Source organism: Eumetopias jubatus, unplaced genomic scaffold (genome assembly GCF_037043125.1).
Source record: "Eumetopias jubatus isolate StellerSeaLion01/CBP00866 unplaced genomic scaffold, mEumJub1_p1.0 scaffold_5, whole genome shotgun sequence".
Classification (NCBI taxonomy): Eukaryota; Metazoa; Chordata; class Mammalia; order Carnivora; family Otariidae; genus Eumetopias; species Eumetopias jubatus.
In genome coordinates, this window is record NW_028274811.1 from 106,243,826 (window position 1) to 106,315,345 (window position 71,520).

A 71,520-nucleotide genomic window follows, 5' to 3' on the forward strand; every position below is an offset into this window, starting at 1 on the left:
CAAGTGAATGGATTTCTTCAACAAATACATTGATACGGGGGGAAAATTGAGATGGAGAAGGCTATTAAAAAGAAAACCACAAAGGGGTGCCTGGGTGGCTCAGTCGGTTAAGCATCTGACTCTTGGTTTTGGCTCAAGTTATGATCTCAGGGTTGTGGGATGGAGCCCTGTGGGCTCCATGCTCTGCCAGGAGTCTGCTTCTCTCCCTCTCCCTCTGCCCCTCTTCCTGGTGCTCTCTTTCTCTAAAATGAGTAGATAAATCTTAAAAAAAGGAAAAGAAAACCATCCAGGTCCAAGGTGGAGTCACTTGTCCCCAGGACAGCAAACTAAGACTTCACTGCAGTTTCAACCTTCCCAAGGAGCCGAATTTTGTTATTATTTTTTTTAATTTTTTAAAAGATTTTTTTGAGTTTTTGATCTGAATTTTTTAAAAAGATTTTTATTTATTTATTTGAGAGACAGAGAGAGAGTGAGAGAGCACAAGCAGGGGGGAGTGTCAGAGGAGAGGGAGAGGCAGGCTCCTGGCTGAACAGGGAGCCCGATGTGGGGCTCCATCCCAGGACCCCTGAGATCATGACCTGAGCCAAAGGCAGACGTTTAACTGACTGAGCCACCCAGGTGTCGCAAGGAGTGGAATTTTATTTATTTATTTATTATTTAATTAACTTATTTATTATGTTCAGTTAGCTAACATATGGTACATCATTAGTTTTTGACGTCGTGTTCAGCGATTCATTAGTTGCTTATAACACCCAGTGCTCATCACAACACATGCCCTCCTTAATGCCCATCACCCAGTTACCCAGTCCCCCCAAGCTCCTCCCTTCCGTAATCCTCAGTTTGTTTCCCTGAGTCCAGAGTCTCTCCTGGTTTGATTTTAAACCAATCAATCTGGAATTTTCTGGTCAGCACCAAATGAGGTAATCTGTGGCATGGGACATTGCCCCTCACTCTCAAAGGAAGAAGAGGTAATCTTCACAATAAGGCCCCTGCTCTGCCCCTTAAGGCAATGTGACCTTGTGTGAAACAAAACTTTTCTTTTGCTAATAACTTCTTTGCTCCACCCTCTTTTCTGTAAAAACCTTCCATTTTATACAAATCCTTAGAGTTCCCCTTTACTTACTGGGTGGGATTCTGCCCAATTCATGACTAGATTAATATAGCCCATTAGATCTTTTAAATTTACTGGGTTAAATTTTTATTACTTAACAGAGCCTTTAGATTAAAAGGTCATTGAAAGACACATCAGCCAGTCTCAACAGCTTATTGGGTCCTGAAACAATTGGTATCCAAATAATGACTTGATTTTGATGTTTTTTCTTCCCCTTAGGGATAGAGAAGTGGGGAGGGAGGGGCAGAAGAAGAGAGACAATTTCAAGCGACTCCAGGCTGAGCACAGAACCTGACACAGGGCTCGATCTCATGACCCTGAGCCAAAATCAAGAGTCAGACGCTTTTACTGACTGAGCCACCCAGGCGCCCCTGATTTTGAGGATTTTAAGTAATTACTAATTTGTTTTTAAATGAAATAATGGGTCTGTGTTTATAGGGGAAAATGAGTCCTATTTTAGAGACGCATGTTGAAATAATGTCTAGCTTTAATGGGTAGCTACTCATTGAAGGTGGGTAAGTACACTTCTCTCTACTTTTGTATATACTTGAACCCCATAATTTTGTAAAAAATTAAATTCAAATAATCTTATTTTAAAGAGGTAAAGTTGAAAACTTTTTATCAGAATAACCTTATTTTTTATGTCCACTATGCTCTTGTAAGATCCCCACGAATTTATAAGTCTGTACGAAAATTACCTCCGAAAGAAATCTTTGATACATTTTTTGTTAATCTGTTACCTGGAAATATAATTACACATGCTTCAATTTCTAAATGAGAATAAATATGAATGTATAGTGAAGAAATGGAAACTGAGAATGTTATTGATTCCCAATCATGTTCACAAATATTTCGATTAAAAAAATAAATGTTATTTTTGACAGTGGGATTAGATATATAATTTTTAAAAATTAAAAAATCTGCTTATCTGTATTTTCTAACTTCATGTAAGGCATATGGATGCGTTGTTTAAAAAGGAGCGAAGCTACCAGTTGCTACTTCTACTGATAGAAAGTACTAACACATACGCCCCCACCTCCAAAGCCGCAGGCGACTAAACCTCCAAAGTGGGGGAGATATGCGCAGGCGCAATAGCAAGCTATTGGTTGGAGGCGGGACTAGAGCCTCACCTAAAAGACAGCTCTTCCAGCCAATCAAAGGACACCGTCAGGGGCTTCTTCCTGTGGGAGGCGGCCGGAAGTCGGATTTCGGTTGCGGAGGCGAAGGCGGCTCCGGTGTTAAACCCTCAGCTGAGGTGAGTGGGCGGCGATGGCTTGGGGCTTCGTTCCGCGTGCATTTCTCCTTCCGGACCTCGCGGCTTCCTCAAGGCGGGCTGGGAATGGGGGAGGCTTGGCGCGGGGTATACTCTCTCATTTTCTTCTCCCTCGTCCGTCGGAGGTTGCCGCCTCTCTGGTGCTCGTGGGGAGCCGGGTAGAAGGTGCCCTCGGCGGGCTTCCTCTGTGTGGGGAGGCCGAGCCGGACCTCAGGTTGGGAGACCTGAGTTCAAGTCCTGCGCGCTGCTGGTTTGCTAAGCTGTGTGGACTTGGCGAGTACTTTAGCCTCCGGCTTTTGTCAGCTGAGAGTGACCATCCCTGCCCTCCCTCTTCGGGGAGAGATGCTTAAACCGGCTGAGTTAGTGGGGAGGTGGGGGTGGAGGAGGCCGGCCCATTCCAAGCCTAATGGTCACATTCATCTGGTCTGTTTTTTTAAGAAGCTGCTTTCCATCTGCCCCATTCACTGTAGACGAAACGAATCACATGTCTGGGGGCGGGACCCTGGAATACCTTCCTTTTTTGGTTAAGCCCCTAGCTTGGAACTAACACTATAGAAGGTGAATCTTGAGTCAGATAATAGACTGTAACCCTTGGCGGTGGTTTTACTAAAGATAATGCCTGCCTTTGGAAAAGTTCATTCTAGGGAAGTGATAGAGAAATAAACATAACTGCTGTAATATGTCAAGTTCCTTTTAAAGATTCATGGTTTATTGACTCAAGAGAGCTTGTACTGTGTAACGAAAAGGACCCAGAATAAGAATTCTGGCTGTGCTTTTTACTAGCCTTTTGATCTGGTGCAAACACTTCCTCTCTAAAATGAAATCTACAGTAGTACTTAACTCAAGAATTTGTAGGAAGACGGAGAGGATTTAAAACGCACCTGTCACGGAGTTGGCTTTTGGAAAATGGCAGCTTGAAAAGAGGAATGCACGTGGTGTTAGGAAACACAAAACAGGACGCCCAACTAAAAATGTCTGAGTGGGGTGGAACTTGTTCTGTCTAAAATTGCTTTTGAAGTACCAGATCAATGCTAATTCTCGGATTTTGGTAGTAGTATGGTTATAAGGGAACATGAGTATTTGGGGGAGACCAGTAAGGCAAGTGAGAGAAAATGTTAACGTTTGGAAATTCTGGGTGAAGAATATGGAATGTTCTTTGTACTTTTCATTCAGCTTTCTATAAATCAGGATTTACGTTAAAAAATTGTCACTATTTGCAGCTATCCTGTGTTGTAAATTAGTGAAACGGGACAGTGTATAACCCCACCCTCATGAAGTTTTACCCCTTTTTCCTTAAGGGCTGCATAATACTATATAGAAATATTTTATCCACTCATTGATGAAGTCACGTATTATTTCTGGCTTTCCGTACTCTTCAAACATTGCAGCATTAAACACCCTTAATACACATTTTTATGTCCTTGTGATGCAGGAAAGACCTTAGGATTTGAAGCCACTGCTGGTGCCTGCTACCGCGGGATTATGTGGAGCAAGTGATTTTATACCTTGGGGTTGGGAGAAGTAAAGATAAGGGAAGTTCCAAAAGGACTTTTATATGTTAAAGACTTGTGGGATCCTGGAGGAATGTTATAATCTGCCTATTTCAAGTATTTGTCAATGGGCTACAGGTTGTAAGGAGATTTAATTTTAACTACATTCCTTACGCCTTTGTTTCCCACCTTACTTTCTGTAATTCTCTTCATTCAGAAGGTCATCGCAGTTTTAGAATAAGGCTTATAGCTGTTCTGGCCCTGTAGGGAAACTGGTTGGGGTGGGAAGGACCCACTCACCTCAGTTCTCACAGAAGCCATCATCACAACCACCCCACAACATTCTTGGGTGGTAGGCCAGTACTACCCAAGAGAATATACGAGAATTCTCACACACACTGACAGGAAACAAATATATATTTGGAATGTAATTTGGCAGTATCAAAATCTTAAATGCTGATATTCTTTGAACCAACAATTCTACTTCTAGAATTTTATCTTGTGAAAATATTGGTACAAGGGATGTGGGAAACAAGAATTACTAAATTTCCTTACTACCTATAGCTCACTGACAAGTCCTTAAAACAGGCAGAGTGACATTCCTCTAGGGATTCAGCTGCCTTGATGTTAATATTTTGCTAAGGGCAACAGGTAATCTTAGCCCAACCCCCAGGATCCTGTGAGTCTACTTTAACATATAAAAATTCTGTTGGAAACTTCCTTTGTCTCTACCCCCAGATACATGTTAGCAATCATCCCCGAAGTATATGGCCCACTGATAGACATCTGAAGGGTCTCATGACTTAGTTTTTACTAACCAGTAATAAATGACCTTTCCTAACAATAGCTAGCCCCCTCAGGATCCTGGAAACCTTGTTTCCTGGGAGGCTTACACTATCCCTAACTCCCTCCCAACTTTAAAGTATTTAATGGGCCACTCCTCAGGACCCCAGTGCAGTTCTTACTGCCCACAGGTCTTGTCCCCTTGCTTTAGTAAAACCACGTTTTGCACCAAAGACGTCACAAGAATTCTTTCTTGGCTGTCAGCTCCAGACGCCATCAAACTTCACCAAAAACATTCCAAAAGAACTACATCAAAAGGATAGTGTGACCTCTGCTGGAATCCAGCGCCTGTTACATGGAAGGTGTTCTATATTATATAAGTATATAATATATGATATTATATTCCATAGTGATGGAATATTTGAAATCTTGATTGTCTGTTAGATGAAAAGCATCCTTTTTAGAAATTTGCTTTTAGAAATGTATTAGTCTGAATATTTTCCTGCCTTTATTCAGCATATGCATTTTCATTTTCCTCTTTTGTCTCTTTCTAGGTTTTAAAAAATAGAGGTTAAAAAAAACCATCCTGGGGGCCTTTATTGAGAGTCTTCTAGGTGTTGAGATGGTGGAAGTGGAGTTGTGTACAAGATAAGCAGTTCCTGAAGTCCTGGTGCTTTCCTTCTGGTGGGGGTGGAGTCAAAAATGTTTTTAAAAAGTCAAAATAAAATTTCTAGTATTTGCTCTTGGTTAGCTTGCAAGCATTTTTCTTCCAGAAGAATGGGATTGTCTTTTAATTTTGCTTATGATGCATTTTCCTATTTTTAGATTTATTTTTGGTAGTTAGGATCTATTGGTCTTTTGTAGTAGCCTTAGAACTTCGTAGTTTTTTTGTCTGTTTTCCTGGGTATTTTAAGCAACACTAGGATGGAGGGAGTGTTTTGTTTATCCTTTAAAGATGTATAGTGTAGTGTTTGAGATCTTTAGACTCTGGATCCTTTACTGATGAGGTTTTGGGGTACAGGTGAGGTTCAGTGGAGTGGAGTCCGGAGCCGATGACGTTTTATTAAAGCACGGGGACAGGACCCGTGGACAGAAAGAGCTGCTGCACCGGGCTTTTGAGGGGTGACTGATTTGGTACTATGGGGTCGGGGGAGGTAAGGGAAAAGGGAGGTTTCCAAAAGAACTTTCATTCATATGCTAAAGACTCACAGGATACCGGAGGCCTTGCCATTGTCAAGTTAAGGTGTTTACCCCTCTAGTAAGTTATTAACATTAATTAAGGTAGTTGGGAACTTCCTGAAGGAATATACACTGCCCACTTCAAGTATCTGTCAATGGGCTGCAAGTTATAAGGGCATTTAATTGTACCTACATTTCCTTCTGAAAGCTAGGTTATTGATGATAGGAAAGCTTTGTTCTTGTAGGTTGCTAAGACCTTTATAAACTGAGGGAGACACATGTCTTGTAGGATTGTGATCAAAGTTAACTATTTGTTTTTCCTTTAGGGCAGCCAGGCGTGCCTGAGGAATATCACATGTATCCTGGGGGGGGGGGTTGTGGGGTGTCAGCTTCTGCTTTGTCATCAGCTTGCCTTCTGTTCCCTGATCATTTACTACTTAAATCTGTGACTTTATGCTAGTGGTTCAACCTTTCTGAGCCACAACTGTCTCATCTCCAGAAAGGAAAAAGAGCACCTTTTCTCACAGCCCTGAGAAAAGTAAACTGGCACATAGTATGTACTCAGATATTATCTGTTGTTAAAATCATCATCTCTGGATACTCATTGTCCTATATTAGACAAACAGTAAAGAATCAAAAGAGTGAATACACGTTAAGGGTGTTTGTACATATTTCCAAATTCCATTGATTTGGAGCCCTCTTGAAATGGATGAAGCTGCTCAACAAATACTTATGAAGCTTATGTGTGTGCAAGGTTGTCGACATAGAACTATGATAAGAGTCCTTCCCGTCATGGAGCCTATAGTCTGGCCAGGGAGAGAAGTCAAATACTGGTTCAGAGAATAAAAGAAAGAAGGTAGGATCTGGATTTGATGACTAATCAACTAAGTTATTTCTTCAGAGGTGACATTTTAAGCCACTGCCTGAAGCAGGAAAAGAAGCACATGAAAAGACCCAAAGGCAGAAGAAGTTGGTATAGTTAAAGAATAGTGTTGAAATACTAGATTAAAGACGGTACTCCTAGGATATAATGAAGGAGAAGGAATGTTGGATGAAAACAGTTATGCTGGCTGTTATGTGGAAGAGCAGTAGTGAAAGCAAAAAAAGCCCTGGGGAAACCATTATGTTCCTGGCAAGAAGAAATGGTGGCTTGGTCAGAATTGCTGAACTTGAGATGGTGAAGGTGTGGAATCAACAGGATTTGATAAATTTGTGATGATAGGGAGGGGAGGGGGGTCTGAATATTTTATGAACCACCCAGAAGGAGTTCAGGCAGTCTGGATTGGAGGTAGAAAGTACAGAGTCATAAACACAGAACAGGGTTTCTCCACTTTGGCACAATATTTTGTTGACATTTGGGGCTGGATAATTCTTTGTTGGGGGCTGTCATATGCATTGTGTTTAGTAGCATCCCTAGCCTCTACCCATTAGATGCTGATGAAGTTTTAGAATATAGGTGAGGTTCAGTGGGGTGGAGTCCGGAGCTGACGACTAAGAAAGAATTCCTGAGACGTCTTCGTTGCAAAATGGTGGTTTATTAAAGCACAGGACAGGACCCATGGGCAGAAAGAGCTGCTGCCCCGGGGCTGTGAGGGGTGGCTGATTATATACTATGGGGTCGGGGAAGGTAAGGAAAAGGGAGGTTTCAAAAGGATTTTTGTATGTTAAAGAATATTCACAGGATACCGGAGGCTTTGCCATTGTCAAGTTAAGGTTGTTTACCCTTCTAGTAAGGCATTAACATTAAGATAGTTGGGAACTTCTGGAAGAATGTCACATGTGTCTCACCCAAGAGTGGGGGGTGGGGGTTGGTTGCAGAGTGTCGGGCTTATACTTTGTTTTCAGCCAGGCTTCTGTTCCTTCATCAATGCCAGTAGCACCCCATCCCCCAGTTGTGACAAGTAAAAATATCTCCAGACCTTGCCATATGTCTCCTGGTGGTCAAAATTGCCGTTGGTTGAGAACCACTGGTAGAAATGGTGTTTAATAAAAGCCATGGAATTGACTGATAATAACCCAGGGAAAATAAAAAGCAGAGGTCTAAAACTATTGGCCCAAAGACCACAAAGATTGTTGTAGACAAGTTATTTTTGACCCCACAGTACTTGATGATCTCTGGAATTAATTACCAGTACTTACAAATTGAGAGATTTCTGCATAAAATCTTTGATTTTTGCCCTTTTTTAAGAAATAAAGAAACTGAGGAGCAATGAGTCTTCTTTATCACATGAATGCTAATGGCTGGAGGTTTTGAGATTTGGCATTCATATGCTTAATTCATATGAATCCCTGCCCCAGAGTACTTAACTGTTTTAAGTTGCTTGCCTATTCCCTTTGGCACTTGAGTTTTTGATTCCTTAATTTACAGTGAGAAGAGGGCCCCAGAGCAACCCTCTTGAGACAGGTCAACATTAAAATTTGGGTAGAGGAGTGGTGCTAGAGGAGATTGAGAGGGAGTGGCCAGTGAGGTAGGAGGAAAACCTAAATGGAAGCTCACAGAAGCTGAGGGAGAAGGGACGTGTGTTGAAAAAGAAGAAAATGCTGCTGAAAGATTGAGTAAAATCACCTTAGAAAAATATCTATTGGATTTGCTCGTGTGATGATTGTTGATGACCTTGTTGAGCAGTTTTTGTGGAGTTAAGAGGTTGAGGCCAAATTGGATAATGACTAAAATGAATATGCAGAAGCAGTGAATTATGAGTTGGTAAAATTATAGTAGATCATGATGCCTTTGACCACTGCCTCATTGGTTCTCAGCAGCATCCTGTTCACCGCTGTGGCTTGGTGGTACCTCAGGGCTGCTCCACAGTTGCCCTTAGTACTTCACAAATTCCCAGAGTAAAACTGCCTCCAGTGTATTTGCCATCTTTGCTGTTGGATGGTGGTGTTATACCTTGAAAATCTGATAAGATCAGTGTAAATGAGCAGTCAGGGTTTTCTCGTTTTATCATATACCTAAGCTTAAAATGGAACCTCTATTTAGAGCATATGTATAGAGGATACATTTGGGTTTGGAATTCTGCCGTTGATATAAAAAAGTTAATGTGTCCATAAAAAATGTAGTGTACATTGCAGGGGAAAAGGTATAGAATTGGATCATCATTTCATCAAAGAAGCTCAGGTGATGATACCAGCTGTCTGAAATATAGCAATGTTGATGTTATAAGTGTTTGCTTTTGGAAATCAATCTATAATATACAACAAAAGTGATTGTGATATGAGATGGGGAGACAGCATGTGTGATTTAGCTATAGAGGGGGTAGAGAAATGATATAACTGGTGAGGGGTGTGGGATCCAGATTTTATTTATAGATGAAAATACACTACATACATTTTTTTGTGCCAATGAAAGTCTTAAGCAGAGAAGGAGAAATAGTTGGATGATTGAAGATATAATGCTAATTAGAAAAAGATGGCAGCCTTTCCATGTTGTTTTAGAAACTAAGGAGATCATTTTGTCCTGGGCCCCAAACTGCCAAGGAAAAAAAAGGAAAATACTGTCTGTAGTCACCCAGTGTGACAGGTTTATTTTGTAGCTCTACTCTAATCTTTGGTTTCTTTCCGTAGGTTCTTGATCTTCCGCAATGGGTGAGCCACAACAAGTGAGTGCTCTTCCACCACCTCCAATGCAGTACATCAAGGAATATACAGATGAAAATATTCAGGAAGGCCTAGCTCCCAAGCCTCCACCTCCAATAAAAGACAGTTACATGATGTTTGGCAATCAGTTCCAATGTGATGATCTTATCATCCGCCCTTTAGAAAGTCAGGGCATCGAACGGCTTCATCCTATGCAGTTTGATCACAAGAAGGAACTGAGAAAACTCAATATGTCTATTCTTATTAATTTCTTAGATCTCTTAGATATCTTGATAAGGAGTCCTGGGAGTATAAAACGAGAAGAGAAACTAGAAGATCTTAAGCTGCTTTTTGTACATGTGCATCATCTCATAAATGAATACCGACCCCACCAAGCAAGAGAGACATTGAGAGTCATGATGGAGGTGCAGAAACGTCAACGCCTTGAAACAGCTGAGAGGTTTCAGAAGCATCTGGAACGAGTCATTGAGATGATTCAGAATTGCTTGGCTTCTTTGCCTGATGATTTGCCTCATTCAGAAGCAGGGATGAGAGTAAAAACTGAACCAATGGATGCTGATGATAGCAACAATTGTACTGGACAGAATGAACAACAAAGAGAAAATTCAGGTCATAGGAGAGACCAGATTATAGAGAAAGATGCTGCCTTGTGTGTCCTAATTGATGAAATGAATGAAAGACCATGAAGGATGTTTCTTTTTGCTTTTCTCTTTTCCTTTTCAGTAAATGGTATATACTCGTTAATTTGCTCTTGGAGAGTCTTAAAAGCGCTATAACTAGAAGTCATGTGAACGGCTTGACTCCAGCTTTATCAATTATGAGATGTCACAGGCGTTGCACTGTATGGCAAACATAGGGAAATGAGTATATATGTATACATTAAGAGTAATCACCTTAAAAAGGAAAGTGCTGCGATTGTGTGGAACATTCCTGGATTTGGAGTTGCAGAAAACATCGAAGATATCCTCAGTAATAGCAAGCTTTCATCTTTGAAAAGTAGATTTGTCATTGCTTTAAGAGTGGTAGATAAATAAAGGATATCAAGTTGTATAAATGTGAAATTATAAAATCTTTAGATTTATTTACTTAAAAATTTACTTGATCTCTAAAAATGTAGTATAACATGTTAAAAGAGGAACCCCGTAGAGTTATAAAACAGCAATTTTATTTTTCCTCTTGACTGCTTCTGTAAACACACTATCTCAGCTTCTTGTTCCTGCCCTGGATAGGTCTATTTACTTTTTTCCAGTCACTCAGATAATAAATCCTTTGATCCCTTTTTGTTACATTCATTTTAGTAAAATGTCTATGTAATTAGCTATACATTTCCTTTAAAGCTATACTCAGACTTGCTAAGGCTGGAATCCTGCAATGGGAAGGGGATTGGTAACAGAGACCGTTGGATTGTGTACTGGAGATGCTTGTTCCCCTGAGATACGGCTGCCATGCCAGGGTCTACATTTTTTCACTCTTGGGTCTACATTCAGCCATGGAACTAAGTTCTTAGCAGTGGAATATGGGTGCAAAAATTCAGGCCTCCTCCATAACAGTTTCTTGGCGTTTTCCTCCATTTTCTTAGCTGCTGGTTGGAATGCCACACCTGGGATAACTTTGGAAGCCATTTGAAGATGATGAAGGTTCAGTCAGTTGGGTCTTTAAATGACTGGACTAGACCCTTCGTTTATTAACTACCCACCCACCCTAGCTGACTATGTGGGCAAGAAGGCAGCTTGTTTTTGAGCACTGACATTTTATTTCTGCACTTTCTTTACTGCCCTCCATCCTCTCTTCCACCAGGGTCTTAGTGGAGAGTGTACTTGGTATTTGAAGTTCTTTGCTGGTCTTTCTCTCTATGTGGGCCAGTGGTTCTCAAAGTGTTGTCCAACAGCATTAGCATCACTTGGGGACTTGTTAGAAATGCAGATTCTCAGACATCACCCTAGACCAACTAAGTCAAACTCTGTGGTAGGGCCCAACAAGCTGTGGTTTAAAAAAGCCCCCAGGTTCTGATGCACACTCAAGATTAAGAATCACTGATAAGGGGCGCCTGGGTGGCTCAGTCAGTTAAGCGGCTGCCTTCAGCTCAGGTGGTGGTCCCAGGTCCTGGGACCAAGCCCTGCATCGGGCTCCCTGCTCGATGGGCAGCCTGCTTCTCCCTCTCCACCGCTTGTGTTCTCTATCTCAAATAAGTAAAATCTTAAAAAATAAAAAAATCACGGATAAGGGGGCCATGGTTGCTCAGTTGGTTAAGTATTTGCCTTGGGCTCAGCTCATGGCCTTAGGGTCCTGGGATCGAGCCCTGCATCAGGTTCCCTGCTCACTGGGGAGTCTGCATCTCCCTCTCCCTCTGCTGTTCTCCCTGCTTGTGCTTTCTGCCTCCTCTCTCTCAAAAAAAAAAAAAAAAAAAAATCACTGATAAAGGTAGTATCTTTTCCAGAGGTCTACTTTTAATTCTTCCCCAGTTCTTGGTTCCAAGTATACCACCCTTCAGGGATTTGCTGTATTGAGGTTTATATTCCTAGAGCTGGCGAAGTCCAGTTTAATGTGGCCGGAGGCCTATTTTGTATATGAAACATTCATGCATCCTTTTCTTGGGAGTGTAGACTTGCCAAGTAGATAGCTCTCTACTAGACAGGCAGCTAGTTGGGCAATTTTTTTTTCTATATGTGTTTGATAAAGATTTTGGGGCACTGGGAACACAGTCCAGGCTCTCAAGATTAAATTGAAGGGGGAGAGGAACCCCCCGTCTTTGGGGGAGCAGCTGGATGTTGCATAACACTTGAGCAACTCTTCAAAGAAATCTCTCCTTTGGCCTCAACCATTTTATAACTTTGAGGATGTTGGGCTAGGAGGTACTAAACCAATTTTTGGCTGCTTCACAATTATGGAAAGAACTAAATGAGTCACGTAAGAGTCACATCATTTGTGTAAGAGTGTGTGTGTGTATGTAGGTAGGGAGGATTAGGGGTTAAAATTCCATGAGGAATCTAATTTGATTTTGGGAGGATCTGATCTTGGAGGCCTGGGTGGCACCTGACTAAAACTAGAGTGCTAATGTGAACTGCAATTACAATGAGATGTGGGAACACTAGTGGTCTCATAGTTGTTGCGAGTTTAAAAGTTACAGCCTTTCAATCTTGTGAGGGTCAAAATACATCTCTGCCTACCTAGTTATAGTGAATATTCCTGATAGACTGATTCCTCAAAGCTAAATCTCTGGAATAGCCTGTCACCTCTTGAAATTACTGATTCCCAGACCGCAGAGATTCTGATTTCATTGTTCTGGGGTGGGGCTTTGGCACTGGTTTTAAGAAATCTCTAGATGGCTTGACTGTGCAGTGGGTTAAAGGAATATTGTATTAGTACACTGCTCAACCTATTTGAAGCAAAAACAACTTTTTGAAAAGATAACTGCTGTTTCATGATTGAAGGATAAATTGAACATCCAAACTATGATCAGGACTAGGAGGATTTCCAGGGCAACTGGGACTCAAACTTCATTCAGATCCTTTCATTGTTTCTCCTATTTTCTTTCTGTTAGCTCCATTCTCTTTACAAACCAGCCTTTTTGTGAATGGATGGAGAACACAGCTGCTAGCAGTTCCCAAGTGTTAAGTCTTCGGGCACCACTGTTAGAAAAAAGGAAGACTGACTAACCAGCCCAGAGGGGGAATCAGGGGTGGTATTTCTGATTCCAACTGGGCCAATCAGTTGGGGCCTAAATCCTGTAAGAATTTGGCAGTCCCCAAAATGTCCATGTTTGGGAGACGGTAGTCCACCTCTCAGGAAGTAGGTGCTGAGTTGGTCAAATTGTAGATATCCACTATAAATTGAGCACATGTAAACTTTTGATAAAAATAAGCAGGTTGTACTTGTTTATATTCCCAAACTCCCTACCGTCACTGTTCATTTATTAATTGTATCCATTTAGTGAAAATTGTGGTCCTCTGCCTGACACCGGTCTAGTTACCATGGAAATGGAGAGTGGGGAGGAAAGTGGAAGAAAGATAAACAAGAACACAAATGAATTAGTTTTTGAAGTTCTAAGTTTGTGTTTTAACTATCCAGCCATTGCAACACTCAGAAGAATCTTGCTTCTAATTTTATTCCTATTGCCTGCTCTAAATTCCTTGTCTACATTATCTTTTCAAGTTAGGTTTACATGTTCACATTTGTTAAGGGCTTTGGAAGGGAGCTTCATCTGTGCTGTGCTGTATTTCAAAGAAAAGGCCTGTGCTAGGTTCTGAGGTCACTGAAAACAGCAAGTACAAGTGTCTCGTGAGGAAATAAGCATGATTTGGGTGAGAAAGGCTATTAATGGATGCAACAGAGGTAAGAGGTTGGAGCTAGAGAAGCAGATGGAGGGCAGAGTACAGGCAGATGGTCAAGGGAAGAAGTTTGCTTTATCCTAATTAGATGGGAAATCAATGGCAAATATATAGAGAGCTTTGCTAGCGCTGTTGTAATCACTTAACATACATAAATTAGTTTTATCCTCACAGCATCCTAATGCAATCAGTATGACTTTTTACATCTATATTACAGGTGAGGAAGCAGAGGTTCAGAGAGGTTATGTAATTTACCCAAGGTCACCAAGCTAGTGAGAGGCAGAGCCGGGATTGAAATCTAGTTTCAAAGCCTAAGCACTCAACCTCCATGCTTGAGCGCCTTTCTACTGCATCATATAATTAATAAGTCATAGTGGAGCCTAGAGTGGAATCCCATATGTTGACCCTAAAGTCCATACTCAAGGCACTACAAGATACTGGTCTAAGGGAGGAACAGATTTGTAGATGGAAATGATGAGCTTCCTTTGAACAAGTAAAGGCGTTTATGTCTTAGACTTCCTCAGGTATCCTAAGGAGATACTGTGTTTATAGTGCTAATCTTCCTCAAAAACCGCTCTTTGTAGGTGTTCTTCCACTTTGTGAGACTGAGGATCAGTTTTGTGGCTTGCCCAGGTGGTGTATCCAAATTAGAATCTAGGTCAGGAGTTGGCAAACTTTTTCTGTAAAAAGCAGGTTAGTAAATATTTTAGGGATTGAGGACACTAAGGTCTCTGTCTCAACTACTGAACTATACTATGGTAAAAAGCAGCCAGAGACAGTAACTAAGCAAAGGAGTGTGGCTATGTTCCAATACAACTTTATAGACACTGAAACTTGATTTAAATAATTTTCATGTTATGAAATACTCTTGATTTTTCCCAACCACTTAAATAACCCTTAGCCTGTGGACTGTACAAAAACAGGCAGCTGACGATTTGGCCCACAGGCTGTGATCTAGGTGGTTGCATTCAAAACCCTGGAGTGTGCTCACAAAACCAGTAATAGCCACAGAAATAAAAACTACAGGATTGTTGTAAGGCCTAAATGAGATTATGGCTACAAAGCATTTAGCACAATTTGTCGTATTTAGTAAGCTATCAAAGGTCAATTAGTATCTTTCCTGATAAGTCCTTTGTCTTCATTTGGCATTTAGACTCCAGAGATTTAAGAAGTTTTCAAATTGCAATGTGATTAGTCTAACAGTAAGTGGCACTCGTCTTAAGTTTAGAAGCTGCCGCCAGGGAGTAGGAGGGAGAAAGTCAGGTGCTGCTTATGATACTGAGCTTGTTTTCATTCAACCAGTGAGACTTGTTGCCTGTTCCTCTGGCCTACAAAGTCTTTTCTCATGGAGAGAGCAGGGTGTGAATTTTTCAAAATACTTAGTATTATGTTGTGAATACAAGTCTTTTGATCAGAGCCTTTCTCTCCTGGACAAGACCTGGGGAAGGCCTCAGCACTACTGGTTAGTACTGAGTGAATAATGACGATACTTCTCGCATTTGCTTAACACACATGACCAAGATCTATGAAGCTGCTGGTTCCCTGCCCCCCACTCTGATTTGGAGTAAGGGATGATATTCAAAGGATGGGAGTCAGATAGGGATGTATGGCTGGGTTGACCAGGAATGTATTGTATCAACTACAGGGAAAGATGTCATTTGGGTCTTCACTGATTTTGTCATTCATTCATTCAACAAACATGAAGATCCTGCTTCAAATACCAACCAACTGTTAAGAGCCATTCAAAATGAAAATACTGACCTGGAAAGATATTCTAGATATGATCAAAGCAAGTTTGTAGTCTGTGTGTAGTCTGAGTTCCTATTTGTGTCTATCTATGTATATTCAAATTGGAAAATTAAAAATGATTTTGTGGATGAAGACATTGAGACTCAAGAATGTGACTTGCTATACACCAAGGACACTTCAGCTAGCAAATGGCAGAATTAAAACTCAGGTTTAAAAGAAAAGAGAAGACATGGTAGAATTGGGGCTCCACTATTTATTGGCTGTGTAGCCAACTGAAACTCAATTTCCTTAACTATGGTAATTCTTATACCCATCTCATTGGGTAGGTACTGTTAATGTTGAGAATGAAAGAGAAGACCCATCCTAATTCTTTTTGAAACTCATTTGTCCCCGAGCAACATACACAGTTAGGTCTCAGGCTTGCTAATCATCTGTGCAGAAGTATCTGATCTGGAAGGGCTAAGGAGTTATCTGGCAGGCTTATGTGATGCATGAGCCTGGGCTACTTACACGAGAAAGTGATAAAAAAAAAAAAAAAAGGAAGGCACAAATAATAGAAATGAAAAAGGGACATTCCTATAGATTTTATAGACCATATGAAATAATACGAAAGTATTATGGAAAACTTTATACCAATAAATGAAAAATTAGACTAAATGGACTTCTTATAAAATTATCAGTATTGGTTTAAGAGTAGAAACTTGAATAGCTTTCTAATGATTTTTTTAAAAAACATACCAGTAGTCAAAATCTTCTCACAAAGAAAACTTCAAGTTCAAATAGCTTTGCTGGCAAGTTCTACCAAACCTTGCCAGAAAAAACAAAAACAAAAACAAGTTTATTTTATATAGACTCCTTCAGAGAATAAAGAGGGCACATTCTCTTTTTACGAGGCTAGCATAAATAAAATACTAGCACATTCAACCCAGGAATATGTAAAAATAAAAGGTAATGTTTTATGGCCAATCTTTATTTTAGGAATGCAGAATAGAAAATTAGTGTAGTCTGTCACAATAGTAGATTAAAAGAGAAAAATCACTTGATCATCTCAACAGATGCACAAAAGGCATTTATAAAATTTAGTATCCATTCATGAAAAAAGAAAAAAAAAGTCTCTTAGATATTTAGGAACAGAAGAGAACTTTCTTAATGTAATAAACTTGTTTTTGTTTTTGTTTTTTCTGGCAAGGTTTGGTAGAACTTGCCAGCAAAGCTACTGGGTAGCTCCATAAAACCTACAGCATAAGCATAATACATACCCCAGGTGGAAGCTGAAGCCTTTTCTTAAAGAGCTGGAATGAAACAGAATGCCTGCTATCAAAACTTCTGTAAAATAGGAACTAGATTTTCTCTCCAGCATGGTAAGGGAAAAAAAAAAAAGTAGGATTGAAAATGAAGAAACTAAACTGACTGTCTACATAGAAAACTCAATATAATCTACAGATAATTTATTAATAAGAGTTTACTGGTTGGAGGGGGAAAAAATCACCACTCAAAAATAAAGTGCATTTCAGAATACCAAAAACAAACAATATAAAAAGTTAAAAATAAGATACACGTAAAATAGCATCAATAATATGAAGTACCCAGGAAAAAGTCAAGGTATAAACTGAAGATCTCTATGGGGAAAATTTAAACATTTTATTAAGGGATATTAAGAAAATCTGGTTATAAGAGATTAAAACATGTTTATGGATTGGAACACTCAATATTGTAAAGAGGTCAAATTTACTCCACAAAGTGGGAGAAAAATAGTGTATTTACAGCAGGTTAAATCAGCAGAGGACTAGTATCCAAAATATGTAAATTACTCATAATTTATATGAATAATTATCGATTTATGATAAGAAAAAATTGAGAATCCCAACAGAAAAACGGGCAAAATAAGCATTTGTCCCCCTAGCACTCCCCAAATCCAAATAGTTCATAAACAAAAGAAAAAGTGCTTGTTAACCTTGGTAGTAAAGAGGAAAATGCAAATTAAAGACACAGTAAGATGCTATCATATCCTTTACCAGTTTTGGGGGAAAAAAATCTGGTAATACTAAGTGTTGATGAGGATGTGGAATAGGAGAAATTCTTATACACTGCTGGGTAGATGTCTTGGGAAACAGGCATTATCTCCTAAGTTTCAAAATGTATATCCCCTCTGACCCAGTAATTTCACTCTCAGAAGTATACTCCAGAGAAGGTTCTGTATGTGTGCACCAGGATTTGTGTACGAGAATGGTCAGGGTGGCATTGTTCATGATAACTGAAACAGAAGGTGAAGTGTTTATCTAAAATACAATGAACAAATAATTTGAGGCATATCCATTCTTGGAAAAATATTCAGTAATGAAAACGAACAACCTACAGGAATACACAACAGCATGAATGAACCTTACAAATACACTGTCGAGTGAAAGAAACAACACAAAAAGCTTACAGATGATATGATATTCATATGATGTTCAAAAACAAGCAAGACTATACATATAATTTTGGAATGCATACACAGGTGGTAGAACCATAAAAAGGACGAATGATTATTGCAAAATTTAGAATAATGATTATCTGTAGGAGAGGAGGAACGTTTTGTGATCAGGAAGGGACACATGGGCTTGGAGTGGGTGTCAGCGGAACTTGAAGAGGCTCTCTATGTTTTACTTTTTGTTTTGGGTCCTGGTTACCTGGTGCCTTGCTTTATAAATATTCGTACACTATAAATTTAGATGTGCAATGTCTTGTACATCTCTTATGTTTCCCGCCAGACAAGAGAAGCTATATTGTGGCATCATTATGCACCCATCATCTTGGAAAAAATTCAAAAGTTCGACGGGACTGTAACTGACAAAGTCGTGGAGCATCCTAAGTGTTATTATTCTCACCGGCAGTGAGAATGTCAGGTGGCATAAGTGCTTTGGAAAACTGCTCAACCACATTCTTGTAAAGTGGATGCCTATGAAAAGAGAAAAATGGGAATGTATGTCAGGGATGAAGGGGGGAAATAGTAAAAGAAATTCAAAGAAGATAGAGAGCTCACCAGATTGATGAGGACTATGTGCCTTGAACTGAGGAGTATGATTAGCTTCCCTCTCTGACCTGAGAGTAAAAGACTAATAAGCCAAGAAAAGAAAGAAGAGGAGCCCCACTGGAGAACATGCTCAGGAGGGGTGACCACTCACACAGCTCCCCAGGCCGGTGTGGTCTCTTGTCGGAAGTAGTGGGCCCTGCAGTTTCAAGATGGAACTGTGTGTAGGAATTCCCGCAGTGACTCATACAAAGCTCAACAGAATTTTCTTGATGGCAGATCCCTTTTCATTTTTCAGTTTCATCACTGGGAGTCTCACTGAGTTATTGAGGGTAAATAATTTTACAGCCTTACCCACTTCCTCTCCTCTGAAGAGGACTGGTTATGTGGGCAGGGGCAGCATTAACTTCCCATAGGAGTTCCTTGCTGGGCAAATACTGTGATTTCTCAGAATGCTGACTTGTCCTTGCCAGGCTACTGTTTTCTATGCTGTGCAAAGAGCACTGGAGAGGGCTCTAACTGGCTCTTGCCCTGGTTTGAGAGTGACCTTAATCTTGCTGGCATTCATCTGTAGTTACTAAAGATAAAAACTGTCTATAAACATGAAAGCTCTTTATCATCTCCCCAGTGTTGTGAAGAGCATGTCCTTGTAAGTTAAAAAAGCAGTTTGTTGGTAAAATGCCATTTTTTTTGTAAGAAAAAGAACCATGCATATTTGGAAGGGCAGGTTTTCTTTCCCCATCTTTCCAACCCATCCGTTTCTGGGAGGGCTTCTATAGTGGACAATTGCTTCTGCTATCCAGAATCCATTTTTCCTCTTGAAATTTTGAGGGAACCACCTTCTTTCACTTTAGAACACAAGGTTTGGGAGTATGACTCAGGCTCAACCCAATTAGTCCTTTTTGAGCCTGTGGACACACATAGTTTAGGAATGAGTCTATGACCCAGTATGTACTTTTGAGGGAACGTGAATCACTGGACCTGTGTGAGAGCAGCCAAAAGGTGTTTATGGTAGGTGGCTGTGTGCTCTGCAGGGACAGCAGAAGGACACCATGGAGAATCTGAGGAAGGAGCCCAAACTGGAGCCAGCCAGAAACCAGGTCACCAGTGACCTCACTGGGGCCATTGAGTCAAGTCTGCTTTTCAATAATGTCAGTCAATAAATTCACTTTCTAGTTTATGCTAGTTTGAAGTTGGGCTTTCTCTTAACTGCACCCTAAAGACTCTGATGAGGCATAGGTTTATTGGCACAAGAACAATACCTAAGACCTAGCTATGAGAGGCGGTCCCTAGCAAGGAAGAAATTTAGTTGTCTTGTAAATGTATCATCATTCTGAAGACCTTGAAGTTCCCATCAGGTATATGCAGGATCTCTGGCCTGAAGTCGCCCTCTCAGTGCGGGGCCTGGTGGGGAGGGCAATGCCGAATGCAACCTGACACAAATGAGCTCACTGAGACCACAAAAATGAACGTAAAATAAAAATAACAGGACTTTCATCTGAGGTGGAGTCTTTGAAATGACAGGTGGTTTAATGGGGAGTATATAGATATGTTTTGTACCTTCTCCCAGATCCCCTTGTGTTCATGATGTTCCTAATTGTCCACAGGTGAGACTTTCCGGTGATATACCCACAAGACGTACTGACGTGAACCTGTTTGTATATTTAGAGATGAACACGGAAAAATACCAAAAAAAGATCCATTATGTTGACAGTAGGTATTTTGTGCTACTGAGATTATGGTATTTATTTATTTATATTCCTATTTTTTTTCAGAATTTTCTACTGTATGTCTTATATAATAAAGAAAAGCTTTCAAGTACTGTACAAACACAAGTTGACAAGCACTTTTATTTATTTATTTTAAAAGTTTTTATTTAAATTTCAGTTCGTTAATATACAGTGTAAAATTAGTTTCAAGTGTACAATATAGTGATTCAGCACCTCCATAAGTCACTCGGTGCTCATCGTGACAAGTGCCCTCCTTCATCCCCATCACCCATTTCCCCCATCTCCCTGCCCACCTCCCTTCTGTAACCATGAGTTTGTTTTCTATAGTTAAGAGTTTGTTTCTTGGTTTGCCTCTCTCTCGCTTTTTTCCCCTATGCTCCTTTGTTTTGTTTCTTAACTTCTACGTGAGTGAAATCATATGGTATTTGTCTTTCTCTGACTGACTTATTCCGTACAAGCACTTTTAAAGGGAAGTCACATGGCTAGATGCAATCTGGAAGTCAGAAGATCTAGCTCAAAATTGCTTAACTTCTTACCCTTAATATCCAAACTTAGTGCCTCCCTTTGCAAAATTTTGGGACTAATACCACATGGAAACTAAAATGTGGTTTAAATAAGAGAGGGCTTTTGATTCAAATCAAGTATACATAGGATTCCTTATGTAGTCATCCCTCTGATACCCATTCTTCAGCAGCGCCTCCATTGTACAAAGTAGATTCTTATCAGACTGAGGTTTTCCAGATAATCCCATCTCTGTCACCCATGTTCTCCTGTCTCCTGACCTGGGTCAAATTCTCTAACTTCCATTTTATGAATTTTGTCTAGTGGCCCTTTAGTTATCTATAACTGTGAATTCTAATTACACATAACCTAATGTTTTCATTTGGTGCTTGGGGGCTATCTTTAAGGAGTCTGAGATTTTTCTGCTGCCGAAGAAGAGCAAAAACACAAACTTAATCTGTACAGTGGTATTGTATGTAGCACCCCTCTACGTGATTGTAGCCAACACTCAATAAGCACACCTTATGAGAATTCACAATACAACTTTCCAAACGCAGTTTATTTTTTTTATTTTTTAAAGATTTTATTTATTTATTTGACAGAGAGACACAGTGAGAGCAGGAACACAGCAGGGGAAGTGGGAGTGGGAGGAGCAGGCTTCCTGCTGAGCAGGAGTCCGATGCGGGGCTCTATCCCAGGACCCTGAGATCATGACCTGACCCGAAGGCAGACGCTTAACGACTGAGCCACCCAGGCGCCCCGTCTAAGCGCAATTTAGAAATGAATTAATTCCCATACAAAAGACTTCTTTACCAGAAACACACTCAAGGGCTCCTTTTAAAAAGCAAACTTCCATTGCACGTAGTTAAAGAATCATAGGCCTCTGTGGATCATTTAGGATCAACTTGACGAACTGAGACGTGAAGTGTCCATTTCAAGGGCATGATAACATTGTTGCTTTCACGTAATGTTTTCATCCAGTGGCATCCACACGGGGTGTAATAAAGAATGAGGAAGTTCTATAGGAGCTGGAATGGAGAGATTTTTGGAATAGGGAGTGAAGCGTAGAAAGAAAGATGCAAGCTGATAAATGTTAGTCCCCTACACATAGAGGGAGCAGACAATTGTGGCAGGATCTGAGACACACAGCACCCTCTGTGACGCACTCTTGCCAAAAAGTCAAACTGAATCTAACCAAACTTCTAGAGCTAAGTTTTGTTTATAGGAAACACACAGAAAAGAGGAATAATTTATTTATTTATTTATTTTAAAAGATTTTATCCATTTATTTGACAAAGAGAGAGAGAGGGAGAGTACAAGTAGGCAGAGAGGCAAGCAGAGGGTGAGGGAGAAGCAGACTCCCCGCCGAGCAGGGAGCCCGATGCGGGGCTCGATCCCAGGACCCTGGGATCATGACCTGAGCCAAAGGCAGACCCTTAATCGATTGAGCCACCCAGGTGCCCCCAGAACGTCCACTTTCAAAAACCAAAATGTACACCGAAGTCTGTAAGTGTGAAAAAACATGATCTGGGATTCATTTTTAAAATAGAAGTTGATAATTTTGAATCTGTGTTTTGGGAATTCATACTTTTCTCTCTGCTTTTGTGTATGTCAAAGAAGTTTATTTTTTATAAAACAGTAAATAGAAAATGTAAGGTGCAACAGGAATATACAATTTGTCTCAGAAAAGAGGGAATGAGAATATATATTTTATTTTCTTGTGTTTACGTTGGGGGTATACACAAGAGACTTAGGAAAACAGAAACCTACAGGGTGGGTGGGGGAAATTGGTAGACTTGGGGGGCGGTGGGTAAAGGCTTGTTCATAAAGCTTTGATATTGCTTTGAATTTTAACCATTTGGATGAATTATCTAAACAGTTGGGTTTTTTTTTAAGAAACAAATAAAAGTTAAATAAACATGAAAATGCTCTGAAACATCTCCCTATACAAAGAAAAAAAAAGAGAAGGGGTTTAGAGTCGATTTCTAGGCTCCTTTTGTCTAGACTTCAATAAATTAATAAATTGTTAATATTTTCTAAAGCTGGTTCCAGTAGTAACTCTAGAGATGGACAGAAAACAGAGTAATAACAATAAAAAGCAAAACAGAAAAAAATAAAAGAAAAGAAAAAACAGAACACAGAATTTGAGGGCTGAAACTTTTAAGAGTGTTGCCTGGGGCCATGCAAGTAAACATGACCTCTGACCCCATGTTCAATCCATTCTGCCTTCCCCTTGAACATGGACATTTGCTGGTTGTTATTAGTTAAGTAGGCAGATGTATTAAGGGCAAATATGAAATTCATAAAACAGTTTATAGTGGAAAAGAATCTGGAGCTTGGGGGACTCAGTTCTCATTTGAAATTACCAACCATATGCCTTTGGGGCAGATCAACCTTATCAGGTCTCAGTTTCTCTATCCATAGGATGAAGAAATTGATTGCGATCTCTCGAGTAATGGCTCTGTCTCTGATGTTAGGGAAGTACACACATAGGACGAGAGCTGGATATTTATATTAAATGCCTTTAGTGCCATAAAGATAAGAGACAAGTTCAGCAAGAAAGATGGAGGAGGGCCACAGGGCTTTCAGAAACTATTTAGTCTCTGACCTCACTTTTGTAAAGAACCATTGGCTTTTGAGTTTCCCAGACAAATGTCACTCTCCCAGGGCTGAGACTGCTGGGGTCTGAGATGTTACCTCCGTGATGGAAAGTGTGGCTGGAACTCCACACTTTCTGACAATTCATGCCCGAAGCCTCGGGGGTGGGAGGCAAGGGGACATCTTGGGTACATGAGATGAAATAGAATATTGAGGTCTTTCAATATCCCCCCACGGTGGAGGAAAAGAAACATTGCAGAAAGGAATGTGTCTTTCTTAAGTGGAAGGGTTTGAAAGTTCAGGTCCAAGTCAGAATATCAGAGCAGGGAGCTGCGCCTATGTCACCGAACACAATTTCCTCATTTTATAAATGAAGGAACCGAAATCCAGCAAGGTTATATGACACAGCCCAATTTGTGTCAGTACAAGGCAAAGAATGAAGCTCAGGAAAGGAGTGGAAAGGGCCCATAAATGTGAGGATAAGGAAGATGCCATTCATCCTGGTATTCTCCAGCTCCCTGTCCAGTTCCTGACACACAGTAGCTACGAGCTTCATTAACATTGGTCACGTGACCAACCAACAGCCTGATCTGACTGAATGAACCCATGGATGCTATGTTCCTACCTTGTGTTCCCTGGTAACCAGCTGGACCCACACACCATCCATTTCACACAGAGGATTATTTCATTGGAGGTGCTAAGAGGCCTCTCTCTACTTGCTGAGAGTTTTCTTTCTTTCTTTCTTTTTTTTTTTAGAGAGAGAGAGAGTGAGAGAGAGTGCACAAGACGGGGTAGGGTCAGAGGGAGAAGCAGACTCCCCACTGAGCAAGGAGTCTGGTGCAGGACTCAATCCCAGGACTCCAGGGTCATAACTTGAGCTGAAGGCAGTCACCCAACCAACTGAGCCACCCAGGCGCCTGAGAGTTTTCTTGACTGAGAGACACTTTTCTTCTTCTGAGTGTCGCTTCCTCATCGTTGATACTAAGGGTTAAATACCAGAGACTGACAGGATGTCTGTGGTGTAGCATGACAGAGAATGGGGTTTCCTTTGATGTAACTGTGTACTTGGAAGCAATAACAGAGGGAAGATTGGTAGTCAGATGTCCTGGTGTACTGGGCCAGCAGTTGGGGATGGTGGCCACAGCTCCTGTGATTGCAGAGGAGATTGGATTGCAAAAGCCACCCAGTTCCACTGGAGAATTAAAACTAAACAGAGCCATTATTTGACTTGGCCTCTTCCGAATCCATGGTTTCACCTCTTTGCTTTGACTGTGTCCTGGTGTGGCTGCTAGTACTCACAGGTAAGTCTGGGCACGGACCTTCACAATTGGATACTACAGGATAAAGATACAAGGATGGTCATTGCAATGTTTGCAGTAGCAAGTTTGGAAACAACCTAAATGCCCACCAGTGGGGGAGTAGGTGAGTAAGCTGTGATAGATGCTGCAAACAGGGAGGCCGACTACACATAGAGATATGGAATGTCTCTGAGTCCAAATGTCAATTGAAAAAAGGTGCGGAAGGATGCGTATATTAGATTTTATTTGTGTATGTATGTTGCAGGAGTGGGAATACATGAGTGCTTCTTACTGTATGGACTCTGGGAAGGGGGACTGGAACACGGGAAGGAGGAGAGAGAGGGAGTTTCCTTCTCATATACCTTTTATGTGGTTTAAAGATTTTACTATATACATATATTTATTAATATGTATATGTAAAGGCAATTAATTTTAAACCTCAAAATAGCCTGAGTGGTTTCAAATACACAAGCTTCATATTCAGCCAATGGTTTTTATTCATTATGTGCCAAGTGCTTAAAAAAAATGAGAGAGGGGCACCTGGGTGGCTCAGTTGGTTGAGCGTCTGACTTTGGCTCAGGTCACAATTTCAGGGTCCTGGGATCGAGCCCCGCATCAGGCTTTCTGCTCAGCTGGGAGTCTGCTTCTCCCTCTCCCTCTGCCTGCCACTCCCCCTGCTTATGTTCTCTCTCTGTCAAATAAATAAATAAAATCTTTAAAAAAATTTAAAAATTAAAAAAGAGAGAGAGATTTATGTCAGTTTAACTGCCTTTCTTCAATGAGCGGCCAACTAGCCCAGACCGCTGAGCTGTTTTACTGGCTGACAATGACTCATTTTCTGATTATCTATTTCCATTGGCCTTGCCCTCCAGTGTTCACAGGGTTGGACCACAAGTCTCTCTTAGGGCATTGGTTTTCAAAGTGAGTTTCCAAGACTGGCCATCTCAACAGCTCCTGGGAACTTGCTAGAAATTCAAATTCTTTTACCCCACCCCAGACCTATTGAATCAGGATCTCTAGCAGTTGAGCCCAGCCATCTGTGTTTTAATACATCTTCCCAGTGATTCTGATGCTCCTCAAGTCTGAGAATCATTGTCATAATGAATCATCTTCCAAACAGGATGGCAGCACTGGTTTGCTTTTTATTCTATAAGGCATTACTTACAGTTTTCTTGAAACCAACCAACCTCACTCATTGCCTGATCTTGCTCTCTTTCCCTGTCTATTTAGGGTCTTTGGAAGGGGTATACGTAGCTGAAGTGGGTCAGAATGCTGATATACCCTGCACCTACTCTCCAACCACTTCTGATGATCTTGTGCCTGTCTGCTGGGGCAGGGGACCCTGTCCTTTGTTTGAATGTCATAGTATGGTGCTCAGCACAGATGGAAGGAACTTGAAATATCAGACATCCAACAGATACCAGCTAAAGAGGAATATCCACAAAGGAGATGTGTCCTTGACTATAGAGAACGTGACTAAAACAGACAGTGGGACCTATTGCTGCCGGATCCAATTCCCCGGCCCAATGAATGATAAAAAATTAAACGTGGAGTTGTTCATCAAACCAGGTGAGTGGACCTTTGCATGCCTTCTTGAATAAAATCACCAGCAGGTTAATAGTAAATATACTGCTTGGTCTCTCTTCTGGATCTCCCCAGTTACAGCCGTGGGGGTGGGTCACTAAGACCTGAAGTTTAACATGTTCCACCAGCGATGGCCAGCCACTTTTAATTACCTTCATCTATTTTAAAACTCATGGACAGGATCTACAGAATGGGAGGAAAGTCAAGATTGGTGGTTCGAGAACCTGACTGCTCATTAGAATCACCTGTACAGTTTTTTAACACCTATAGCTCCTTGGTCCCTACCCACGAACCAGAGAAATGGCATCTCTGGAGGTAAAGCCCCAGCACTAGGATTTTCCAAAGTCTACCTTAAACGATTCTCCCCCCTGTGCAGCCAGGATTGAGAACCACTGGACAGTGTACAGGTGGGGTGCATGTGCTCACACGTTTTAAGATTTATAGAGCATAGGGGTGCCTGGGTGGCTCAGCTGTTGAGCATCTGCGTTCAGCTCAGGTCATGATCCCAGGGTCCTGGAATGGAGCCCCACGTCGGGCTCCCTGCTCCTTGGTAAGCCTGTTCTCCCTCTCCCACTCCCCCTGCTTGTGTTCCCACTCTCGCTGTGTCTCTCTCTGTTAAATAAATAAATAAATAAAATCTTAAAAAAAAAAGATTTATAGAGCATATAGTGTGTGGCTGATGGAGCTGAGTTCAAATCCAACTTTGCCTTTTAACTATCTGTGTGATCTTGGGCAAGTTATCCAAACTCCGTGAACTCCTCCTCTGTGAAATATGGTAATTCCTACCATGCAGGCCCCTGGAGGGATTTTACGAGGTGTTTTATGGAAAGCATTTAGCATGGCCATTTGGGTGGCTGTTAGTTCTATTATTAACAATTAGACTGTGGCAATGATGACTGTAACACGCCTCTGCCCAACAATTTAAGAGTGTCGTACACTCTCAAGGAAGGTGTTCAGGTAGGTTTGGCAGTTGGGCATCTGCTTCTCTTCATTTGTCGCGTTTCCTATTTTTTCTGCTGCCCCTTTTATTCCCTGCCACAAGCTCTCTGCTCTCAGAGGAGCCACATCCTTATGTGATTATTATTCTGATTATTAGCCAAGGTCACCTCTGCTCGGACTCCATGGAAGGACTTCACTGCAGCCTTTCCACAGATGCTCACCACCAAGGGACATGGCGCAGGTAATGATATGGGAAGTGTAGCAGGAAGCCCTCAGGTGTTTTCAGAGTTCAGAGGATTTGGAGTACGGGAAAGAGAGGAGAAAAGGGTTTGAGTGGAGGTGTGAATATCCCTGGGCACATGAGATGTTGTGCGTGGGGAGGGGAGTGGTGGGGACAAACCTTTGCTGGGAAAAAGGGGTCCTGAGCTAGGATTCGGAATTAGTCACAAGCAGTCCTGTGACCTGGCCGAAACCTTTCACTTCTCTGAATCTCTGCTTCTTGTTCTCTCCAAGGAGAGGGTTTAGAGACTTTGGATTTTGTAACCTAGTAAAATTCCCACTCCCCCCAAAACCAAAATTCTGGTGATCTACATATTTTGCCACATAAGAAAAAAAAAATTCTACTAATGCCATTATTGCATTAAAAAAGACATGTTTATAAATTAAATAAATTTAATCTAATAAAAAACTCATTACATTGTCATTATTTTCCAATTGACTCCCAAATTGGGATGTTTTGTCATGGATTGGCTCCAGTCCATGTTTGGGGTTGGATTCAGTGATTTCAAGGATCTTTTCTAACGAGAATGAAGCCCACCATCTTCTTTCAATTCCAGCCTCAGGAAGAGCAGCTAAATTCTTTGAGTAATTTGGCAAGGACTTTTTCATGCTGCTCTGGTAGAGAAGATGGGGCCAAAAGAGCAGACCTCAGGTCATACTGAGCAGACCTCAGGTCACACTGAGCAGACCTCAGGTCACACTGAGCAGGGAGATTAATCTTAAATGTCTCCTGTCAGATTCCTGGTCCTTCTTATACTCTCTGGAGCTCAGTCTTCCATTCAGTAAGATGAGGGTAATGACCGGCACATCCCGTATCTTAATCTCATAAATCTCTTAAGTCCCACCTCATGAGATATTAAGTAAGAAAGGGTGTCTCAAGTGCTTAGCCCAGTATTTGGTCATAGTATGTACTCAGTACATGTTGCTTATTGTCTTTAATGTGACCAGTAAGATCTGGAGGCAGAATGAGATTGTGGTTAAGTATGTCAGTGACAGGGTTCCAATATCAGCTCTTCATACTATCTTTGTGAGCTCAAAGGAAAATTGCTCAAACTCTATGAGGCTCAATTTCCCTACCTCTTCATTGGGGGTAATCCCAGTGTTTATTGCATAAGATTGTTGTAAAAATTGAGTGTGACAATGTATGCAAAGTGCTCAGTGTAGTACTTGGCTCACAGAAAGCACTGGAATATTAGTTATTATTATAATTATTAACTCCAGCTCTCTACTGGCTTAATCTTTGGTGGTTCTTTAGTGATTGGTAGCCAATATCTCTTATGCAATTAGTGAGAAAACTAAATATGGTGGGGCCAGATGACAACCCTCATCCCGAAAGGAATTTAAAGTTTAAGAACCACATTGGTGGAACTGCTAAGTAAACATGAATCTTAACCACACGCAAGATTTTCTAATGTAAATACAGTTTCTGCTTCCCTGTAATTAACCCTAATCAAGTCATACCCCATATTTATTGTATGCCCATGTTCCCATCCTGGGCTCCAATGTTCTTTACAATGTCACCACCAAGTGGGCATTCACTGTATGCCCACACACCTTCCTCACGAGGCAGTGCATTTCCTCGGGGTTGTCGAGATCATAAACAAGTCCTTTTCTCTTGAGTTTTTACTTGTTAGTTCCTTCCCTCTAGGGCAACAAAGATGGGGTCTCCTCTTGCAAGTCAACTTGGTGTAGGTATATATACCTTTTCTTTTAGTGTGGAACGTGGGTACATTGAATATGTTTGCTATTAAGTGGAGTGGAGCATTAACAAGTAAAAGTTCCAAGAGTCTTGGAAGCTCCTAAACATACCTTGAACACAAAACAATGTCCTGTCTCTTCCACCTGAAGGAGGCAGAACCAGGTTATGGTGAGTCCTCAGCTCTGAAGGTAGACTTGGTTTGAATCTCAGGTTTGCCAATTACTGGTTGTGTGATCTTAGGGAAAGTACTTCTCTGAGACTCAGGTTCTTCATCTGAAAAATGGAAAAATAATAGTACCTATATATTGAGGTGAAGATTAAAAGCTATTATGCAAATAAAGTGCTAAGCACCATGTCTGGCAGGTAATATGTGCTAGATGGTAACTATAGTTTTATGTACTTTTAAGAACATTGCATCCCACCCCTACTACCCTCTCCACTCCAGCTGAGTCTTGGGTTCTCTAGGGAAACCAATGCAGATTTTTCTAACTGTGCCAGTCACCTTGGTTGATGGCTATCTATGCAAAATTAAGCTGTGATAATCAATAAAATAGAGTGCTGTTGGAGTATTTTCACTGTAAATTGAAAAAAAAAAATAGAAGTCAGTCTTACCTTTTAGACCACGAAAAATAATTATAGGGAAGCAGAAACTGGAATTACATTAGAAAATCTTATGTGTGGTTAAGATTCATGTTTACTTAGCAGTTCCACCAATGTGCTTTTTACACTTTAAATTCCTTTTGGGTAGTAATAAGAGCAAAGGTAAGTGGAAGAGAATCTCTTTTATTTCCTTTTTTAAAAAATATTTTTAGGCTGAGAATATTAAAATTTTAGTATTAAAATCATGGTTTGTTAAACCAGGGGCTCTACATGAAAGGACTTAGACCTTTAGGCTTTCAGAAAGTGGCCATGACATTTAAGAAGTTTCAGAGCCTGGAGTGGTGGGGGGGTGGGAGGGGTGGGGCCGCTGGTGATAGACATTGGGGAGGGTATGCGCTATGGTGAGTGCTGTGAATTGTGTAAGCCTGATGAATCACAGACCTGTACCTCTGAAACAAATGATACATTATATGTTAAAAAAAAAAAGTAGGAAGAGAAAAATGAAGGGGGGGAAATCGGAGGGGGAGACGAACCATGAGAGACTATGGACTCTGAGAAATAAACTGAGGGTTCTAGAGGGGAGGGGGGCTGGGGGATGGGTTAGCCTGGTGATGGGTATTAGAGAGGGCACGTTCTGCTTGGAGCACTGGGTGTTATACATAAACAATGAATCATGGATCACTACATCAAAAACTAATGATGTAGTGTATGGTGACTAACATAACATAATAAAATAAAATTTAAAAAAAAAAAAAGAAGTTTCAGAGCCTCCGACTCAGCCAGAGACAGGCGCAGGCATCCTTAATTTTCCCAAGGCTGACAATCTATTGATTTTTAGAAGGCTGTGTCTGTGAAGTTGTGGCCTGTGCCCATGCTGTTGGCTGCTCTGCTCCCTGTGCCTGGCACAGAGTAGGGGTATAGACATGTTTATCAAATACATAGACAAATAAATAAATGGTAAAAAGGAAAGAAGCTGAGCTGGCAACTGGGCGATGTGACCACTTAGTAATGACCGTGCCAAGGTGAAGGTTGTTGAAGGCAGCATAGTTAAGAGTATATGTTTGAAGCCATGCAGACCTAAACCGGAAGGCCATTTCTGTTATTCATTAAGCTGTGTAACCCTGGGTAAGTCCCTTCCCTTCTGAATTCTCAGCTTCTTCATCTGTGTAATGGGGCTAATAGTCCCTACTTTAGGATAATTGTTTTGTACGCTAAATGAGATCCCTTGCTCAAAGAATTTAGCACGATGTCTGCTCATGATAAATTAGAGCCATGGTTATTATTATTTTCCTTTTTAGACAACTAAATATCCTGTCTCCCTCTTAATGAGTAAAGGTTAAATTTTTTCAGGAAAATTAACTTGCTATCTTTCAAAGTCTAATTACAATATAATGCCTGCTTGAGTGTTATCAATGTTGTTGGAATTCTGCAGCCCTCTTTGGGGCCCTGTGGACACAACAAACCACATACTCAACAGAGGTCTTCCTGGCAGAGGTCTCCTTTTCATGGAACCTAAGTAGTTGGGTTCATTATCTGGTTAAAAAAGATACGGTCATCCTAAAATTGATTTGCAAGTGTTTAGAAAATTTTGTTCTCACAATAAATTATTGTGAAGAGTATAGAGTAAAATTAATTTCCAATAGGATTAGAGGCATAGGCATCTTTAGGATTTTTTAAAAAGCCAGATAAAAGAAAACATTCTAAACTGTTCTTTTGGCTATTTTTTTTCTCTTTATGGCAGAGACACAGACACTGGAGGCCCTCCATGATAACCAACAAACAGTAAGTGACTTTGTGTGTATGTGTGTGTGTGTGTGTGTATGTGTGTGTGCGCTAACCTCATGCTCAACTCAGAGAAAAGAAAGTTCAGCTTTAGTCTTCCTTCTTGTTTGCTCTGTGCTTGGGGAAGAAAAAATGCCTTAATCTCCCTTAGCCTCAGAGCCCTTGGCTGTGACATGTTGATGATACCAGTTCTAACTGCACAGGCCTATTGTAAGGGTGAAATGAGGGGATGGAGGTAAAGTGCCCAGCACATGGTAAGTGCTGGGAAACCCAAATGAAGAAACACTACCCCCTTGTCCCTCTTCTCCTATTTCAGAACTGTATGCCACTGTGGATGGTTCAAGGACCCTCCAGCTCCCTAGAGTATATTTCTTCTCATTTCCATGGCAACCCTAATGAGAAAGATTATTTAAATTTTTTTATATGTGACAAGACACCAGTCAGGAATATTTTAAGCCAAGAATTTCTATATCCAACTATAAATAAATCAATATTTTAATTAACCACAAATTTAGTGTCTCCCACCTTTTCAGAATAAAAGGGAATCCCCTAGATAGCAAGCTTACAGTAGCGACTTAGAGATTCTTTGGGGACATATCCAGGAGTCTGCCTTCATTTGACTAAGTCCCCTACTTGTGTGTTCACTACCGAGGCTCAGCACTGTGTTTGTCCCTCCCCCTCTCTGCGACCAAGGACTGACTCTAAGTACCTCTGGACATCCATAGTGTTTAACGCGTAGTATCTGGCATATAGCACTCCTGCAGTAAATGTTTATTGAGTAAATGGAAGATTTAATTCCTTTGACATCTTTTTTTTTAAAGATTTTATCTATTTATTTGGGAGAGAGAGAATGAGATAGAGAGAGAAAGCATGAGGAGGGGAGGGTCAGAGGGAGAAGCAGACTCCCTGCTGAGCAGGGAGCTCGATGCGGGACTTGATCCCAGGACTCCAGGATCATGACCTGAGCCGAAGGCAGTTGCTTAACCAACTGAGCCACCCAGGTGCCCCTGCATCTTTGTTTTAAAAGTGTTTACTATTATTGTTTTTAAAGGGGGAACATTGGCTGAAGTTTTGAAAGCAGAAGAATTTTCTGACTCTCAGTTAAAAAATCCAATTGATTAGAGCAATAGCCATAATAGTTATCACTGCTTAAGCATTTATTGTATACAAGGCCCTGTGCCAAGCATTTTATATATCTCATCACTTAATTTTCCCAAGAACTCTACACAATGGTGGCAGAGCTGGGGCTTGAACTCAGAACTGTCTGACTGCAAAGGCCTGGCTCTTAAATCGCTGCCTTTCTGTGAGTGTGGGTGTTTCTCTGCAAGACACCAAATTTTGACCACTCTGAAACTCCCTGGAATGCCAGGGACGTTGAATGAATGGGGTTCCACTCTAAAGCCCATTCTTATTTGAGGGGGAGGGGATTCCATTTACTAAGGGCTCCTTGTGCCCCTAACAGCATAGAAGTGACACATTTTATTCCCTTACTAACTCTGAAGAGTATGCTCATCCCTTTCTTTGGTGGTTTGAGGCCTGTCTGGAAGGAGACACGTCACGAGTAGTCTCAAGGTCCCTGCACCGCTGTGGTGCTGTAAAAGGGACTGTCTGGTGCACAAGTCACGAGAGTGGCTGAGCACACAACTGATTTCTGGCCATCTGCTGCAGTCCAGTTTGTGTTTCCCTAGCAAATACCTACATGGGCTAATGAGTTACAAGACGCTGGTACGACCACCAGAATGGCTGTCTACATCGGAGCAGGGATCTCTGCTGGACTGGCTCTCCTTCTTATCATTGGCGCTTTAATTCTCACATGTAAGTTGGTTCATGTTGCTTCTCTCTCTCTCTGATGAGGAACTGTTAACAAAGGAAACAACACAAACCTAGATATAAATATAAGCTTATATTTATACCTGAAGGTGATAAAACTGAATACTCTGTAGTCCTCCTGAAACTACCAATAGTAATAGCTATTTTTTACTCAATGTTTACCATGTAATATGCAGGCATTGTGCCAAATGTTTTTACCTCCATTTTATCATCACCGTCTTATGCAGTAGGTAGTATTTATAACTATTTTGTAAGGTAGGAAGTAGAGCTACGAGAGAGTAAGCTGCTTTGCCAAGTTTTCAGAATCCCTAAGAGGCAAAGCTGGAATTCAAACCCAGGCAGGCTGATTGTAGCACCTAGTCTCTTACCTTTGGCTAGGAACACAAATCTCTTTAAGTAATGCATTAGGTTTATTAGGAAGCACAACAACAAACGTAGTTTCTTTCTGTGAATTTTCCTATCTTATTTGTTCCTTAGGCACAGGTCTTTAGAGAGAGATGACAAGTCCTTTTACCAATGGGCCATTGGCTGGGATTACAGCATTTGTGTTTTGCTTCATGGCACTCACGCACACATTGTTTTCTAAGTTATTTTTATTTAAAAAAACCTTAAGGTATGGTTTATATACTCTTTTTTTTCTATATAATTTATTGTGAGGTGATCAATGTTAAATATTAATATTCATCTGTTTCAATTCATGTCTTCTTGACCAATTCTTCTTTTTTTCCTTCCAATTGCATGGCTTTGAGGCAATGAATTTTAACCACGATAGTTTTGCACTTGAATATTCATCTGTACTACCTATATGGTCATTACATGCAGTTGTGGTCCTAGTGGTTTTATCAGAGCCATCCTGTGAACAGTTTCTGGAAAACATCAGGACAACCTTCATTCATCTTCACCTCATAGGGCTCTATTGCACCTCGAAGAGCCCAGCAACTGGCCTGCAGACCCTACAGCCCGGCCCATGTGGCCGACAGTGCCCCACACCTGGTTTATATACTCTAACTGCATATTTAAAGTATGTTCAACTTGATGAATTTCAGTAGAGAATCACACTTTGGGACCTATCACTACAATCAAGACCCAACTATTGCCATTGCCCCAGAAGCCTCACACACTGTTGTAATTGCAATATATTGTCTTCTCTTCAAGGGCAGAGGCCAAGGCCTTATACCACAGGGCTTAGTACATTCTAGCAGCCTTTCCTACTAATACTTAAACATGGATGGCATATCAGGTGACCAAACATCCCAGATTTCCCCAGGTATGACGGGGTTCCTAGGCTGTGGGATTCCAGTGCTAAAACTGGGACAGTGCAGGGAAAACCAGGACGAATTGGTTACCCTAGTTGTGCGGCTTAAAGCTGCTGAGTGCTTTATGTGCATTAAATCCTCATAACTACCCTCCTGAGAAAGATACTAATATTACATTCTAATTTACCAAATGGAGAACTAGCAGCTGTCCAAAGTCATATGGTTAATTGACAGATATGGAATCTGAAGACAAGATTCTCCTGTTCCTCCCCATTATGCTGTTCTGCCATTATCGGTAAATGGATTGTTCAAAGAAAGAAGCTACCCCATCCACACTTACCTGGGTTTACTGAGAGGTAGCAGGGGAGTTTGTGAATCGATCACATGAATGTAACGCCTACAGATTGATCAAGGGCAATAACAGCCCTCACTACCTTTCTGAGTTCTGCCATGGCGTGGATCTTAGGGGCCATTCTAGTTCATTTAAAGAGGCTTGAAGTGAGGTTTAAAACCAAGGTGACAGGTGTTTAAGTCAGGACATCAAAGCCATTAATTGGCAGCAATACAATCGGCAATCCTGTATCTTTCTAGTGCGCTCTCTGCAATGAGCATCCACACCTCAGTACTACTCAAACCTCCCTCATTTCTCACTCAACCGATGAAGTATCAAAGACCTGTTCCTTCACCTTTGCCCTAGCCAAGACTTCATTCCTCCTTTTACCCCTTTCTCTGGAATCATCTACCTCTTCCTTTCTATTTATTCTACTGTCATTAGCATAAAAATACGTTCTAACTCACACATTCCTCCTTAGCTACTCCTTCTCCGTTCTCCTTCACAGGCAAATCTCTCAGATGAGTTTTTCCTACTTCTTATCCCCTGAACTCTCCAACCCATCCTTTAGCTTCTGCACCCGAAGCACCGAGGAAATAGTTTTAGTCAAGCTCACCGACGACCTCCATTTTCTAAATCCAGTAGACACCTCTGTCTTCATTGTCGTCAATCTTTTAGCAATATTTAACCAAATCAATCCTCACTCATTCTATAAAGTCTTCCTTCTCTGGGCTTCTAGAACACCACTCTCCTACTTCATTGGCCATTTCTTTTCAGTCATTTTTGTTATTTCTTTTTCTGCTTGACCTTTAGATGTTGATATTCTTCAGGGCTGGCCCTTTCCCTTTCTTCTACACCCTTTAGGTGATGATCTATATTTCCACAGGCTTACAGGTCATCCTTAATTTCCCTCTCCAACTCAGAGTGTTTGTATTGTTGATATCTCCACTTAGATGTCTCCCACGTTTAACATGTCCAAAATGGAGGTCTAGAGTCCATATTCCACCTTCCCAGAACACAACTTCTGTCTCTCTGGTCTTCCCCATTATAGTGTTTTTCTACCATCCATCTGGTTGCTTAAGCCAGAAAGCCAGAGGACGTCCTTGAATCCTGTTTCCTCCTAAGACAAAATCCAGTTTTAATTCCTGCAGACTTTCTCCAAAATACATGTAAAATCCATTTATTATTCTGCACCTCTTGGTCACCACCTTACTCTTATCTGAGGCATCATGATCTCTACTTCTTCATTTTTTTTTTATACCTCCTTTTAATCTTTTCCTCACATAGCAGCTAGGGTGATCTTAAAACCCAATCAGCTCTCATATTTCTGCTCTCCAATTATATCTTAAAGGTCTTGGAATAAAATCCAAAATCTTGATTATGACTTAAAGGGTCCTTTGAAGCTAGCCCCAGCCTAGCTCTCAGACCTTATCTTGGGCCACTCTCTTATTTCAGTTTCAGGAACCCACCATCATCTTTATTAGGGGTTCCCTCTACCTGAATTCTCCCCCTGGCTCTTCACTTGGCTGACATATTCTCTTTGTTCAGAACTGAGCTTAAAATTCACCTCTTCAGAGAGATTTTTCCTGACTGCCTTCTCTGTCATCTGTTCTAGTACATTGTTAGTTCCACCATTAGAGATTATTATTTTAAATGCCTCCCTAACTAGAACACAAGTTTTAAGAAGTCAGGGCTCACAATTCACTTTTGCATCCCCAGTGCCTAGCATACTACCAGGCACATAGTAGATTTTCCATATATTTGCTGAATGTAAGAAATGCATCTTTATTACTTACTGGCATAATCCATGTAATAAATCAAGACACACACTGGTAGTTTGATTTATTTCAATCCAAGGGGAGACCAGATTTCCCTAAACAATCCTTGCCTCCAGTGTGTTCATTTTATTTCTTATCTCATTTGTTTTATGAGAGCATTTTTAATCGACTTTTCTTCCACCTTTTACCTAGGGTATTCTTATAGAAAAGAGAAGTTACAGAATTCAAGGTAAGAATAATGGGTGGGGTAGGGGAAGGTGGGAATCTTGGAGGCCCCTACTCTATGGCTTTGCTCTTAGAAGTCCTGCCCTAGGATTTAAACTTATACTTCGTTCTTACCTTAGGCATGGATTAATGCAATACCAGTTAAACACTGCTCTGTTTTCCTTTCTTATTTCTCTAGCTTCCTTGCCTAAAGTTACAGAATTCATCTCCCTATTGATAGGAAGTGCTTTTATTGTATATTAATATATATATATTTTCCCAATGAATTGACCCTTCCAGTGATTGAGCTACATTCAGGCTCTCGTTGGGCACTGGGTTACAAAAGTGAGCAAGAAACACAGAATCTACTCTTAGGGCTTTTATAGCTAAGCCCAGGCATTCTTAACTTACATGTCTATTAGAATCACCTAGGGCACTTGAACATATTGCTGCCAACCCCAGAGCAAATAAATTAGAATCTTTGGGGATGAGACCTAAGCATAGGTGTTTTTCTAAAAGTTTTCCAGGTCATACTAGTGTGGGAACAGGGTTAAGATCTACGGGTCTATTATACTGCAGTTTTGGTATCCATTTTTGACTATATACACATGTATACATATACACACATGCACACACACGTCCATTCCAAATACACAAAGCTTAAATAACTTCTAGTAGAATTTAGTGATATTTGGTACATGGGTAGAATGCAGTAAAAAAAAATGACTCTGCCTATTGAATACTATCTAAACCACGAGTAATTATAGACAAAGTATAGATAGTGTATTTATGAAGACAAAATACTCTACAGTAAAAAAGTCCAATAAGGCCAAATAAAATATTTAATTATCATTGGCTTTCAATCATCTGTACCAGGATTTGTTATTAGAGCTGAAACTTGAAATGTGATACTACCCATAGGTAATATTTACATGCATTAATTCATTATTTGGTTGAAATTATTTGGTTAATGTTCATCTCTATCTATATATGTAACCTCATAGAAAATTAGGGCATTATTGCCACATTAGCATCTATATCCCTTGATACAGCACATGATGCTTAGTAGGCACTTAAATATCTGATGATTGAGTGAATAAATATTCCTTATGGCAGCCCTGTGAAATAGAATGCTTATTATTCCCATTTTATAGACTAGGACACTGAGACGCAGTTTACTAACATACAGCCTTCATGGGATTTTCGTGTATTGTTCACTGAAGCATTTCTTGCTTCTTAGAACAATATGTAACACATTAAATATTTCTGGATTGAGTGAATGAAAAAAGAAACAATCAGCCACCCAATTTACCCAAGGTCATATGGCTGGTTAAGAGACAGAATTCAAACTCAAGTCTGATTGGGTCCATTACATATTCATATTTTTTTTCTTTTTGAAATTGTTCAAGCCCACAGAAGAACTGAAGTTACCGTACAAGGAACAAGAGAAACTTTCAAGGAAACTCGTGATTTAACATTTTGATGTACTTGCTTGGTCTGTTTCTCTGTTTATATAAACAGTTTTTTTCCTGAACCATTTGTAAGGGCATTTCAGGCATCTTGACACTTCACCTCAACACCTCATTCTGTCCCTCCTTATAATACAATGCCATTTTTGTGCTTAAGAAAATGAAGATGAATTCAAATTTCCTCAATTGTTCCACACATTATTTTATTGATGTTTTATGGCCTTTTCCTCCTAGTTAGGACCTGATCAAGGATCATGGGCTACATTTGGTTGTTGTTTCTTCAGCCAAGCTTGTTGTCTTAACTCTATTCTGTGCTGCCTAGGAGATGCTGAACTCAACTGCAACATTTCTTTCCACAGCCTCGTCACTTTGGCCAACCCCCCTCCCTCGGGGTTAACAAATACAGGAGCAGGAGGAATGCACTTGCAGGAAAACATCTATATCATTGAAGAGAACATATATGAAATGGAAGATCCATATGAATACTACTGCTATGTCAACAATGGGCAGCAATCCTGACAACCTAGAGGTTTAACTCTTTAAATGCCACCAGATCCCACTATGTCATTTTTGAGTGTGGTTTCATCTTTGGAAACTATGAAATGTGTCAGCTCATTGGTTTTAGAGACTCTGTCCACAGCCACCGAGCAGAGTTTTTACATTTTCTGAAGATAATTAGCTCCCACAGGGAGGGAACTGTGACCTGCACTGTAGTTAGGCACAACATTACCTCTGTGTTTCAGCCACCAGGGCTACCCAACTCAGAGACTGCTTAATAGGAGCATTAGAGCTCAAATGGGCTTTTATATAGAGTAGGAATTCTTAATATGCAGTCCCTGAAATGCTGGGAAATTCAGTCACATGATGGATCCACAAAACTCCTGAAAATATAGGAAAAATTACATGCTGAGATACATGCACGTCTTTTTGGACAGAAAGTCAAAAGGGGCCGCTGATTTTCAAAGAGATCTGTGACCTATAAAAAGTTAAGCTACTGGAGGGGAGGAGATGGTCTCGAATGTTCTCTCTGAGTCTCAAGACTTAAGCTTCTCTGAATCTTGATTCTTTGACAGTAAGTGTCACTGCAGAGCTCTCCTTTGCCAGTTAGGTAGACTGCCCACCAGTTCCTGTGGTGTGGCAGGAGCTCCCAGAGAAAAAGGAAGTGTGCTCTGAGTGTGTTGTGCCAAGTTTTTTCTGGGGCGCACTCAACGGGAAATATCTCCCAGCAACTTCTCCATTCATGGAGAGAACTGGAACTCTGTTTTTCATAGAAGAAGAAGAAGCAGTGACTGGGACACAAATTCTGGTGGAAAGAAGGCAAAGGCCTCCATCCAGCAATCTATATTTATCAGCATCAAGTCTTTGGTGGAAAGACTGTAGTCCCCAAGCTTCAATTTCAAGGTGGTGGCGACTCTGTTTATCTTGCTTATTTGTTGCCTGCCCAGTGCCTGACACAGCTCTTACACATCACAGAAATTTACTAAATAATCTTTGGAGTGAAAAAACATAAGAAATGTAGCCTTCTGTAGTCTTTTCCATTGCAGGGCTTAGATAGAGCTCTTCTCGGAGAACTCACAGATACTCCTAAGATCCCATATCTGCTCTTACCCAGTTCAAAGTGGTGTTTGTTTCTTAGCATCATCTCCAGCTCAGGCCTTTGGAGGTCTGTTACTCTCTTGTCTGTGTCCTCCTTTCTCTTCTCTTCTCTCCTCTCTTCTCCTCCTTTCCCCTCCCCTCCCCTCTCCCCTCTTCTCTTCTTCTTTTCTCTTCCCTTCCCTTCTCTTCTTCTCTTTTCTTCTTCTTCTTCTTCTTCTTCTTCTTCTTCTTCTTCTTCTTCTTCTTCTTCTTCTTCTTCTTCTCTTTTTTTGGAGAGGGGCAGAGGGAGAGGGAGAGAGAGAATATTAAGCAGGCTCCATGCCTGGCATGGAGCCCCATGTGGGGCTCAATCTCACAACCCTGAGATCATGACCTGAGCTGAAATCAAGAGTCAGACACATAACTGACTGAGCCATCCAGGCACCCCAATATTCCTCTTTCTGCTGAACCTCCTTAGCACATAAAGAATCAACAATAAAGACCTGCTGCTGCCTTAAAACCGCCCCTCCCCAGGTAATAACTAAACAGCTACCATGCTCTAAGCAGAAAATGTTGGTCACCAAGGATGTAGGCAGGTTGTTTTCTTCTAAGAGTCTTTCTGGCAGTCTTGTGTGAGTCATAATGTTCAGGCTGCTTTTAGACGGTTTTAGGAAGTACTGGCTTTCTACAGAGAGATATAGAAGGGAGATCATTTTGCAAAATTATAGGCAGTAGCTCTCATACAAGACTAAAAGTTAATCATAAGTATTTTAAAGTTATGAAATTCTAGAGGGAAGGGACCTCAGAACATATTGAGACCAGCTCAATGGTTTCCCCAGGAGAAAGAGATTCTTACCCAACAAAAATCTTTAAACAAGGGTAATATATACGGGATGATCATTGCAATGGTGCTTGTAAGAGACTTTTTTCATCAACTGGGGAATAGTCGGTTATTGTGATGTCAGCATGCTGGTGCAGTTAAAAAGAATTAAGTGGTTTCCTCATTGAGGTGTTTTGCTAATTGAATGAATATTTAAGTGTCTACTGTATGCCAGGTACTCTGGTGCTGAGACCCTAGAGAGATACCAAATAGACAGACATATCCCTGACCCCATAGAACTTGTATTTGATCGGATGTAAGGAGGTTTCATTCCATTCATTTAGTCAGTGAGCATTTATTGGCATCTACTTTGTGCCAGACACTGTTCTAGTCCCTAGAAATACAGCCATGAGGGAAATAGACAAAATCCCTACTCTCAGAGAGCTTATGTCACTTGTTTGAGGAGAATGCTATCTTGCTAACAAAAAAAAAAAAAAAAAAGAAGGTTTTTTCTTTCACCTTAAAGAGATCTGGAAGAATATACCAAAATTAATATGGCAACCCCATAGGGGTAAATGGCCATGAGACAGACTTTTTCCTTTTATGTGCTTTTATAATTGTTTGAATTATTTTCTTTTGTAATAGAAAATGAGATTTCAGCATTAGAGTAATGTTTTCCTGTCTGCCTTCCTGAACATAGAAAGAAATGAAGACTCGGATAGTTAGATTCAAGATCAAGGCTGGCACTAAAGCCAGAACTGGAATCCCGGTTTTCAGAGTAGGATCTACTCTATGTCAATGATGTGGAAAGGGGAAGTTGGCAGAAAGGAGAAAGAACCCCTACAAGACTACTACAAAGAGCCCAGGAGAGAAGTGGTCACTTAATTAAAAACAGTCAAATAAGATTGAAAGTGTGGCTTGCTCTTAGAAGTTTAGGATATTTCTTCCATAGGAGATCCACAGGATGAGAGGGGGCTCCTGGATCTTTTGAGACTGAGAAACATGGTGAAACCATGTTTTATCTGCATATCACTTCCTTCTAGATTTGGGATTCCTGAGGCAGAAGTTCCAAGCAGTTCAATCCCTCCTTAGTTGATTTTTGGGTACCCCCTCATGCCTATGCTCATTTAAACTTAATTTTCATTTAAATATAAATTTGAAAAATGAAGCTGAACACACTTTTGGCTCCAGTTTCTATTCAGAAAATCTGTATCCTTCTGGAGATCAGTATAGATAGATGCCCTAGAGCAGCAATTTTTGAGATTTTTCCACCATCCTTTTCTGGGACCTAGTTGGGAGGAGAGGAAAAGGGAAGGGGCAGCTGGATCATTTGGCTGAAAGGTTCTCAAGCTTGGCTCAGATTTTAGTCCATTTTCACTGGAAAATCTATGCCAAGAAGCAATATGAATCAGAAATGTTTCAGGCTTGTAGATCCTCTGTGCCATTTCTTCAGTAATGGTGACCACAATTATAGAGATCATTCCAAGTCACTCATTTACTCATAGCAGTGATAATCTTTTGTGAATTCTTGTTCAAATTCCTTCTGCTTATGGTGTGACTCTCCTTTTCCAGAGAAAGCAGTGAGTTTTTTTTTTTATATGATTATTTAAGCTATTCATGTGTGGTGGCAGTGGGACATCTGTTTAAAAGTGCACATTATTTTAATGTAATTGTTTTGTGGGTGGGTCACCTTTGGAAAATATTTCATTATAGTTTTATATTCTATACCTGCAAGCTGTTTCATGATAAGTTGATACATTGTCCTTTGTAATTTCTACATTTTGTGTTTGTACTTTTTCATTCATTTTAAACCCAGTTCATGTAAAATAGAAATATTTTATACTCCAATGCAGTGTTTACCTTCTTTTGATCAGCTCTGAAATATCCATAATCTATACATTTATATCTAATCTGTTTTAAATTTTACTTGCAGTTTCATTTGCCATTACTGATTAACTGCATGCTGAATTTAGTTCTTGTTCAGAAAACACTTCATTAAAAAGTAGTATAAACATAGGGGAAGATTGTTTCCCACAGTTTTTTTATATTGTAACAAATAGACTATATACTCTAATATATATAGCTATACTATGATACAGACTTTTTGATTCATTTCTTTATCCCAAAGTTCACCACTATGTCTTAGCAAAAATATCTTGACCTTAATATTGGTTGAATCTGAAAATTTAAAGTAGGGATCCAAGGGAAATGAGCTTAAAAGCCTTCAGCTACCTGGGTCTCTGAAATGTTCTTGCGGGGAGCGGTGCCTTCCATCATTCTCTCCAGCAACCCTCCGACTTCAACAATTCCTATTATGTAAACAGCAGCCAAATAGCTTCTGATCGCCATGGGAGAAAAGAGTTATCCACACTTATGGAATCTCAGGTAAAAACTAAGAAATATGATGCTATCCTAGTTCCCTTATTTTAAGCAAGTGTGTTTACAAGAGGCAGTTTGGGTGGGACAGCCGATTTGGAGCCTTATAATTGTTCGAATTATTTTCTTTTGTAATAGAAAATGAGATTTCAGCATTAGAGCAATGTTTTCCTGTCTGCCTTCCTGACCATAGAAAGACTAAGTAAGAATCTATGAAATGGAAGATACACATGTTGTTAGATTGCTGTTTCCCTTATTATTGTTTTTTAACTTTTTATTTTGAAATACTTTAGGGTTTACAGAAAAAATTGCAATGATAGTACAAAGTTCCTATATTCATTCACCAGTTTCCTCTAATGTTAACTAGCTTATGTAACCATGGTACATTTGCCCAAACTAAGACATTAGCATTGCTATAATATTATTAACTACAGACTCTGGAACTGTTATTGATTTTTAAAATTTTAAATTAAATGTTTTTTGATAAATATAACAGAGTTTAGGCTAAAGGTCAGTGTCCCTATTCCCTGTCCTCTTTATCAAAATTTCTCCCCAGTCCCACTCCCCAGGAATAATCAGTGTTATTGCTTCATTCTTTTCAGCCAGCACCATCTAGTAGAAATACAATGAAAGCCACGTAGGTAATTTAAAAAAAAATTCTACTAACCACATTTAAAAAAGTAAGAAGAAACAGGTGAAATTAATTTTTAATAGATTTTTTAACTCAACCATCTGAAGTATTATTTTAATGTAGAATAACTATAAACATCCTTAATGAGTTCCTTCCCCCCGCATTTTATGCCTCAAAATCCAGTGAGTATTTTTTGTTTAGAGCACATCTCATTTCTGACTAGTCACATTTTAAGAGCACTATAGCCACATGTGGCTAGTGGCTACGGTATTAGTACTGTTCTAGATCATTCCCTATTCTCTCTCATACACAAAGACACACATTGCAACTTCCTTTTTCCACTGTTTGTAGAGGTCCATCAGTCCATGTCAGATTATACGGGATAGAAACATTCATTGAGATAACTGTGTAGTATTAAGTAGAACAAATGTGCATAATCTATTAAATCATTTCTCCATGCATAGATATTTAGCTTTTTTTCCATTTCAGATAAGGCTGCAATAAACATCCTTTATACAAAAACCTGTGTGTACTTGTGTACTTCCAAGGCATAGAGTTCTAGATATGGAACTGTAGTATCAAAAGTGATGATTGTGTTTCAAGTATTATGACTATAGAACAATATATTTTTAAATAGATATGCCAGTCATTGTATTGCTAAATGTGTATTATCTTCCTCAAGGCAGTCATTTTAGAAAACTATTTACTCCAGCAAAGTTCCTTTATCTCAAAATAGTTTTTGTTTTTTGAAATTTGACTTAAGAACCAGTTTAATCTAAAAATACACAGGCCAAGAGAATCTCTTAGGCCTGTTCCTTTGTAATCACAGCTATCATTCATTCATTCATTTCCTTCCTTCTTCTCTCCCTCCCTTCCTCCCTTCCCTCCTCCCTTCCTTCCTTCATTCCATCCATGCACCCACTCATCCATCCCAGGAATATCTTCCTGTCGTTATCCCCCATTCCACTTTTGCTCTCCTAGGAATCCATTCTCCTTACACAGCGGCGCAAGTATTTTCTTTTTCTTTTTTAAATTCATCACCCAGGTTCAATTGCTCTGTTATTTAAAACCTTTCAACAGCTTCTCATGGGACTGGATTTTTTCTGACCTCACCAACCTCTTATTCACTCTATTTCAGCCATGCTGATCTCCTTTCTGCTTCCAGAACAAACTAAGTTCTTTCTGGTTCCAGCACCTTTTCAGTGGATTGTTCCCTCTGTTTGGAATACATCTCTCAGAACATCTGCAGAGCTGCCTTCCTCATCTTTCCTGGTTAAATGTCATCTGAGGGCTTCCCTGACCACCCAGTTGAAAGTACCAACCTACCTAGCTTTAGTTTAGTTTACTTCCTACATAGTTTTTGAGGTGGAGATTCCCTTATTTGTTTACGTGTGTGTGTGTGTGTGTGAGATTTGTCTTCCCCAATGCTCAACTATATTCTATCCTTCATCTCCTATCCTGGATGCCTAGTACAATACTTGGCTCATAGCGGGTGCCAAATAAGCGTCTGTAGACTGACAGAATGAATCTCTGCCTGCTCTGTTACAGACTCAAGCCATGACACAGGTGCCACAGAAACAAAGATTTGTAAGTTTTCCTTCAAGGAAGTCAGAGTTCATCAGGGCAGCCCCAAAGCCAAACAACTGATTACAATGAAAGACCGTAAGCATATAGCAGACCGGGCTACTAGATTCTGAATAATACAGAAAAGTATTTTTTGGTGATGTCTTCATTTTTTTTTTCTCTTTCCTTCCTATTCTAGTCCTTGTCTTTACCACTTCCTTAATATAACTCTGTAAAATTCCAAGTGACTCTCATAGAATAAAGACGGGCTACTAGATTCTGAATAATACAGAAAAGTATTTTTTGGTGATGTCTTCATTTTTTTTTCTCTTTCCTTCCTATTCTAGTCCTTGTCTTTACCACTTCCTTAATATAACTCTGTAAAATTCCAAGTGACTCTCATAGAATAAAATATTTATTTTAAAACAAGAATGTACCAATGTACTGCTTAAATAATGTATGTAAATTGTTTTAACTAAATAAAAATAAATATTAATTGGGTGAATGCATGAAGCAATATAGGTGTCATAGATTCTAATGGCAGAACCCACGAGTAAACATAGAGGGACTTGATGTATTTTCTATTTTGTAGAAAACATGTGCTTTACAGTATAAGCACTTGTATATTGATTAAAGCATTATTTCATAATCTGCCATCTTTCTAGGTGCTTGGTGATATCTGAATGTGGCTTTAGGCAACTTAAGCTGCTTTCTTTTCTGTCTGGGATAAAGAAAAGGATGGTTGTAATTAGGTTGTGAAAAATATGTTACATGAATGTAAAAGACTTCTGCTTTTGTGAGAGCATGCAGTTTGGGGACTTGCTTGATTTTTTTATTTTTATTTAGTTAAAACAATTTACATACATTATTTAAGCAGTACATTGGTACATTCTTGTTTTAAAATAGTGAAATGAGGGCGCCTGGGTGGCTCAGTCGGTTAAGCGTCTGCCTTCGGCTCAGGTTGTGATATTGGGGTTCTGGGATGGAGTCCTGTCCGGGCTCCCTGCTCAGCGGGGAGTCTGCTTCCCCCTCTGCCACCCCCCTCCCCACTCATGCTTGTTCTCTCTCCCTCAAAAAAAAAAAATTTAAAAAAAATACTGAAATGATACATACATAGCCTTAAACTGAAAGTCCCCCTTGCTTCTGCTTGCCTCCCTGCCAGAGAGGACACTCTGACCATGTTGGATGGGTATCCCCGCTGTTGTCATTTGCTCACACTGTTTTTTTTTTTTTTTAAAGATTTTATTTATTTATTTGACAGAGAGATAGAGAGCACAAGTAGGCAGAGTGGCAGGCAGAGGGAGAGGGAGAAGCAGGCTCTCCGCTGAGCAGGGAGCCGGACATGGGGCTCGATCCCAGGACCCTGGGATCATGACCTGAGCCGAAGGCAGCCGCTTAACCGACTGAGCCACCCAGGCGCCCCATGCTCACACTGTTTTTACAAAAATGGGTTTCTATGAAATAGATTGTTGTGTGAACTTTTTTCCCCCCACTTAATATTTCTTGGGAACAGTTCTATGTGAGTGCTCTAATAAAATGTTGACACCCTATCAAAGTATATTATTAATGAGCAGAGGGTGTTGCGGACATTGTTGAAAGTCACAATGCCCACCACCAACGTGGTGCCTTGCCTAGGGTTTCGACAGAACTCTGTGTATTTTGCCTAACTCTCCTAGCACAGGCAGTTTACTTACCTTGGTGCCGCAGTCCTGCAATGGTCTTGGTTTGGGAGAGTCCTTTTGAAAACTACCCTAACTCTATCTAACAAAAGCCCATGCTTCTACCTGTCTTTGATCCCCCATTTCCCCGAAAATTGGTGTGGGTGAAATGTCTCAGGATCATGTGATTATGCAGCAAGACACAGGGAAAGACTGAAAGTTTTAATCCAAAAACAAATCTGTGATGTCATTGTTTTTAAAGAAGACGACATTGTTTTAGTTTCAGGCAGAAAAAAAAAGGGCCTGTAATCTCGTGTTTTGGGAAAACATTCTGCTTTAAACAAATAGTGCCCCCTAGCTGTATGAGCAGGAGCTTGGCTTACAGCCAGCTTTCTGACATTCTTGTCATACACAACTTCAAAACTCTGAGTCGCAATCGGCATGTTATTAACATCTGAAAGATGAATATATAAATTCTGTTGGAGCATAGTATAGCTCTACTTCTTTCTTATTAAAGGTGGCAGCTTGTTTCCCTAAACTTCTGAGGGCAGAGACTGGAGATCCGCTTTATGTGCTTAGAATGTTCCGTTGCTTAGCACGGGTGCTTAATAAATACTTGGTGAAATAATGTTTGTTGAGTGACAAGAATAGTAGGGTAGGGAAACCTGGCTTTCGCTACTGCATCTGCCCCGAGTGACCTCTATGGGTCTCACACTCTTCCTCTTTTTATTCTTCATTTTATTCATCTATGGATTGAGAGGTTTGGCCCCCATTTCAGGTCCCATCAGGTGTAAGCAATCTCAAAGTCCATATGGCTTTCCAGGCCTGAAGCCTGACCTAACACCAAGATCTGTGCTGAATCTTTAAAAAACGACCTAGCAGAGAACACATACGGTTCCAGCACGCCAACATCTCCTTACAATCTATGTGAGGTAGTAAATAGATCAATTCCAGCAAAAAAGATTGGGAGACTGGAGAAGCTTAACTTTCAAAGATACAGGTGTGGCAAAGAGATAAAGAATGGAATGCTGGGAGAAGGTTGTCTTTCTCCATAAAATCTTTTGAGGGAGGATCAGTGACAGACCACCAGAGGAGCAGGAAAACTACCTCCTAGCTTGGCTGTACGTAAGTCCTCCGGAAACCAGAAGCTTTGCCGCTTGACCTTTTTCAGTATTATGTGGGATCTTAGGACAGTGATGATGGAGCCAAGAACTAGGGGAAATTTGCATAAAATTGGATAAATCTTTGCATTTCTTGGGAGGTAGATGTCTCAAATAGATAGAATCATGGACTTACACAGTTGGAGTTATTTATGCTTTTCCTGGGCAACATCAGTGAGAGGAATAGTGTCACTTTGGAGGCAGCCATATTCATTTAGGCTTACTTGAGGGCTGTGTGGCCTTAGAGTCAACACATACCTTTGTTGAGCCTCTCCTCATCTGTGAAGTGGGTATTATATAATATTATGGAAATGGGAATATGTGCGTCTACAGCATAGCTACATTAGCAGTTTGGCTTATTGACTTTTGTGATTTGTAAAGTAAAAATATTTGTGATTTGTAAAAGATAATTAGTTGTATAAAGTGTAATGATCAGTCAAGGAGGAGGCTCGTATTGGCTTCTGACTTTCACAGGTTTCATCGTAGTCTCTTCTGTGTCAGAAACTACTGGGCTTACAAAACTTAGCAGATACTGATGGTTTAGTTGGGTGGGAGTTTTGTGAGGCTCTGGGTGGACCGGTGTGGTCAGCTTGGGAAGGTAGGCTGCTTTCAGAGTTTGGACTTTGGCATTGGGAAATCATTGAATGCTTTTAAGGTGGGGGCACTGGATTAGATTAGAGAGAGAGAGAGAGAGACTGGAGAAGATTAAAAAAAAAAAAAGCTGTACTCCGATGTGGAGTCTCCCACCCCTCTGCCATCGCATGTGCCTACGGGTAGCTGGAGAGCACCGCCAGCCTCTTGGGCTGCTCTCATGTTCACGCCCCTACCTCCAGGGGCACTTTCCTGCTGCCAGATGGTCCTACATTAGTTCCTCGTCCATTTGTTCTTATGAGGTGCTGCCCTGGTCATGTCCAAGTGAAATCCTATACTCGGACACTGGATCTCATCCCTTCATTACTCCACACATTTTTCCTCTCCTAGGTCAATTTTTCTTCCTCCTCTTGATCATCACCAGATCATAAAAACTGCTGCTATTTTTTATCATTTTCAAAATTTTTCTCAACCCTTCTCCCCAACTCCCTTTTCCATTTTTTTTCCCTGTAAAACTCCTTGAAAGAGTTCCCTGTCACCAATTCTCTCTCATTTTCCCTTTCCTTGTGAACGTCTTTCTCCAAGGGGTAACATCCATGGGGAAAGTGAATGGTCACTCAGCTGTTTTCACCACAGCTGCTTTTGTCAAGGTCATTGGTGATTCCCAGGTGGCACCGCCCGTGGAAAAATCTCATCCCTTTCCTTTGTAACATGTGCTGCATGATAATTGCCTCTTCATTGGATGCATTTGTTTCACTTGACTTCCAGGATCCCATTTACCTTTTGCTTTTCTTCCTACCTCCTTGCTCTGCTTCTCTGTGTGTGCTGGTGCCTCTCCCACTCCAGCCTTCTGGGGGAATGCCCCAGGGCCTAGTCCTTGGCCTCAAGCATTCCCTTGAGTGTCTCGTCCAGGTTCATGACTTTGAAATACCATTTCTGTACCCATGACTCCCAGATATGTATCTTTGTCCAAGACCTGTCTCCTGAACTCCCAACAGCCTCCCCCTGAAACTCAGCACTTTCAAAATCCAGACTGTTCCTTCCCAAACCCAGGTCACATGCAGCTTTCCCTGTGTCAGTTGGTGGCACTTCCAGTTCGTCCAGTTGCTCAGGCCAAAATCCCTTGGAGTCATGTTTAAGCTCTTACACCTCATATCCTGTAAGAAATTCTGTTTGCTCTACTTTGTAAACATCTAGAGCCTGCACTATCCACTCTCATCCTTTCCTCTCTCCTGACATGCTGCAAAAGTCTCCTGACAGGTCTTCATGCTTCTCAACTTAGCAGCTACAGAGCCCTTCTCAAAGGTAAGCCTGATGTTGTCACTTCTGTGCTCCTTCTCAGGTAGAGTAAATCCCCCGGAAATTCGTGTTTGGTGCCTGGGCATTGCCACCCACTGAGCCTTACCCCTTAACTCGGGATGTAACCTTCAAGAGTAAAGAGTAGTGATTCATGGAGGTTGTTTAGTTCAAATTAAAAACAAAACAGAACCACACTATGCTGTTGGGGAGACTTTGGGACACAATAGAGGTTGTCATGGATGATGGACTTGCCAGAAAATTCAGTCCTACAAAATTGTACAGTCAATGGACATCTTGGAGCCCTGGTTCTGTGTCCCTGTTGTGGCTTTTGCTCGTTATTACTTCCACTTAAAACACCTTCTGCCCTTCCCCTATTTTCTGATGATGAACCTCACAGGTCACTTTTTTAAGGGATTTTTCTGCCACTCCCTCCCTTCCCCCCCAACCCAGTCAATGAATGATCTCCCCCCATGCCTTCATGCTTCTATTAGTTTATTTAATCAATACTAATTGGATCCCTTACAATGTTTCAGGAATACAGCAGGAATACTGTCTTAGAGGAGACTATGGTCTAGAATTGAGTACTTTCTAAGACTGTTGGCATGCATGGCTATTTAAGTTAATTAAAATTAAATTAATTTTTTTTAACTTCTCAGTTGTGCTAGTTACATATCCAGTGCTCAATAATCAGATGTGCCTAGCAGCTACTATGTTACACAATACCCATGTGCTGGATTAACCCCATCTTCATGGAAAGTTCTAACAGTACAAGAGAGGGGGGATGAACAACACACACACACACACACACACACACACACACACACACACACACACAGAGTCAAGGGAATAAATGCTGCGTAGAGAACTGAAATAGTGTCGTAGAGTGACTGGTTGGCTATTTTAGACAGAGGGACCCAAGGGATGTCTGAGAAGGTGGCATTTAAGCAGGGGTTGAGAAGAAAAGGAGCAGTCTGAAATTGGTGGGGTGAAGGAATGGAGATCAAGGCAGAGGGCACCACTAGGGGAGAAGTCCTAATGTGGGGACACATTTGAAAGAACCCCAAATGGCTGGAGCCCTGTGGGAGGGGAGAGAGACACAGAAGAAATCTGAGAGGTGGGCCGGGGCCAGATCACTGTGAGGGACTTTGTGAATTTGGGTAGGAAGTGAGTGCTTTTTTTTTTTGTTTGTTTGTTTGTTTTCTGAGACAGCCATGGGAGTGTTCTAAGGGGAAGAGTAACACAGTCTGATTATATATTTACCATTTACATCATTCTACCCAATTTTATTAGTTGCTTACTTACCAGTCTCTCCACCTGATTGCACAATCCTGGGTTTTTTTCATTCTTAGTTTGTTGAGTCATGTCCTGTTAGCCTCCATATATGGATAATAACTGTGGTAGGATTGAATTAAATTAGAAAAGTCCTTATCACTGACCTGCTGGGCTATGGCTGAGTCTCAGAGTATAACAAAACTAGGCATGACATATTTTGCTTCCCAAATAAATATAAGGTATGACCTACTTCTTTGTGAGGCATTTCAGAATTTGTCCCCTCACTTTTGGTGGTGGTCAAGGTGGGGGTAAATATTTTTCCCTTCAAGTATATAAAGGTGGAGAATAAGAGCAAAATGGGTGTCCAGAAATGAGCGTTTCCCTTGTGAGAACTCATCTTGTTGCCTAATTGAATTCAAGTGTGTGGCATTGAAAAGCCAGGAGGGCTATTACAGATCATACAGTACAACCGTTTTATAGAAGAGGTGAATTTCAGCAACTAGGCCAGGGGATATCTTGTGTGAAGTCCCAGTGTCAGGAAGGAACTTGTGTTCATGGAGGTGGAGCAGAGTCTAAAGCAAGGGCTTCCTCTAGTCAAGGCCTTCTTCAGACATGGCTGGACCAGTGTAGTGGCAGGCTTGAGAGGGCACACTCTAAGGGCACTGGGTGGTACGGGCCATGTATGGCCGTCTAATTATATCTCATAACAAAGCTGAAAAGCTGAGTTCTCACACGGGCTCTCTAGATTTCTAAATCTTGGCCATTAATTAAGAAATGAATTTGTAAACACTGTGGTACAAAGTACTTCTGTGGGCCAAGTATAGTCTTCGGGCCACCAGTTTGTAGCATCAGGCTCTAGGTCTTTCTCCAAGTGCGGAGACTGCTGGAGTCCAGGGTTTGTGTTCCCGGGCAGCACAGGACCTAGTGCCAGAGTATATCCAGCCCATCATCCACGTCTCCATGAAGCCTGTGATGGGCTGCAAGCAGCCTAGAAATGGAGCATCAGTGCTTCCTTGGGAGGAAATTACTGAATCTTTAGACCAGAAGGGCAGTTAATGAAGTACTAGGCAGGCTTACACATACTTGTATGGCTTAATAATTAAGAGCAAAAGTCAGAAGATCTGGGCTGGAACCTCAGCTCACTTAACCTCCCTAAGCCTCAGTTTCCTCCTCCATGAATGAGGTTAGTAGCAACACCTGCCTAAGGGGGTCTGTGAGGATTTAGTGCATGTGGGTGCTTGGCATAGAACCTGCTACACAGTTCTCCAAAAATCTTGCTTAGCATTAATGCGCATTTAGGTTTCATTTTCAAACGTCTCCCACATCACTTTTGCTCACTATAACAATCCCTGGAGGGAGACAGAGCAAGTATTTTTAATGCTATTTTTACAAATGAGGAAATCAAGGCTTGAAGGCACTCAGTAACTGGCAGGTCTACCCAGCTTCGCAGGTGGCAGAGCTGGGATCTGAACCCAAGTGTGATCCAGAATCTGCTTCCTGAAACATTCTCCTGTCATCACTCAGTAAGATGTGGTCTGAGTCATCACTTCCGTAACACGAATGGTTGGGCACAGTGATTCATGTTCTTGATTAATTCTTGCTACCGGCAGACTTGACAGTATGACAAAGACTAGGGACTGATCATTGTAGCCACAGAGCCCAGGGTACCCTGCACTCACCAACGGGCCAGTTGATGCTCCTCTCAGAGGCCAAGGGTAGGTGAAGACTAGCTTTTGCTGTGATGTTCCCCTCATCGAACCTGCCTCTGGTTTCTTTCCCGTTTGCTCCCTTATTCCTTGTGTCGACATCAGGCGTCAGTTTGGACTCTGTGGAGAAGGAGCTGAACCTGAGGGGCTGCTCTATGTTGCAAGGTGCAGATCCGTCAGCCACCCCGGAGCTAACTGCGACCTGCAGCTGTTGTGCTTGGTTTCTCATCGCTAACGGGACAGGCTTATGTGATTCACCCAATTAGGGAGAAAGGAGAAGTTGTGAACAGAATTGAGAAATGTTCTAAGACCATCTGGTAAGAGGAACACTTACCCGTCTGTTTTCTTTTTCTTTCAGGCCATGACCATCATGCAACCTTGGGTAGCCATCTCCAGCTTCATACTACTTCTGACAGGTAAGCAAATAGGTGGGCTGGGGTCTGGAAGTCCTGAGGATGGGAGACTGTAGGAGATGTGTGAGTGTACTATAGGAAGATGGACGTGCTTGGGCTTTGGTGGAAGCTAGTGGGTCAGCTAGTGAGCAAAGAACCAGGCTAAATCTTACTCAAATAAATTGCTTAAATGCTATGAATTGCAAAATCCATGGGTAAATGAACGAGGCACAATGCAGAACAGTGTATCATATCTTGCCATTTGTGTTTGAACGAACAAACAAAAAGGGGTGGGTAGATAGTCCTGTGAGCATGGACTACTCAAGTCTATATAAAACATAGTAACAGTGTTAGCATAGGTGGGAGGGGATGGGGAGAAGAAACTGGACTAAGATGGAAAGAAGATCAGTCCTTCACCGTCCTTTGATTTTTAAAAAATGTTGTGCAACTATCTCTTTTAAAAATATTTTAGTTCAAGCATTCCATGAGATAGAGGGGAAAGTTAGGAATAGATGTAATCTGAAATTTTAAAAACAATAATCTCTAGAAGTCAGATTATGGGGGAAAGTTCATTTCTTATTATAACTCTTATATTGATTTTTATGATTAGCATATATTATATTTGTAATCCAAAAATGATGTTAGGCAAAATGAAATATTATAAGAATCCAGTGAAAAAGTTATTTTCTTATTTTATGTAACAATGAGCATTTTTATTCCCAAAGCATTTCCCAAAGTCATAGCATTATTAAATATGGGTGATTGGTGAATTTCCAACTTCTTTTAAGGGCTACCTTGACTGCATTTGGCACTATAGGGTTTTCATGCCACTGTTCCAGAAGAGACTTCTTTTTTTATTTTTTAAGTGGCATAATTTAATACATGATTGAGTATTTTCCAATTCTCTCTTTTCACGGGGAAAGTGGGCCTCACTCAATTGTGGGGCTGTTATCAACTTATGAGAAGCGGTCCCTATTGGATTTTTTTGGACTGATCCTAAAGCCCCTGGTAAACCTCAGCTCCTCCTAGAAGTATTAGAAACACATTTTCTTTTCTTTTTTAAAAAAGATGTTATTTATTTATTTATTTTAGAGAGAGAGAGTGTGAGCAGGGGGAGGGGCAGAGGGAGAGGGAGAGAGAGAATCTCAAGCCAACTCCTCACTGAGTGCAGAGCCTGATGTAGGGCTCGATCTCATGACCCTGAGATGATGACTGGAGCAGAAACCAAGAGTCGGACACTTAACCTATTGAGCCACCCAGGTGCCCCTATTGAGCTTGTCTTTCCATCTTCCTTTGATCACTTCATATGGGTGAACTGAGATGTTTCCTGTTTGGAAACCCATTTTCTAAAAGTTGATTTCTGAAGAGTTTACTGGACTTCTGCCTTTAAACCAATAATACTTTTTTAAATTAAGTTTTTTATTTTAATTCCAGTATAGTTAACATAGTGTTTATATTAGTTTTGGGTGTACAATATAGTGATTCAGCAATTCTATACATTACACAGTGCTCATCACGATAAGTGTACTCTTAATCCCCATCACATATTTCATCCATCCCTTCACTCACCTTCCCTCTGGTAGCCATCAGCTTGTTCTCTGTAGTTAAGAGTCTGTTTCTTGGTTCATCTCTCTTGCTCTCTTACTCTCTCTTTTTTTTCCTTTGTTCATTTATTTTGTTTCTTAAATTCCATATATGAGTAAAATCGTATGGTATTTATCTTCCTCTGTCTTATTTTGCTTAGCATTATATATGCTCTCTAGCTCCATCCATGTTCTTGCAAATGAAAGCCAATAATACTTTAAACAAAGCATTAGCTCTGCTTTTCTGATAAGAGAGGTGTGAGGTGACTTCACTTGCAATAGCAGTTTAAAAAGTTGCAATAAAAATTAAAACTTTAAATGCAATAGAATTTTTCAAACATATTTTAATTGAGACAGTGACTGAATCTGGGGGGGGGAAAGCCACATGTGTGTATTACCTATTTAATAAGCATATATATAACTGTCAGACACAGAATGAAATACACACTCATGTATTATTGGAGTGTCATTTGGTTCAAACCTTTTAGAAAGAAATTTGGCCATGTTCATCAAGAGACTGAAAATATTGCTGCCCTTTGTCTTGGTAATTTCTCTCTTAGATGTCTGTGCTATTCCTAAATACAGAAAAAAAGTTTAAATTATATTTTATCTACAAATATCAAATAAATAATGCTTTTAAAGAACATGTTAATGTAAAAATGCTTATAATTTTTTAAATTGAAGATATAAAGTCCTATCATTACAAATGAAATAAACTATGTAAAAAGAAAAAAGTGAAAATACATGTAAAATTAAAAGACTGAGGCCTCATGCTCTGTTTTCTCTTAATTTATAGATGCTGTAGTTTCTTACACTCAAGTGATTGGAGTGGTGGGTCATTCCGCCATGCTACCCTGCACCTACTCAACAGCTAATGGAGTCACAACCATGTGCTGGGGCCGGGGGCCGTGTCCCATGTCCCATTGCTCAGATGAACTGGTCTGGACTGACGGATCCCATGTTACTGTTCAGAAGCACCCGCGTTATAAGCTAAAGGGAAACATTTTAGGAGGGAACGTGTCTTTGACCATAGAGAACGTGGCCCAGACTGATAGAGGTCTGTACTGTTGCCGTGTTGAGCACAAGGGGTGGTTCAATGATATGAAACTCACCATCTCATTGGAGATAATGCCAGGTGAGCTTGTCTTTCCATCTTCCTTTGATCACTTCATATGGGTGAACTGAGATGTTTCCTGTTTGGTAGTAACTTTCTCTTCCTTTAATAGGGAAAGGGGAGGTTCCTCCAGTCTTGTTTTTCAGTAAGTGTTGGAAAATAGAATAATTTCTATTGGTATAAAATGAAGTGTTCAGACCAATCTTGAGCAAGACTATAGGTGAGAGGATCTTCCCAGTCAGCAAACTATCTCCTAAAGCAGGGCTTCAAAAGTGCTAGTTGGTTCAGGGGCACCTGGATGGCTCAGTTGGTTGGGCGTCTGCCTTTGGCTCAGGTCATGATCCCAGGGTCCTGGGATCGAGCCCCAAGTCAGGCTCCCTGCTCAGCCAGGAGCCTGCTTTTCCCTCTCCTCCCACTTGTACTATCTCTGTTGCTATCTCTGTTTTTCTGTCTCAAATAAATAAATTAAAAAAAATGCTAGTTGGTTCATGAAAAAGCATTCAGTGTTCCATTGTGAAATAGAGTGAACATTCCTATCAAGCTGAATTTGCTCAACTTAAAGAACTGCCATTTTTTTTCTCTGAGATTATGTTTTAGAATTTTTAAATGTCCTTAACATTTTAAAACTGTTTTGGAGAATTTCAAACATATAAAGTAGGTAATATAATATAAGGTCTTATCAAGTAGGGATATCACCCAGCTCTAACAGTTGTCAACTCGATCTAGTTGCATATACATCGTAAAGGGATATATAGTTTCATCCTTCCCTCTGCCCTGCCTGAGATTTTTTGAAGCATATTTCATATCATATCACAAAATTGCTTGTTTAAAAATTAAAGTGACCTATTGCAATATGAAAACATTTATATCCCAACAACTATTCAACAGTTGCTTTTAAGAATTTGATGAAATTGAAAAATCTGTCTTGATGTGAACATCCTTATTTTTGTTACCTTGGATGAATGGAGTGGATTCTTCAGGATTTCCTGGTTTCTGGTGTTCCTTCCTAATGAATTTCCTTCCACTAAGCTCTGATATTGATCACAGAACCCAATACCTGTGGCCTTAATAAACTGTGTCTCTCTCTCTCTTTCTTTCTTTCTTTCTTTCTTTCTTTCTTTCTTTCTTTTCTTTCTTTTCTTTCTTTCTTTCTTTCTTTCTTCTTTCTTTCTTTTCTTTTCTTTTCTTTCTTTCTTTCTTTTTCTTTCTTTTTTTCTTTTTTCTTCTTTCTATTTCTTTTTTCTTCTTTCTCTTTCTTTCTTTCTTTCTTTTCTTTCTTTCTTTCTTTTTTCTTTTCTTTCTTTCTTTTTTTCTTTTTTCTTCTTTCTATTTCTTTTTTCTTCTTTCTCTTTCTTTCTTTCTTTCTTTCTCTCTTTCTTTCTTTCTTTCTTTCTTTCTTTCTTTCTTTCTTTCTTTCTTTCTTTCCTTTCTTTCCTTTCTTTTTTAATTAAGAGGAACTTGGTTTTGCAATTGGTTTTGCAGTCTCCCAACTTTTGGACTTGGTTTGTTTCTTTTGTGAAGACTAGTGACATAAGGTCAGTTCTGATGGAGAAAATAGCTGACCGTGGGGAAAATCATCTGTGGGAAGCAATTTAGGGAAGCCAAAAGAGGCTGGTGATAATTGTGTGCTCTAGACAGATGCAAGGAAGCAGCATGTGGAGAAAAGATTATGATTGCAACTTTTTTGGATTTGTGAAATTTATTATTGTTTTGGCTGAATGTTAAGAATTGACATAGCCGGGAAATTAGTAGGACACTTGTGAAGTGCTCCGAAATTTTTTAATAGGTGGGCACTTCCAAGGGCGGTGCTCTTGTCAAGTGGGAAGAGGGTCCTTAACTGAGCCAAGGAGACTGCCTCCGATAACCAATTCTTTGCTTAAGTTTGCTTGCATTTTTCACCAGCTGAGCTTACTCTTCAAGCTTCTGTTCAGGCTTTTTTTCACCAGCATCTACAGTTACAGTTTCCTTGCTTCTGCCGGGGAAAATATTTGCCACTGAAGATACCAAGTTCATTAGACAATTTGATTAGGTTACCTCCTCTATTGTTTCCCTTACTCTCCTTTGATCAGATTTTCTGCATATGTGCTTTTTCCCCTGTAGATTAGATTTTTTAAACTGGAAGAAGGGAATTGGATTGTACTCTTTTTGAAAGTAGCTAACTACACCTTAGATCAGGGTCAGCAGACCGAAGCCCCAGGGCTAGATCAGATTACAAAACAGGCCTGCTGTTTTATATGTTTTTATCTGAGCAGCCATACCCATTTGATATATACATTGTCCACCGTGGCTTCCCCATAGGCAGAGTGGAGCAAGTGCCCCGGAAGCTTAAAGCATTTACTGTCTGGACCTTTCCAGAAACTTTGCTGATTTCTGCTTTGGACTAATGCTTTGCATATAATAGACAAATATTTGTTGAAAACAAATTTTTCCTCTTCTGATTCTAAATTAAATTGGATCTTTCAGAAAGAAAAGTTTTCAAAGCAACTGTCCCCTATTTACGTGACATGGGTTTTCTTTTGTAGTAAGTCAAGTCGAAATTTAAGGAAACTTCTTACAGAGAAAAAAGGTGCCTAGTGAGATCAAGAGTATACATTCTTGATTCAGTCCTTCATTGGTTTGCTTTTGTTTGGGCTAACTTCTGGTTTTAGCTCCGTCTGGGTAGCCCTGACACATTCACTAAGTGATTTGGAATCCCGCTGCCGAATTGGAAAGAGCGAGTCAACGTTACTAGCTGTTGTTACCTCTTAGGTGGGAAGGAACGCAAAAGGTCTAGTTTACCTTCTAACCAAATGTATAAATCATCTGTGTGATTTATCTAGCATATGCTAATGGGTGTGAGTTAGTCCTCATTTAGGATGCAGGTCCTTCTTTCGGTATGCCTCCCTCAGGCCTGACTGGACTGAATGCTATTTATTTGGTAAGCATTCTAGGCCTGGGAACTACTGTTGAAGTCTTAGTCATTCACCACGGAGAGGATAAAGGCAGCTCCAGGCTCTAGACATTTTCCTTATCTCACAAATGTTTATGAAGATACAGAAATCTGATATGCATGACCGGTCTTTCAAAGTGCTTCAGTGCAAATCCCAGGTGACATTTTTCACCTCTGAACCTCCCCAAATATATCCTTTTAATGCAGCTGTTTCCTTTTTGCAAGTATGTCTTCAGAGCCCTCTGTCACAGATTCTAGTTGACCAGTGACAAGAACTCTGCTTTCAGGGAAGATCAGTGCCTAATTCTGTCTGGGGACAGTCTCTCATTGGTTGCATTAGTACATGGGTCCAGCACAAGGCTCTTGTTTCTTGCTGCTTGATTAATCCTTGCTTTCATGTTGGTTTCTAACTCCAGCTGAGGTCACCAGTGTTCCAACGTCACCTAGGGTCTTTACCTCTACTTCTTCAACGCCAGCACCCATGCAGAACCTCAAGTCAGGTAAACAAATGTGTTTCTTGAGCCCGGAGATCATCTAATGAGATGTCGACCATCCAAGGCATTGTATTAAGGCAGAAGTACAGTCTAGGCTAAGAGTTCTTACCTGGGTTCCAAACATGGGCTTCACAGGGTCTGTCCCAGATTATATGCACCCTTCTACATATAATCATTTTTAGAGCAAGGGAACTCATAGCTTTTGGTCAGATTCTCCAAGGCATTCATTATTAACAACACCCCCCAAAAAGCCAGACCATTGATCTTAGACATCTAACAAGGGTGGAGTGGATTTAGCCCAATTGAGCACAGGTTTTTGAGACAAAAATAGGAATACCAGAGAATAGGGGTCAGGTTAATGAGATTCTGTCCTTACAAGGAGCTCTCAGTAGAGATCAGTTAGTCCATTTTCAAGTGAGACCTCCACTTGAGGATGAGATTTCAGTGAAGTTAACATTTACTATTTCCTGTGTGACGGGACCCATGCTAAGTGCTTTACAAGTATTATATTGCTTAATTCTTATGACAACCCCTACGCACTATAGGTGTGATTCAGTTCCATTTTATAGTTGTGAGAACTAAGGCACAGAGTCTGAGTTCATGGTGGAAAGTTATATGGATAGAAACTACTCGAAATAGGATTCCTTCTCCATGTATTTGAATTTTGGGCCTGTGCTTTTAATGACTTGACTGTGCCTTCTGCCATGAGCACTGAGCTTATGTTCCGGTGAATTTGTCTCGATCTGACATCCTCACTGAAAAATACTTTATACAATTACCCTGTCTTCTCTGGGCAGTTAATCTACTTACACAGTTTTGCTTCCAGCCTCCTTTAATTTATTTATGTAGCATGGAAATAGCAAAAGATGCTATTTATACTGATGAAAAAGTAAACATCAGATTAAAGACTTCAGGGATTTAGAATTTACACATCTTTTTTTTTTTTTATTCAGGCCACATGGTTCATACTTCAAACTTCTGATAAATAAGAGCTTAGATTTAATACGAGTGGAGAATAATTTGACCTAAAGGTATAGAAATAGCTTGCCATTCTGAGGACAAGGTTAGGTTCAAACCTTCTATCTCTAGGATTAAAAAGATAACTTTTAGTGAAGATTCTTAAAGCCTCCGAAACTCTTTGACCCCTTGGGGTAACGCTGGATTCTGAGGAATAATAGAGATGTCACAACCTCTTAGCCAGAAAAATATGATGAAACATACTGATTTCCCCTGACTCCTATTGAACCATGTGTATACTTAATCAGGAGGCATCTGAAGGATTGGGCTTTGAGCTGAGTTTGGAAGAGAGGGCTTTAGGTTAAAACTGGGATTTTAGAGCCATAAAAGTTTGTAAGAAAAACAGCTCTGTTCATTCTAGGCAGCTGAACACACTAGAGAATCTGTTGACTTTCTCAATATTGATTTAGCTTTGTAATACTTAGTTTGTGCCTGCAAATGTGGGTGGATTAGTAGACTTGGTTTGGTGAATATGCATGTTTAAAGCAAAGATTCAGAAGAAAGGTGTTGGCTTATATGTCCGTGTGACCTCCTCAGGGATAGTATTAATTGAGCCTTATCCTTGTCTTGATGGTTTTCTCATGAGTTTGAGTTGAGTTGAACAGGAAGGAGGTGCACGCTGGAGCAGATCGAATGTAGGGACATTTATCTTTACATCCACGCTCTTCCTGTGCTCAGTGCCTCTTGTGTATACTAGTTGCCTAAAATATTCATGGAATGGTTGGATGTAAGGTTGTAGAAACAGGGAGAAAAGAAAGATGCCTGCTAAGACCCAAACTTGGAAAAAAAAGTTAAGCCCAAGAGGTCTTTTGCACAGATCCAAGTTGAATAAAGTTTCTAATCACCTAACTTCATTGTATTGTCCTGTTCTTAGTTCTTAAACAGAGCTACATCCTGTTACGGATTTGAGCATTAGAGAGAAGCAGGAAAATAGTTCAGAACATGAAAAAGGGTGATGTTGAAATGTGGAGGCCACTGTGGGGAAGGGAAAACAGAAAGACCAATGAAAGGCAAGAAAAGCGCAGGTTTGGGAATTCTTGTCCAGCCGCACCACTAACTTGCTCTAAAACTTGTGGTGCTCTAGGAGTAAAGTGTATAAAAATAAAATATTTAAAATGTTAATAAAATACACAGAGGCAAGTGATCAGTGCTGCATGTAAGGTGAGATATCTGACAAAAAATACAGGAGTGATTTTAGAAAGGAAAGGGAAACCTAGCCCTGTACTGGAAGATTCTTAGTGAAGCTTTTTGGTGCAAAACTGAAGATAAGTCAGGTAACAGAGTAAATCAGTCTTACAAAAGGAGTGACCAGAATGCCAGTGCTAAAGGAACCAGGTTAAGGTCCACCGAGAACGAGGCTTTGAGAGTTATTAATTATCACCAAGGTTCAGACATTGGACAATGTTGTCACCTCAAAAGAGACCTCAGGGAATTAAATATTGTTGGGTATATGTTCTGCGCTGATCCATATGTGCGTCTCCCTGGAAAGATGTGTGGATGGATAATGGGGAACTTGAATAAGGCCAGGAAATCTAGATTGGGCTGTTGTGAAGGGGGACGGGCAAATTAGCACAAACTCCCATGCCCTGTTTCTTGCAAGTGAAATGTCACTTGTATGAATAAAAGCTTAATTGGATGTCCTATGTAAGGTGTGCTATTGTAGGCTTTGGACATTTAGAGGGATCCTAGGAGTAGAAAAAGTGTGAAATAACCCTAGATATTGAAACTCTGCAGATCGCTATCTAGATCAGATTTCTTCATGATAATGGTATGCCTAGATAGCAGTGTAGTTCCTCAAGGCCATCTTTCAATACATTTCTAAGATGAAGTTGGAAGGAGTAGAAGTGGGTGGGTGCAAGGCATGCCTTCAGGGGATGGTTGGGTGTGGGCACTGCGGGGAAGTTGATGGTGATTCCTGATTTTAGTTTTGTTTTTTCTTTTTGTTGGGGGTGGGAATTTTCCTCTACAAAGAGAGCACAGTTCTTTCATTCTTTTCATTTCAGTAGCTACCTCGTCTTCTACAGTGCAGACAGCAGGAACCCAGCCCACTGTGCCACCACAGGAAACGAGCACAAGGCAATCCACCAATTTACCACTGTACTCCTGTCCAACAGGTAACTTCATTTTCTTTCCTGGATGCCTGGGCATACTCACTTTCGATAATCGTTGATGCATTGTTAAAAGACCACATTCTGAAAAAGGCAAATCTGACATGAATGCTCATACTGGCCACTCGAATCAGCCATGTGACTTGAGCAAGTGTCTTATTTAGAATCATTTGTGAAATGGGTGGAATAACAATGATCTTGCTTTTGAGGATTAAATAAGGTGAAAAACCTAAGACATAGTTAAAAGGTGGTAAGTAATAGATAAAATAGCAACTGCGACTCTTACTTCCAAAGTCCAGAATCCATATACCTGACTGGCCCAGGGAGCTTGTATGATTTGGGAACATCCACGTGCATAATACCCACATGCAAAGCACTCTTTTTCTTATTCAAATGAGCTGCTCTTGACTCCAGACTTCTTAGTGGGCTTGCTCTCTTGGGCCAGAGCCATAAAATAGTTGAATCCAGCCCTCCATTATCCAGGCCCAACTGGTCAACTATATTCATGCTTCATTGAAGACCCAGACCCTAAGTACATCTAGGAAGTTCCCCTGCTGCCCTGTGAGGCTTGCACATGGACATTTTGAGATGGGCTGAGGACATCAGCACCAGCACCAAGAGGCATATCCGCTGAGAATGTTTATTGCTTTCTCCAATTTTTTCCCACTGTCCCCATTCTGGGCAGGTTTCATATAATCTTTGCTTTTTTGAAACCTAAGATTCACCTGTCTTTCCTGTGGTAGAGAAAGGTGATGCTAAATCCTCTCATTTGCCCCAGATAATTCTGTTACCCATAGTGGTTATTTTGGGGAGTGCCACAGACTGAACCCCTTTGTAATGTGGAGCTGGTTTATATGTGCTTGTGTCTGTGCTGAATCCAGACAAGGTCCAGCCTTGCAAGACTCCTCCTTGATGTCTATGACTCACTGTGCTCAGGAGTTGCCAATCTGTAGGGGGCCCCCCTGTATGGCTTACCTTTCGCCAATCATTCCTGGAAGCTGGTTAATTTAAAATGGACCTGCAGTGAGATTCACAGAGGGGCCTATTCAGCTGGAATGAGATAATGGTGACATTTGGTTTTGAAAGTGGAATCCTTAGTGTCAACTGTTTCTGGGCACAAAAACAGAGTGAAAATAAATAGAAACACAAGGTAGCAGCAGCAGTAGGAAGCAGACGTATTGCACACTTCTTGGGTTTGAGTGGGAAGCGCATCAGAGTAGGGAATCATAGGACTAAAACCTGGTCAAGGTAGAGCTTTCCAGAGTGGAACAGACATGGGAGCAGCTGTGTCCCCTATGACTTATGTGATCATTGCCACCTTGGCTGTGTACCTGAGGGTCTCAAGCCAAATCCTCACTGTGCCTGCATCAGCCTTCAGTGAACTGAAGACTCACAGGAGCAAAGAATGTTAGTTGGATCTGGAAGGGATTTTGGTGCTCATATGGCCCGCCACCCACATTGGATAGATGTATGTGCCAGGCGACTGTCATACGTTATCTCACTTAATTCTTTGAAGGCAGGTCTCATTGATTGCCATTGCTAGATTAGGGAGGCCCTATAGTTCTGCTTTAGAGACAGGCAGCTCCCAATTCAATGGCCAGCTACTAGCTGCATGCCCATGGGCAAGATGTGGCATTCGTCCCCGGATGTTAACGATTATAGAAGGATATGATGTTTGGGAGGTGCATTACACAGTGTCTCTCTCCCCACTGCTCCCTCCAATGTAACATAATAATTAATAACAGCTAATATTTATCAAATATGATGTTCAGTCCTTTACTTACATGATCTAATTCGACAGCTTTATGAGAGGGGTACTGTTATAGCTTGTAGTTCTAGCTATATTTACAAAATCGATATTTCAAAACTCTAGTAAAGCTTGAACAATTGAAACTTTAAGGTATAATATCCTTTTATATTAGGATTTTTGGCAGTATAAGATATATTAGTTTCACAGCTGATATAACAGATATTTTATAAAATACTTCTGGATCAAAGTCTGGGCATATTGGCATATAATGTAGGAGTTATATACCACTTGTTTTAGATCTCTTAGTACGTTTTACTCATGTTCTGAATAAAGCCAATGTAATGTCCATTCGGAATAGAGTGGTCCTGATCTTTGGATGTACATGTGGCCTTTGGGGAACTCATTGACAGGTTCTTAGCTGGCATGAAAATATTGATTACCTATCATTAAGTGGCATTCTTAACCCAGTTCCAAAAATGGGCCTCTGTAATTCCCCTAAAACTGTAGGTAAAACTTTGTGTATACATGCATTTTTTTTTCCATAAGGAAGACAGTGTCCATTTTTGAAGGGTCCAAGACAAAATGGTCAAGAAACACAACCTTACAGGATAAATTAATACAGCTTAGTAACTTGGTATGACTTTTGCAATGTCTGCAGCATTTGGCCATATTATTATTCAACTTTTTATTTACCACCAGAAGGCAATGTGAATATATTTAGTATCTACAGTGAAAATTCAATATTTTTTGTAATTATAACTAATTTTCTTTCTTGTTGAGCAGATGGGAATGGCACTGTGACACAGTCTTCAGATGGCCTTTGGCATAGCAATCAAACTGTAAGCATTTTTCTTCCTACTTTACTAGCCAGATTCACTTGTATATCTCCCTGGAAGCAAGTTACATTTAGAGATTATTTCTGTAAGACTAACCCAAAGATTGATTCTTTCTAGTTAAAATAAAAAAAGAGGAAAATAATTTGACTCAAATAGGGATACTTTAATTAATTTGAAAAGTTCATACAGGTAGACTGGTTTGTTAGAGTTTGCCTGATAAACAAGATATACACACAAAACATACTACAGACTTTCTCCTGGCCAAAAATTAGGAAGAAAGAGTGAACTAATTCAAGGAGAATGAGTTAACTAACCAAGGAAGACTTCAGTTATCATTAGGGAAATAACACACTTCGAATCAGTGGAGTGGAGGCCACCCAGAACAAAAATACTATGTCAGTGAATGTGAGTTTGCTTAAGCAGATCCTGCCTCATATTCTTTTCTAACCCAATTGCCATCCTTTATAGAAATTTTGAGGCCACTGTTGAGTTTTTCTATACATAAACCTCCCCATATGATGACTTATTAAGGTATTAACATCTTAAATAAATTTGTGATTTTTTTTAAAAAAAGATTTTATTTGAGAGAAAGAGAAAGTGAGAGAGAGCATGAGCGGGGGGAGGGGCAGAGGGAGAAGCAGACTCCCCACTGAGCAGGGAGCCAAGCAGGGAGCCAAGCAGGGAGCCAGACATGGAGCTCAATTCCAGGACTCTGGGACCATGACCTGAGCCGAAGGCAGATGCTTAACCGACTGAGCCACCCGGGCACCCCATATAAATTTATGACTTTGAAAGATGTTCTTATACTTTTTCCACAGTGAGCTTGAGAAAAATCTTAGGAGTCTTAGTCTCATGATGCTCATCAAAGTCTCATCTTTGCAAATAAGTTAGACAAATTTATCAATAGGACTTTTTCTTTTGGTTCCTCTGGGAGAAATAAGTTTCCTTTTAGTATGTGCAAATAACTCTTAGAAACAGCAAACTAAAAGAGTTTGACGTATGAGAATAATCTTACTGGTCTCAAGTAGTGAGAAATGACAACACAGCCATGATAAGAGAAATTCAAGCTCAGGCATGGTGGGGTTATTTAGCATGGGGTCAAATGGCTTTATGTTGTATACATCAGTGACAATAAGAACACTACATAGGAGTGATATAAAAATTTTGAACAACTTATGTGGCATGGGCACTGATTGATCTAATGAATATGGGTTGAATTACTGAATGTTGGAACTGCCACTGTGTGAATGATTCTTCTATTGCTATGTGGCCAGACCTATGCTGGATTAAAAAAAAAAAAAACAAAAAACCCTTCTGAGTGGGGAGATTGTTCTTGACCTCAGTTACCTGTAGATAGGTATGTTTAGCAGCAAGTAGAAACGATTTAGAAGCAAGTTCACAACAGGCAGCAGTGAAATCATGGGCGTTTTGTGTCTTGACTCTGAGGATGTGGAGAGGTAGCCCATGTATCTTGAAAACATGCTGCATATATTTTGACCCAATAGGTCAGCTTTCTGGACTCTATTTTAAGGAGAGAATTGAACAAGTACATGAAGATGTAGGAGAAAAGATGTTCATTGTTGCTATTTATAATCATGAAAATGTTAAAAACAACTTAAATGTTTAATAGTAAGGGATTAATTATTTAGTCAATTAAGTGTGCCCGCATACTGCCATTAAGCATGGAGTCACTGCAGTGCATTTACTGACATGGGAAGACAGTTACTACTGATTGTTAAGGGAAAAAAAAAACTGTTAAAATAGTGTGTGTGTGTGTGTGTGTGTGTGTGTGTGTGTGTGTACATGTGTAGTAGCATATATTGAATATAGTAATTGTTTATGTTAAGAAAAACACTAGGAAGATAAAATTCTAGAAGAGTATATAATAAAAATGGTAATAGTGTTTGTTCTGGATGTTAGGATTATGGTTGTTTTTAGTTTTCCTTTTTTCATGCTTAGCTGCACATTCTAAAATGAACATGTAGTGTTTATGTCATATTTTTAAAAACGAAAGCAAAGCATCCCTCCTGCAGCTCCATGTTCCATCTAACCACTTTACCGCCCATTGGTAAGGTAATGACAGCACAAGCTCTTCTGTCCCAGACCCTGGCTGTTTCCCCTTTAAGCCCAAACACTAAGTATTTTCCCTTATCCCTATCTTCCTCATAGTATTATCAGGGGGTACCTAAAAGTACCTTTCCCAAGAACCCTGTTTAATCCATAGTTGACAGACACAAACACAGAGGTTCAGAGAGGCTGAATAACTTGTCCAGGGTCACACAGCAACTAAGTTGAAGAGAGGAGATCCTGACTCCAGAGATTAAACTTTTATACAGAAGAGACTTGATCCTTCTCTCTGATCTTTTCTCTTAAATACTTATCCTCTGGGATCTCTTTAGGATTAGAACTAAGCTATGTAAAAGGGCTGAGTGTGATGCTTGGCATATTTCAGGCTTATTCCAGAAGGTAGTGATCCTTTACAAACTGCAGTAAGATGTTTAAACAAATTTCTGCATCTCCACCCAATTGACAGCATTTCAGGTTGGTTGTTAAAGAGGGCCATGTCTGTGAGCACCTACTTTCAAGTCCATTTATGTAGACAAAGAATCTTAAATTATAGCTTAAAAAAAAAAAAGGACTATAATCAAGGACAAATTTCAATAACTGAGCATATTCAGGTAACATCACTAGGTCAACTTATATATGAACAAAAATTATGTTTTCTTTTTTAATATCAGGATATATTTATGGAACTAGCTTATTGATTTTTAAAAATATGTATAATTTACATACAATAAAGTGCACCCATTTGAAGCATACAGTTTGAGTTTTGAGAAATGCATACACCTTTGTAAATACCACCCACTCAAGATACAAAACATTTTTACCATCCCCAAATACATTTTGAATTTTAAATGGTCTTTGAATTTCACCATATGGTTATAACCTCGGATCACTTGGTCTTAGCTTTCTTGAGCCAGAAATAGCCAAGGGCCAACAAAGATAAATGGGTCCAAGTACATTATTTTAGGGAATGTCTTTTTTTTTTTTTTTTTTTTTAGAGAGGGAGAGAGAGAGCATGGGGTGGCTGTGTGGAGTGGGGGAAGTGAAGGGGCAGAGGGAAAGGGAGAGAGAAAGAATCTTAAGCAGGCTCCAAGCCAAGCTCGGAGCCCAATGTGGGCTCAGTCTCATAACCCTGAGATCATGACCTGAGCTGAAATCAAGAGTCACACACTTAACTGACTGAGCCACCCAGGTGCCCCTTAGGGAATATCTTCTATCCATAACTCTAACATGATGCTTTTCTGATCCACCAATGTTTCCTTAGCATGTGTTGCTGGCACAAAATCCATGGATGACCACCAGTAAGGGACTCTACATTGGCATCTGCATTACTGCTGCGGTATTGCTCTCTGTGCTGGTTGTCGTGATTACCAAAAGTAAGTTATTTCAGGATTGTACCTAAGGGAACAGAGCAAGGGGTCCTTGAGGCAAACTGCCATGTGATTGAGATTTCACCTAAATTTCTGTTTCCTAAACTATTTTCTTTTTTTAAATTATTGACCTACAAAGAGAAAGATGCAATATAAATTCTCCAGATGTGGAATTAAATATTAAAAAATGAGAATGTTTTGGGTAGACTGGGGATTTGGAAGACAACAAACCATATATGATTTGTTCACTCCTTTTCTACTCCCCTCAAGAACCAGTTTTTGTCCCCATGAGGGATGATGTTGTTGAGTTTTATAAGACCCATTTAACAGGAGAGGCAAATGAAACATTGGAAGGGAAACTGACTTCAGGGCTAGGGCTAGAAGCAGGACTTCAAGAGGTAGCCATCCAGCTGTTGTGTTTGGGTATATTGTGTGCGTACGTGTGTATGTGCACGTGATGTGTGTGGCATGTGTGGTGTGTGTATGGGTGTGTGTGTGTGTGTAATGTGTGTGTGGTGTGTGTGCATGGTGTATGGTGTGTGTGATGTGTGTGTGTGTGTGTGTGTGTGTGTGCATGTGGTGTGGTATGTGTGTGTGTAGCCTGTCTCCTATGAAAGAGCCACATTCATTTTTTTAAAAATGATATTAAATTATTAATAATTGCATTAAAAGTAAGCCTGGGCATATGGGTGAATACACTAAACCATTCATGAAAATGAAACACTTTATACTCAGAAATTTGTTTGGATCTTACTGATTCAAAAGGAGTTACCTGAGTAACTTGGGAATCGTCCAGTCTGGGTTTTTTTTTTTTTTTAAACATACTTTCTTCTAAATTTATTTTTTTAGGCTCTAGCTCTGTACAGATTTTGTTCATAGGAAAGTAATAGAAATAATATACTTGTTTGAAAAAAGATTTCATAAACTCTTTGGCCAATGTGTTTAATTTTCTCTTCAACTCCTCTCCAATTTAGAATACTTATGCATAAGAAACAAGCTGGAACAACTAAAGTAAGTTTGAAAGAGTTTTTGTCAGTACCTTTTGCTATTTCTACTCTACCAAAAATAAAGAAAAATTTCTCTCTGTCCTCTTTTTCTCCTAAACTCTTCATTTTATACCCTAGATCCTGAAAAATCTAGCTTAATGAGCACCTCTGTTGTTATCTACAACTTCTAGTGATATTTTAGCTATCTATATTTCTCTGGAATTGTCCCCTAACGCTACAGAAGGAGCATCTCAGTCTTAACCTCTTAGAGCAAGAGATCACAAATTTTGTTTGATGGAACATTTGAATGAGTTGTTTGGTTTGTTCTTTAATTTCATTCAGTGCTTTGTTTATTGAATGTCTACTATATTTCAAAGAGATGAACAAAACAGAAAACACATAAGCAAATAAACAGAGTCCTTTTAATGCTTCTAGACAAATACCATGGGGGAAAACAGAGCAAGGTAATGGGCTATTTGAGGGAGTCTCAAAGGAACAGAAGGCAGCTCTGCAAAGATCTGGAAGAAGACAACTCCAGGCTGAAGAAGTGCAAAGGCACTGTGGTGGGGCAAATGCCTTCAGCTCTCCACAGTTCCTGTCTTCCCCTGCCGTTCCATTCCCAGCCTGTTCTGCTCATTTGCATTGGTTTTCTGGGCTCATAGGCATTGGAATTTACAATTTTTGTAAATCCATCCTACTGCCCAATTAAAACTTAAATCCCCTTTACTTGCATATGGCCTGTGGTCATCTGCTAGAATAGTTACAATAGTAGGAAGCCACTACTTCCAAATCCAAGTAGCTTGCTTCATTTGGTACAGCTTGGGCTTTAAGCAAGGTCTTTGATTCAAAATCCATCCCTCTTAGATTGCCACACATTATTTCTAGTGCTCTTTCATTGGATGTTTGCACACAGTCTTGCCTAGATCTGTGTTAATTACATGAGCCAATCTGCTGAATGCACCTTGAAGAATGCCCACCACATTGTAAATGCTCCATAAATCCTGGTTTTCTCTTATTGCAGTTATGCCTGTTGCGGCAATACACCCAAGAGATAGGCGCTATTATTCTCAGCGTACAGACTGGAAAACAGGTTTAGAAGTGTTAAATGACATCCAAAGTCACACCATACAGCAGTTAAAAGACTCAGTCTTAGGTCTTTTAAAGTCCCATACCCATACTTATAGAAGTTTTTGACTATGTGCTTCCAAGAATGGAAGAAAGAAATTGCTCCGAACAGGCAGAAAAGCATGGAACGTAGCATCTGTTTAGCTGATCTCTGTTCTTTCACTGCTAACTTTTTCTAGAGGCTTTTTATCACCTAATCATAAAAGAAAATAGTTACTGTAGAAAATCTTATAAAATATATAAAAAAAACAAGAACAAAAAACCCTGAGCATTTCATCATAAATTTTTTTCGTTTTTTTTTTTCATTTTTGCAGTTCACACTGACTCATTTCAAGCTACTGACACCTAACCTATTCTCACACATGCGTGAGTGGTCACTTAAAGATCAAAGCTGAGTGAAGCCTCAGCATGTTCCATTATCATTTCTGGGCAGGCTTAAGTAATAAAAACAGGCACTCTCTACCAATTAGAAAACAGCAGCTGTATCAAAATGGCACACATGCCCTTTCTGTACACTTACGTATGAGTGTATGTGTTATGAACGTTGTCTAACCCGTGGCTTTCAAATTCGGATCCTTAAGACACTATGTTTTCTGTAAGATTTCTGACACCATGATCCAGTACACACTTATGTGAAGCAATACTATTTTGCTGTATCCAGTATGTTCTGATATATTTTGTATTCTGTATATATCCT

General features: G+C 40.3%; 3 protein-coding genes across 6 annotated transcripts in view; all 3 read left to right on the forward strand.

The window, feature by feature from the left end:
• Positions 1–2,304: 2,304 nt before the first annotated feature.
• MED7 (mediator complex subunit 7) lies at positions 2,305–10,728 on the forward strand. Its single transcript, XM_028106691.2, has 2 exons — positions 2,305–2,366; positions 9,404–10,728. Exon 2 carries the CDS (start codon positions 9,421–9,423, stop codon positions 10,120–10,122), a length of 702 nt encoding a protein of 233 aa, XP_027962492.1. The 5' UTR covers positions 2,305–2,366; positions 9,404–9,420; the 3' UTR covers positions 10,123–10,728.
• A 13,680-nt stretch (positions 10,729–24,408) lies between these two features.
• HAVCR2 (hepatitis A virus cellular receptor 2) lies at positions 24,409–42,609 on the forward strand. Its single transcript, XM_028106614.2, has 7 exons — positions 24,409–24,656; positions 25,884–26,222; positions 27,334–27,417; positions 31,496–31,536; positions 33,225–33,351; positions 36,924–36,960; positions 38,764–42,609. The coding sequence occupies exons 1-7, from the start codon at positions 24,602–24,604 to the stop codon at positions 38,921–38,923; spliced, it is 843 nt and encodes a 280-aa protein (XP_027962415.1). The 5' UTR covers positions 24,409–24,601; the 3' UTR covers positions 38,924–42,609.
• A 10,331-nt stretch (positions 42,610–52,940) lies between these two features.
• The window catches only part of HAVCR1 (hepatitis A virus cellular receptor 1), a 22,162-nt gene continuing 3,582 nt past the window's right edge, over positions 52,941–71,520 (forward strand). Inside the window, exons 1-8 of one of the 4 annotated variants that reach the window (XM_028106694.2) lie at positions 52,941–53,064; positions 53,414–53,471; positions 55,827–56,165; positions 59,490–59,573; positions 62,588–62,698; positions 65,226–65,281; positions 68,607–68,718; positions 69,687–69,723. In XM_028106694.2, the coding sequence (XP_027962495.1) occupies positions 53,417–53,471; positions 55,827–56,165; positions 59,490–59,573; positions 62,588–62,698; positions 65,226–65,281; positions 68,607–68,718; positions 69,687–69,723 (794 nt within the window). In that variant the 5' untranslated portion in view covers positions 52,941–53,064; positions 53,414–53,416. The remainder of the gene's footprint in view (positions 53,065–53,413; positions 53,472–55,826; positions 56,166–59,489; positions 59,574–62,587; positions 62,699–65,225; positions 65,282–68,606; positions 68,719–69,686; positions 69,724–71,520) is intronic. The other 3 variants (XM_088023485.1, XM_028106695.2, XM_028106696.2) reach the window with 3 other exon arrangements.

What these genes read in the sequence shown, in the direction of transcription:
- MED7 (XM_028106691.2), top strand. Translation starts at nt 9,421, where the DNA reads ATGGGTGAGCCACAACAAGTGAGTGCTCTTCCACCACCTCCAATGCAG.
- HAVCR2 (XM_028106614.2), top strand. Translation starts at nt 24,602, where the DNA reads ATGGTTTCACCTCTTTGCTTTGACTGTGTCCTGGTGTGGCTGCTAGTA. An exon ending in TGGCGCTTTAATTCTCACAT is followed by an intron (nt 33,352 to 36,923) that starts GTAAGTTGGTTC and finishes CCTTTTACCTAG; the next exon opens with GGTATTCTTATAGAAAAGAG. An exon ending in GAGAAGTTACAGAATTCAAG is followed by an intron (nt 36,961 to 38,763) that starts GTAAGAATAATG and finishes TTCTTTCCACAG; the next exon opens with CCTCGTCACTTTGGCCAACC.